At 33.2% G+C, this 72,089-nt stretch overlaps 2 protein-coding genes across 3 annotated transcripts; both read right to left on the minus strand.

Moving 5' to 3' along the window:
* Window positions 1–18,878: 18,878 nt before the first annotated feature.
* On the minus strand, window positions 18,879–20,156 carry LOC114174359 (allene oxide cyclase, chloroplastic-like). The gene is made up of 2 exons (XM_028059197.1): window positions 19,851–20,156; window positions 18,879–19,756 (listed from the first exon to the last, which is right to left on the minus strand). Exons 1-2 carry the CDS (start codon window positions 20,089–20,091, stop codon window positions 19,233–19,235), a joined length of 765 nt encoding a protein of 254 aa, XP_027914998.1. The 5' UTR covers window positions 20,092–20,156; the 3' UTR covers window positions 18,879–19,232.
* Window positions 20,157–29,932: 9,776 nt separating this feature from the next.
* Window positions 29,933–59,590, minus strand: LOC114174266 (methionine aminopeptidase 1B, chloroplastic). Of its 2 annotated transcripts, XM_028059078.1 has the most exons (11): window positions 59,378–59,590; window positions 59,186–59,267; window positions 56,880–57,117; window positions 55,197–55,358; window positions 55,061–55,102; window positions 49,639–49,710; window positions 49,371–49,450; window positions 42,984–43,081; window positions 35,242–35,289; window positions 30,257–30,406; window positions 29,933–30,154 (listed from the first exon to the last, which is right to left on the minus strand). In XM_028059078.1, exons 1-10 carry the CDS (start codon window positions 59,511–59,513, stop codon window positions 30,261–30,263), a joined length of 1,104 nt encoding a protein of 367 aa, XP_027914879.1. In that variant the 5' UTR covers window positions 59,514–59,590; the 3' UTR covers window positions 29,933–30,154; window positions 30,257–30,260. The 2 variants fall into 2 exon arrangements, with proteins under 2 accessions (XP_027914879.1, XP_027914878.1); XM_028059077.1 differs by having other exon boundaries at window positions 29,965–30,406.
* Between the last annotated feature and the right edge of the window lie 12,499 nt (window positions 59,591–72,089).

Consider the following 72,089-nt stretch of genomic DNA (forward strand, 5'->3'; position numbering starts at 1 on the left):
AATTGAGAGACATAATAACTAAAAAAATTATGAAAATCAAATCATAATTAAAAACTGGCTATGAAAAATCACATAGTACATTACTTTTTCTTCTAAATTCATAAAAAATAAATATACAAAAGGGTCATGAGATAAAAAAAATAATACTAAATATGAATCAAATATTTCACTATCAAGTGAGACAAGAGAGAGTTACAATTTTTTCTTTAAGAATGGAAGAGAAGATATGAAAAATAAGGAGAAAAATAATGAGTTTTTGTCTAACTTTTTTTTTCAATAACAAAAGAAAATAGGTAAATGTGATAAATTAGTACAATATATGAGAAACTTATAAGACAATGAGAGAGAAAATAAAAAATATCTTAATGATTTTTTTCTTTATTATATTTGATTTTATGTTTTTATTATTTATTAACATTAAATATTATACTTTATAAAAGAAATAAAAGGAATACCTAATTAAATTTTCATTAATTTTCAATATACTACTACCTCTAATTTAAAAAGATGCATATAATTTAAAGAATTTAAAAAAATATATATAATTTAAAAAAATTAAAAATATATGTAGTCTAAGAAAAATCAAAAATTTAGGGGGTCGTGACCCTAACCTACTCCTTCTAAGTTTCGCCTCTATTTCGAAAGTTTATTGCATAACTTTCCAAAGTTAAACACATACGTAAATATGTGAAGCAACATTTTATGTAAGACCCGTAAAATTAATTAATTAAATAATTAATTAATTAATAAATGCGAGTAGAAGGAGCCTTTATGGCATTAATTATTGCTTGGTGTAATGTGGAAAAGTGCTAGCTCAAATGGTTAAGAGTACTTTCTTTGTGTGAGAGGACTTGGGTTTGCGTCCTATGTATGTCAATTATGTGTTGTATGGTTTATTATTATTTTGTTTTGGTAATGTAATTGTGAATGGTGAGTGATAGTATAATCATAAGATTATAATGATTCTTACCAAATGTGATTTGGCATAGTGGTTATGCTTTGTTCTTATGAGTGGAAGGTCACGGGTTTAAACCTTGATGGGCATAGAGTAAGCTTTATTTTTGCTAACTATTAATTGTGGTATGAATGTGGAAAGGTAGGGACAACCTAGCAGAATAGGACAAGCCAAGAGGGTTGGGAAAACCACAATAAAGCCCAATTTCGTTTTATTTTTAAAATCCATTTTTAAGACAACTATAAAAGGCAAATTTTAGGTAAAAAGAAGGGTTTTCTGCAATTGTTCTGGGGCAGCTTGAGAGGAGAGCGAAATTGGAGAGTGAGAGGTTGAGTTAGGTGTGCAAGGGTTGAAGCAAGCAGGAAATTTCGAATCAAGGGTCCTATCTTTCTCAATTCGTAATCACAAATTCCAAGTTAGGGGAGTTGAACTGTAATTGTATACTTTTGGTCATATTGCATGCTTGTGATGTTGTTTTGCCATGAAATTTCGAGTTCCTTATGAGAGGAATTAGGGGATTGGTATTTGGTACTGTTGTATTGGAAATTTCATGTGAATTGGTGCTCATGATGGACATTCTGTGTTGTGTATATTCTTATGGTATGAAAAGTGAGAATGGGAGTCTATATGGCATTTGTGTCTTGCTATTCTGTGAGTGTTTTTGGGTCTCTGATGCAGTGCTTGTGTGCGTAAAACAGTATAGAACCTGCAATTCTCGCTCAAGCGAGCGGGACTCGCCTAGGCGAGACATGCAGGGACTCATAATCTTACCTTTCTCGCGGTTCTCGCTCAGGCGAGGAGTCTTGAGTTTCGGCGACACAGACACTCGCTCAGGCGAGTGGGACTCGCCTAAGCGAGATAGTGATGAAGTTGCGCGTGTTGAGCGCAACTTCTCATCCAGGCGAGGGCTTTGTGGGTTTTAAGCGAACCAAGGTCTTGCTCAAGTGATAAGCGAGATGTCGTGGTCATGTGTGATGCCTTGTTTGCATTTTTAGCCCAGGCGAGTTTGAATTGGGTGTTTGGGCGAGAGATGATCTCGCCTAGGCGAGAGGATCTCGCCTAAGCGAGATAAAATGATATGGTCACTGTTTGTAGCTCGCTCAAGTGAGGTGGATTAGCCTAAGCGAGGCTGAGGGCTTAGCTTGGGCGAGAAGTCCCTAGCTTAAGCGAGTTTATGCGAATTACTATGTTTCTATGTACTTGTGAGTATGTTTTGACTATTTTTATTAAGGTCAAGTTATATATGCATGTGGTGGGTTGTTTGGGCTTGAAGGACTAAGTCCCACAGGGGTCTGGGATGTGCTTGGTGGTTGGACACATGATGGGCAAGGAACTGGTTGAGTTCCCGTCGGCTACTAATGGGCGAGGAGTCCTTAGTATGGTAATTGCATGTGTCGGGCGCACGATGGGCAAGGAACTGTTATGTTCCCATCGGCTACTATTGGGCGAGGAGTCCATAGTATGGTGATTGCATGCGTGCCAGGGTCTAAGTGTGAGACTTGGATGATTTACTACAGACGAGGAGTCTGTAGGGCAGGACTATGAGCGGGATAGGCTCATAGGATTGGACCACGAATGAGTTAGTTTCGTGGGAGCACAATGAAGTCCCAAGACCTAGTTTATGCATATGACTCATAAAGGACTATGAGGTCATGGTTGGGTGATTTGAAAAATATAAGAATTGTAGTTATGTTATTTGGGTTAGGAAACATGTTTGTTCTTATATTTGTTTATATTCATTGTGCATAGCTCACCCTATCTGTGTGTGTGTGGTGATGATCGGGTATCTTGTTATCTGGGAGAAAATGATGTGACAGGTGGGCCAGGAGATGCATAGACTCGGAGCGAGGGCTAGTAGGGGATATTTTGTATATACACATAGTATATGTTTATGATTTTGTTTTGAGAATATTATGTAAACTTGGCGGGAGCCATTGATTTCAGTTTTATGAATTATGGACTCTTGGTTTTATGGCTTTATATATTAAAGTTTTAAATTTTCCATGTTTTGGGAAATAGTTTATAATAAATGCGACAATTATTGTATTTTGTATTTTATTTATTTAATATCAGTAATATTCCTTAGGGATGTTACATTTTACATAGAAATAGAAAGATTTAAGACAAGTGAAAAATAGGCTCAATCCCGTTCTAGGTCCACACAGACTACGGGTTATGCAGGTTGGGTTTCAACGAGTCAATAGACTCAAATGTTAGCCCGCATCGTATTTTTACTTGGAGTCAACATACATCGTATTTTTACTTGGAGTCAAAACACATCACATTCACTAGTTTGAGATTGAGTGAGAACTGCTTCCAAGTTGTGGTCCAATTGATTCTCCTCACATACACAAATACAACACATACACATCGTATTTCATTGGCTTGAGATTGAGTGGGAACTGGTTCCATTATGTGGTTCAACTGATTCTCCTCATGCTTTTAGATGCTAGTTAGGAATGAATCTAAGGCTCTAGCTGGTTAAGTGATTGATTCATACTGAAGTTTGACAATCTGAGGTTCTAGATGTTAGAAATGATCCTAAAGTTACACTGAAGAGTACTCCCAAACATACTCAATTACATCTTTGTGAATAATAATTGACTTAGTACAAAAGAGGGACAAAGTGGTAAATTTGACCTCAACACATCTTTATCCTATTGAAACCAATATTTTTACTTAACATTGTTTTAACACGTCTTTGCTATACGAAAGAAGTATTGTTATATATTAATTTTGTTTTCCATACTTCTTGCATAATCAAAACACTATTTTATCAAACCAGTTTAAAAATTGTGTATTCTACCAAATCCCTATGAATACGACAACACTTGTTGTACTACAAACTACCTATTATACTTGTTGGAAAATTGATTGCATTGGAGCATCAAACTTCCCTTACCTTGACTTGAACTTTAAACTCACCAAGTTTCAACAACTTTAACTCTTAAGATGCTTTATTTGTACATAGAAAACTCATATCAACAATCTGAACATACTATAACAATCCTAGACAAACAAAATTTCATTTTGAGTCCCCTTGAGCCACATGCAAAACCATCTAGAGCACACATGCCAACATACTAAAATTTGACTCGTGAGAAGGAGTAGAAATCAACTTACTCAAAAATAAATTTTGATCGGCTAAGGTTTTATTACTCTATGTCAAGACTCATATGGTGCACTCTAATATTCAAACAATATTTCTGTCAAGAGGAGTAAAAAGGAGGAGAAAGAGATGATAGCTTGATTAACTTATTTTTCTATTTATAGTTCAAAATTGTAATAATAAAATAATCGAGTTCCATTTAAAAAGTTTACTTCTAGTATTAGGTATTTTCTAGGTCTTTATATTCCGCCAAATAAGAAAAAAAAATATCCTATAAAATTCACTTACAAGGAAAGAGATAAAGACAAACTTTTCTCATATCCTTTTCTAACTCTCATGTTGAGTGCGCCTTGCTATAGGAATGGGAAATAGGATTTATACAAATCAGTTTGTGTACTTTACTTAACAACAACTTTGTTATTACACATTGAACTCCATTCCATAGGATCGCCATTCATGTGAATATGTGTGTCCAATGTTACAACTAATTTATGGTCTTTATTCTCATTTCCCTTGACGAATTAAATCACTGCCACAAAGAAGGCTTTTTATGTCTGTTAGTCTTTTACATCTAGTATATGTTTGACAGAATTGTGAGAGACATAAAATGTATTTTAATATAACAAATGTAAATTTATGTCTGTTGGTTGATGTTATATCAAACATAAATTTACGTCTGTTGGTGGGATAACATATGTAAATGTTTTATAGTTCTTATGAATGGTACTCATTTGTAGCATCAAATGAATTTGAAAAATTGAACTTACTCCACTAGTTTTGCATTGAAAGCTTATAAATTTCAAGCAGTTGATGGCCCCTATAATTGATGCATCCCCTACAAAAATCTTTATTTTCATGGTTTGCGATGTCCTATATTTTCCTTGAATTTCATGTAGAAGATTATGATTGTTGGCACAAATAGTCTGGATGATTTGGTGCTTGAAGATTTGATGAAGGTACATGAAGCCATTGGCTTGAAACATGTTGGAACCATGCTTACATTGATGAAGATGTGGAGATTTGATGTTTCACGTGTCGATCAAGCCTTGTATGCGTGCTCTCTATCTGGATTAATCATGGGGAAAACAAGCTTGAAGATTGTAATTCATGTTGTAGACCATTTTGCATTAATTAGATGTATAGGGTCTTAGGTGTGTCTTTTAATTTGTTGAAATGTTTTTCAATAGGTTAAATGGTGTCTTTTAATATATTGAATGGACTTTTAACAAATTAAAAGGTTTGTTGCATTAGTCTTAACTAGTACATTTTCAATCAGTTGATTTATTTTGTAATCGACTGATTTCACTTAAGTTAAGTGAAATTAACCAAATGATATGAAAATCAACCTATTGAATTTCGTAACAATTTGACTATAAAAGTTGTATTTTTCAAAAGAGAGGTGTGGAGGCCACTTTTGTGCACAAAAACTTTCTAGAATTTGTGGAACTCTCTCTCTTTCGTGATCATATAGTGTGCAGTTGTTGAAGATTGATCTTGGAGCATTTTTCTTGGTGTTTGAAGCTTGGAGAAGGTAGTTTTGGTAGGCAAGGTTGTGCTACCATTGATGTGTGGTCTTTCTCAAGCTTTTAGGTTGTGCTTGGTCATTTTCCAGGTCTGTAAAAGGTGTCTTGTTGTGCTGGTGTGATTCTTGTGTGATTCAAGAGTCATTGTATGGTGTTTTTGCATATTTTGATAATGTAATGTTGTAAACTTTGTAAATCTTGTGAAATAGTGCAAAGTCAGGTTCGGGTTGGCTTGACTAACTGAATGTAGCTCAGGTTTGAACGAACTAGTATAAAAATCTTGTGCATTGCTCTTTTCAGCTTTACCACTGGATGACTTATATACTTTGCTACCTATTTTAATCTTCTCTTATTCATAGTGCCACAAAGATTAACAAAGTCTAAACTGAAAATCATAAAAATCACATTGAATACAAACAAGAGGGACATTCAAGCGTAGTTATATCTAAGTTCCCCAAAAATAGTCATGTGTGTAAAGACTAACGAGAAGTGTAGGAAACTACCTCAATGTAGAAAAATAATGGGAAGAAAAGATGTTTCTCAATGAATGCACACAAGAAATGCAAAAAATGTAACTTTTGGTCACCAATGGAAGCTCTAATGTGCAAAAAATCAATGTCAGAGTTGAGAGAATGATAAAGGGTTATCCATGGATCCAACATAAGAAGAAATTGAGAGGAAAACTTTGCATTTCAAAGGACCTATGACAAGATCAAGGGTCAAAGAATTATTAGACCATATATCTGTAAAGCTTATGATGCTCCATAAATTCGTTCACACTCCTGGGATGAGTTCCAAGCCATTTGAACCATCACACACCCATTTCCATCACCATTTCATCAATTCGCATTTTTCTGCATAGTTTCATATTGTTAAAGGCCTATGTTATTGTTCCATTCGAATTTAGCATCGTTTTCGTATTTTGATTCAACCCGTGATTTTGTTTAGCTCCTTTTTATGTTCCACAAACTATTAGCATCAAATTTTATGATTCCATCCATAAATCATCAAGTTCGACTCGCACTTCACTTCCCGTTTTCGTTTTAGCATAATTTTGTGGTTATGTGATTTTGGTGATTATTGGTGTAAATAGATTTGGGGGTTTCATTCCCTTCATCATTACGAAGCTATTTGCACATTTAATTGCATTTTCATTGCACGAATTAGTCGAATTGATCGAAATCACGTTTCTGTTCTAATTCGGGAATTAGGGTTCATGAAATTGGTAACTTTGTGTGTGGTGCACCAAATCGAGTAATTCCAGTTTCTAGATTCAATTGAGATAATTTATAATCATTATGCATCTATTACATTTTCAATTATATCATAAAAGAGCCTAATCCGAGGATACCTTGCACTTTGTTCATGAACATATTCTTGATTTTGGGACTATTTTGCGTTTGATGAATTTGGACCAATTTAACCATTGTATTAGCCTAGTTTTGATCATTAAACATGTTTTGAGCACTTAGGATTAGTTAATTCATCATTCCCTACCATTTTATGCATTATATATTTATAATTTTATTGCAAAAATAATAGCATTAAAGTTGTTGCAACGTTAGCAAGCCTCCCACCTTTTTAGGATGGTGCATGCCATTGCAGCGAGATCTCCTCCACAAGTTGATCACACATCCACATTTTATGGGATATTATTTTCCACACCAGGCTTCAGTTACAAAGCATGGATTTTTTAAATCCATTCATCACCTATAAATAGGTGCTTAAGTCATCTTCCAAAATACAAAATTTTCTCATCTTCTTTCTTTTCTATATTCTCTTATATCATGGTTATACTTACTCTATCCTTGCTAGTTTCTGAGATCCTCAAAAATTCCAAGAAATTTTTGTTGTATCCTGGAGGATTTGCACATACATTACGAATAAATCCTTAAGGGCAGTGTTTTCAACACGTCTTAGGAATTTATCAATTTATGTTCTCATCATTTTTTTACTATTTTTACTACAATCTTAAGGATTTAACCTTCCTCTATGTCATGTTCTAACTTTCAAATTTTCAAAATTAATTGTCTTCCTAAGCAACCATAAACACCAAACTTAGGCTCCTTAGATACAAAACCCAAAATGGAAAAACATAAATCATTTTAAATTGCTCGAAATGCCACCAAAGATATACGCGATAACCTTTGCCTGATATAGCAGCGGCAACCCATGGCAATGGCGAAGGGCGAACAATCAAGTGACTGCGATGAAATCCACTCCGATGAGGGTTGGCGGCAAAGAGGAAAACGAGATAAATCCACCTTACGAGTGCTTCGGCAAAGTAGGTGGTAGTGATCAGGGGGATATGTTCTGCAATGGCTGGCGCGTCAATGATGAGTGACACTGCAACGACAACGTGTCTGACGGCCTCGTCAACGAATGCTCTAATGGTTGTTGGTGTTAACAACAAATGGTGGATGACGAAGATGGTTGGTTGCACGTCCTGGAGGAACTCATGATCTATTGCAACTAGGGTCGTCATTGGTTCGTCGTCGAGGTGTTGTTTGTATGTTATATGATGGTGGTGGTTTGATGCAGCCACATGGCTAATGTCGTGGTGGTTGTGGCGTTGTTTTGCTATGCGCGAGAGGAAGAACATAGGGTGTGGATAAAAGCGGAGATTGGCGGCGCCTCTGATGTTGGCGTCATCGGCGGCACACCTGGCCAAATGTGAGAGGCACGGTGGTTGGACATGCGGAGGCAAGGAGAAGTTGCGAAAGTGAAACCCTATAAGGGTTTGGTTGAATGTTAAAGTAGATATTTATTCGTATACACCGACAAATGAGAGATGCACAACCAGGTACTTACTCATTTACCAATCTTAAATATTGCCGAAGGAATTTTTTTCAAAGGAAAATGAAATAATTATTTGGAAAATAAAATAATTATTTGGTATGGCTTTTCACCTAATGATATTTAATAGTATCATAAATATGAAAAATTGAAAATATGTCATTATATATGTGGATGACATGTTATGCAATGAGATACCTTCTAGAATTAAGTTATTTCTAGAATCTAACTTTCAAATATAAGTTGGTTATAGGTGGAGCCAATGTGAATTTAAAAGTTAGAATCATAAGGAAGAGTGATAGTATTACTATCCCAAAATTTTCTTGAGAAACCTTTTAAGAAGTTTAGAAATTATAAATGAGTGAGTACCCTTTATGATCCTACTTCTATAAACTAAAGAAAATAGAGGAGAATTATTTTCTCAATCTTAGTATGTTCAGATAATTGGGAGCTTACTACATTTGATGACTCTTTCGAGTCTTTTTAGACCATATATTCATTATGCAGTAGGTAGACTGAGAATATACACTTAATATTTCAAGTAGGAATATTGAGATGCACTTATGAGATACTTAAGAGATTCAATGAATTAGGTCACTGAATATAGTGGATTTTCCATTGTATTAGGAAAGTATAGTGATGTTAATGATGTTAACTACTGGATCTCTGATTTAGATGAGACAAATCCATTAGTGGTAATAGATTCACACTTGGAGGTAGTGTGATTTCATAGAGATCAGCCAGGCAAACAATTTGTTAGATCAAAAATGAAATATGAGTATGTTCTTCTTGAAATGGCTGATAGTGAAGTTGAGTATTGATGAACTTCTTAGCTAACATTCCACTAGGAATGAAAATATTTTATGATTGTCAATCGACAGTAGCTACTAAAGAGTGGAACAATTTCCATTGATTGGGTGAAGTCATAACGAAATTTTGTGAATCCTCTAACAAAACCACTGAGAAGAAATATAGAAACATCGAGGGGAATGAGACTTAAGCCACTTGAAACAAACAAGTGATGGTAACCCAACCTTTGTGATTGGAGATCCCATGAATAAGGTTCATATGGGTAAAAACAAGTCACTTGTTAGTTCTGATAGCACTAAATTGATTTTAAATTAATCAATTATGTTCATTTCTATGGTGCGTGTGAAAGTGCTAAAATTGCATCATTAAGAGGTTAAACTTTGTAATTAAAATTCTATAAGGTGTAAGAATTTTAGCTTAAACAAAGTTTTAATGATTTTCATATCCCTTACGGGTGGTGTATGATTTGTAGCATACACTTGATGAAATCACCTATATGAGTGTCAATTGGGTCCGCTTGTATGAGGTCTTGGCATAATCTCTAGAGCACTCATGAATACCGGGCACGCACATGGCCTAGTAAGCACAACACAGCGATAACAACAAGAATTGTGGGGGTGTATTGTGATTGATAAACCGCTAACACACACCAAGTGTCTTTGGTTCATATTGCTTATTATACCAACTACACTGTGTGTTAAGTTTCCCAATCTAAGACTGGTTCATATAGCTTGCTATACCAGCTCTGATGCATTACATCCTATGTGAAACCCAGAATTTTCTCTTTTCTTCTTTATATATCTTTGGAAATTCTGAGAAGTTCCTGTTGTATGCTGAAAGATTTGCGCATACACTGCGGATAAATCTTGAAGGGAAATGTTTTCAACACGCCTCAGGAATTTACCAATTATGTTCTCATCATTTTTTTACTACTTTTACTACAAATTCATCATTCCCTACCCTTTTGTGCATTACATGCCATGCATTCATGCATAGTTCATAGCATTTTATGCATTTGGTGATTTTGAGTTTTCTATTTTTAAGTGTTGGTTTTGAATAAATTTCCCCATCGCAATTCAAGTACAAACATTGCATTTGACTTTAGCGATGTCCACGGATTGATTCCTAGGGTTCTCCCTATATTGCATTTTTAAGTGGAAATTGGATTTGACTAAGTCTTTTAGGTGACAAAAAGGCTTTATCACGAGTTCAATTTGTTTTCTATTTTTACTTTGTTTTTGAATTTCAATTAGTTTTTGAGTCAATGTATTTGAGCTTTCTTTTAGGGTTTCTAGGTTCTTTAAACTTATATATTTATATATAGGGTACCAAAAGCTGATGTAAACACTTTTATTGTCATATATTGAATTTTATTTCATTAAAGAGAGGATTCTCTTTGTTCTTGGCTTAGGCCTTAGGTTCTTATCAAAGATTGTCATCTTTATGACGAATCTTCCTTAACTTACTAATCTTATTGATTATGGCGTCTCTATTATCGTTTTTTATCAAAGAATTATCTCTTTGTAACGAATATTCTTTTTCTTATCAATTTGCTAGATTGTGGCGTACACCATTCTTGTTTATTTTCGTGTTCTTTATCTGTATTTCTTATTTATATTGCAGAAGAAATTCAAAGTCAGAAATGATTGTAGTCTTTTCTAGATAGCATCGTATCAGGGAAAACTTCGCGCAAGGAGAAAAGTGAGGGAGAAATAGGCGTTGTATATTTTCTTAAAGAAATTTAAATCTAAGCAGTAAGGGGCAAATGTTAAAGAGAGTTTTTACATGTGCCCTTTATAGGTTATATGTAAATTTACATTTGATGTGTAGGCAAAATACGTAATTTACATATGACCTATAAGGGTCAAACGTAAAAATCCTATTTTATATCTATTATTTATAGGTCAAACATAAATATTGTTCATTTATTAACAAAAATGTCACTACACATTTTCTTTATATCTGTTGCTTACATTTCATACGTAAATTTTTTTATGTGGATCAATATTTTTATGTTAGTGATTACTTGATGACGCATCAACCCTTTGGAAAAAGGATCCACAATATTTTTTGTTTTATTTGACAAGGTCAAGAGAAATAATACCATGAGTATTTAAGTTTATAATAGATTTGGGTCTCATTATCATATGCCTTCCTTTTTCATTAAAATATTTGCTAGAAACTTTAGGTATATCAATTTCACTATTACAACACATTGAAATAAGAGGTATAGCCTTATTTAATCATGGTATATCATATATAAATTTTGACTCCACGGTACCAATATTTAAAGAAATAATATTTGCTTCCATGGTAGATTGTGAAATAATAGCTTGTTTAGTATATTTTGTGATAATGTACCTCCACCCAAAGTAAAAACATAACCAATAGTAGATTGAGTTACCAGAATCATAAATCCAATTTGCATCACTATATCCTTCAATAATACCCAAAAAGCTTGTATAATGAATTGTGTAATTGATGATTCCTTTCAAACATTTAAACACCTCTTCTAATGCATCCAATGAGAATTATGTGCATACTTTTCCAATCTACCAACTTCATATGCAATACCAAGTTTAGAAAAATTTGTCAATTGTAATAAGGAACTATTAATTTGAGAATATTTATGAGAAGAAATTACTTCACCTGAAATTTTCTTTAATTTAATAGATGAGTCACAAAGTATTAAATCTGGTTTCACATAAAAAATAATTGAATTCTTTCAAATGTTTCTCTACATAATGAGATTGAGATAAAATAATGTCATTATCTTTATTTATAAGTTTAATACCCAAAATAATATCTAATGGATTAAGTCTTTCTTATCAAAGTTACAAGACAACAAATATTGATATGTTGCTACCAAATATTAATATTTCATATACATATAAGCATAAAATGGCATTGATATGTTGCATTGATGCTTGTTTTATACTATAGAAAGACTTAACAAGTTTACAAAATTTATTTTCTTTTCCTATCTCTATAAAGCCCTCAAGTTGATTAATATATATTTTCTCCCCTAAATCATCATTTCTAAAATAAAAATACATGCAAGAGCAATTAAACCTCTAATACCAATAACTTTTTAAATATGTGAATATGTATTAAGGAAATCTACGTTTTCTACTTCTTGGTAGCAAATAACAAAAGGTCTAGCGTTAAATTTTTCTATAGACCCATTGGTCCTTAATTTCTTTCCTAAAAATTCATTTTCATCCAACAATACTTTTACAACCAAGATGAAGATTAGTTAAAAACCAAGTTTTATTTTTTTAAAAGAGAAATCATTTTACTCCTTCTAAGTTTACAAAAACAAACATCAATTGACCCATTTCTTCACCATAAGGTTTAGGATCATCCTCAAGCAAAAAAGAATAAAAGTCGGGACCAAAATCATTAGCCTTTACCTTTCCTTCTATTCCTCCTAAGTTCATTTTGAACATTTTTATTAGCACTATCACTAAAAGCAAAAACATAATTAGAATAGTAGAAATAACAATATATCACTTGAAGGCAAATCAATATTAGAGATACACTAGTTCATTTTTGGCTTTCTAAATCGACCATTATGCCTTAGTTTTAGTGGAAATGAAGCATATCAAAACACAGTAGCAATTTTGATATTTAAGCAAACTTTTATGCTTCAGTTGTCATAATACTCGAGGCATAAAAGGTTTTATGCCTAGGTTCCAAAGCACCCGATGCTTAATGCTTGTCAAAATTTTTGAAATTCTCACTACTTTGAATTTTTTAATTTGAACGAAGAAGATTTTGCTTCATTTCTCACAGAACCGAAGCATAAAAGGCTTTCTACTTTAGTTTTGTATGTATCCGAGGCAGATAAGTTGGTTCAATTTAGAAAATTAAAATTTTTTAATTATTTTTTTGCACATTATGGCCTCAGTTGTTGTTGAACCTAGACAGAATGAGGGTTTATGCTTCGGTTTTTTCATTGAATTGAGGCATAATAGGGGTTTATGCTTCAGTTTTACATTGAATCAAGGGATAATGGTCTTCTAGGTTAAAAATCCTCAAATCAAAGATAGATTGCCATTGTTCTTTGTCGTTGCACCATTGACCGTTGTTGCACCATTGACCGTTGTTGCACCACCCTCTTTGATGTCCGTCCACGCATTGTGTGGTATTTTTTTTTGCGTTTTTATTTTGGGATTGAATTAGAGAATTATTTACTGTCTCCAAGTTTCTTTTTTATTTTGAAAGAATATGTATTTCCTAAAATATAATTTAAAATGAGACAATACTAATAATTTAAATGTATTCAATCTTGAATATTTAAAAAAGGCTTGGTATAGTTGGCCTTCCAGGTTTGGTATATTGGTCTATATTATAATTGTTCAATTTATATTCTTCTTCAATTATTTATAAATGTTTCATTGTGGTGTAATAAACAAACTAGATAAGTGCAATTATTATGTAATGCAATGGATGTCAACCATTGTTTATGCTCGTAAAACAAGTAGTTAGGAAACGGTAATAATTTTACTATATCAAATGCTTATCAGTAATTTTTTCCTGGTTTATATACTAATTGAAATTATTGTCTTGTGTGCAGAAATTTGACACTACTACACCAATCCCTGCCAAGTCCATTAAATATTTAAGAATAGCTTATGCAAAGTACATTATACAAATTTACAAATAGTATTTAGTATCTTTTGTTGTAAGGATAAGATCTTGTATTTAATAGTACATTAAATATTTTATCTCATTTTGTTTTGAAGACTATATTCTGTTTTTGGTTGGCTTTCTCAATTATTAGTAATCTATTTACATATTTAATTATAGGAAGTAACATAATTAGAAATTGTATTTTAAAAAAGAAATGTCCACTTTATGCCTCAGTTGTGACCAAAATCGAAACATAAAGTGGGTATTCTGCCTTAGTTATGGCCATAACCAAGAGCTAATAGCCTTTCAAATTTAATACTTTTTATTACTATTTTGGCTTGGTTGTTCTTATAACCGAGGCGGTAGATCCTTTACTATTTTAGTTCTCGCTATGACTGAGGTAATAGGTCCTTTAATTTTTTTTTTTAATTTTAAAGGATATTATGCATCAACTTTACAAAACTGAAGCATAATTTGGACATTTTTGCCTTGGTTTTCAATCGAGGCAAAAAGACTACGTTTTTTACCTCGTCCTGATATGTCTCAAGTGCAGAACTAAAGCCACATGGCCAAAATAACCGTGACCAAAATCCTTTACTGCACTGGTGGTATAAGATATAGTTTTAGTCAATTTATCCTTCAAAGAAAATATGTTTTTAAAGAAAATGGCAATGATAGATTCCATAATAGAATTGTTGGAAATTTCACTTATTTTATAATCTTCTGTTTTAGTTCTTATTTTTCTTTTCTCATTAAGAGGTATATTAACATTTGCAAGATACTCCCACACTTTAAAATATTTTAAATATGGTGTTTTTCTTCCTTAATTCATTAACAATTTTATCATAGTCTTTATAAAAAGTTCTATTGAGAATATGGCAATATATATATATATATATATATATATATATATATATATATATATATTTATATATATATAAAGCATCACCCCATATATTTTTAGGCAAAGTAGTAATTTTAAGCATGACATTCACCATATCAATCAAAGTTATACTTTTTCTTTCTACTACACTTTAGATTGGGGACTATATGGAGACGTTACTTCATGAATAATACCATCATAGTTTCACAAAAATAACTCATTTCTAAAGACATATATTAACCACCTTTATGAAAATGAAGAATCTTAAATTTCTTTACCTTTCTAATTGATTTTCAACCTCAGATTTACATATATTTTGAATTTGTCAAAAAATTCATTTTTGTTATTTATTAAATACACATAACAATATTTATTGAACCCATCAATGAAAGTAATAAAATAATTTTTATCACCATGTGTTTAAACATGACTATTATCACATTACTATGAACCAATTCAAGTGAATTAGTTTCGTTTTTCATGCATGTATAAAAAGGCTTTAATAACTTCTTTGATTGAGCACATATTTCACATTTTTTCTTCAAATCAATAGAAATATTTGTCAGTAATAAAATTTTTAAATTACTCATCAATTTTACCAATAGATTATTTTGTTAGTAATTAAAATTCTAAAATTCTTCGGTAAAATCCGTCGATAATTCTGTTGACCAATAAATTTTTTTGTCAATAATTTAATTATTAGTGAAAAGTAGAAAACAAATATTGGAAGGTATGTAATTACTCACAAACTTGCTTTGTACATTACCTATGCAATTTTCTTCTGACATAATTATCTATAAAATGTTTTGTACATCATTACCTATAATTTTTTTTGTACGTTATTGATGCAAAACCAATAACCTATAGGGTATTGTTTCCTGCACTCATCATAGATGTGAAGTTTCAATAGTAATCATATGGGTTATTTACTTTAACCTTAAATTTTCACCGACCTTTTTCTTCACTATTTCGTTGTGGAGGTTCTTCCTTATATGCATTCTACTTTTGGCTTCAGTGGTGGTGCGTGTTGTTGTTTTGCATTCAACACATGGCATTGTACCTCTCTCATATTTGTGAACACATTTGAAGTATTGTAGGGGAAGCTTGGGACTGCATTGTAGGTAAGCCTGTATTGTGTCATTGAGAAAGCCACTGGAATGTAAAATCCGAAATAGGGAGATGCCTTAAATCATATACCGAAATTAAAAATTCAAATTACATCACTAGAAACAACTTTCCAAAAGGTACCAGGATCATCTTTCTGGTACACCCAAGACCTATTCTGAAATTTTCTTTTTTTGAAGTATAATCAACTCAACTATTATGGAATCAATTTTTAGGAACAATATACAATAACTTCAGAAACAGTAACCCATAAACCAATTTAACCATCTTACTCTTATTTTGGATCATGTTTTTCAAAAGCTTGTTCTTGTTTCCGGCAACCAAGATTGCACCACAAAAATGACAACCGTATTATTTTTCAATATCTCACAACATGCCTTATTTGTGCAAATCGTCATCACCTCCTCAAGACCTCACCAACTACTCAATAAACATTCACCGAAATTTCTGGAGACATACACAGCAAAACATGTAAGTTGCACATGGGAAAGTTTTTGCCCAAATGACATAAACACTCAAAGTTTTTTTATAATGTCCAAAGTAAATTGGTACAAGTATGTGATAGTTAGTGTAAGGTCATGTATTTATATTAGTTGTAATTGAGTCTAGATATGTTGTAAGCCAAGCTAAAATGTCCTTAAAATCAATTTAATTACAAGATAATCGATTAAGGGAAGTTGTGACATGTAATATTTCATTTTTCAAGTGTATAACTCTAAAAATTGTCATAATAATTTATTACATAATCAATTAGGTCAAATATGGGAAAGAAACATTATTTTCATAATCATTAATCGATTAAGAACGTAATATAATCGATTAAACTAGTGACTTTTGAAAAAATTGATTTCATTTGTGTTAATCGATTAAATCGCTAACATAATCAATTAATTGATTTCCTTAGCTATTGGGTTTGAGATGAATGCTATTAATCGATTAGATCACTAATATAATCTATTAAAGCAACAAGCTCTTGTTTTCAAAAATTCACATATGAAAAATTTTAATCGATTAAAGAACTTATGTAGTCGATTAAAATACTCAGAAAAAAACATTTCTCTTTAAAACTTATTCTTTTTTCACATTGCAAAAGCAAGTTTTTCAAATTAAAATCATAAGAGAGAGAGAGAGAGAGAGAGAGAGAGAGAGAGATTAAAGACTTCTTCAAAGAAAAATCAACTGAAATTCACGTGTTCATTTAGACTTAATCAAGATTGACTTGTTTCAATGGCTTTTGGCTTGGTGTAGGTCTGATTTGTAAAATTTACACCTCAGGTAATATCTTTTTCATCTTTTGTTTGTGTTATAAATCACCCACTAAGATGTAGTCTGTGGTGACTGTGTGCCACATCACCTAGACTTGTGGTTCTTAAAGTGTTTCTTTAAGAATTTGTCTAAATCTTGGTTTTAGGATCGCTTAGGTGCACTTGTAATTTTGAAACTATAGATCTTTGTGAAACTTGTAGATAAGTTGTTAGAAAGAAACTGGATGTTGATTCTTCTCAATTGAACTAGCATAAAATTTGTGTTTTGTTCTTTTTCTTGCTTTAAATTTCTTTCTTTATCTTCTTTGTAACTGGTTGGATCTTGTTAAGACATCTCATACAATTTTTGTTAATTGATTAGAAGAATATATTTGTAAACAACTTTAAAAATTAAAAGGAGTCAAATTTAGATATAACCAATTCAACCTCTCTTGGTTGAAAGGTAATAGCCATAACAATTTTAACAAAAGTCTTCACGAAGCAGATAACTTCAAATAAAGCTCAAAAGGGTAGGAATGAAATTAAAAAAATATGTAATGCAGGAAGAAATTGATGGGGGTGCAGGAAGCAATGCCCTTAGGTGGCAACTGTTCAAATTGCAGGTGTAGTTAGAAATGACTCGACACGAAATTTGTAGCAGTGTGCTTTGAAAATTGGTACTGAGAGAAGGAAGCAATACCCTTAGGTGGCATACTTTTTTTTTTCTTTGTTTATTTAACTATAAGGAATGAGAAAACATGAATTAACCTTTGAAGAATGAGAAATCATGAATTATAAATGAATACTTTAAAAGGTGTTTTTAGGATTTGCCGCATTTTATAATTAATTGTTCATATAATAGGAATTGAGGTCAATAAAAATAAAACAAAGGCAATAATCAAGACTTCAACGTCTCGTCTCGAAATAGAAAGTAAATGCAATCTTTATTAGGAAGGGCAAATTGCTTGAGAAAATTGATTTCAAACTTATATGTCTTTTTAAGTTAAAAAAGGAAAACGACTTCAAACGGAAGAAGTTCACGAAGAAGCTTTCGAAAAAAACAAAACAATAAGAATAACTCAAACTTACACGAAAAGCTTATAGTTTTCTTTAGTCGAAAACAAACAGAAAATAAAACAAGAGAATAATAGAAACAAATAGGAAAAATGGATGTAAAATAGAATAAAAAAATTATCAATAAGATTAACTCGATCTTTTTTATCCCTATTTTACAAAAATAAACCTATTTGTTATTATCATTTCAATATTTACTCTCACTATTCTACCAAACACACGACAAAGGACAAAGGAGATTCCAATTAATATAGATGATAATATGAACCACTTGTCCAGTCTTAAATATAATTAAAGATTTGTAGACCACCTACATTGGATCCCATTTAAATAAAATTAATAGTATGATTAAATTCTCCACATAAAATAGTCAACTATGCACGATGTGTAAATCTAGCAGCCATTATGCAACTCAGTTATTATTATCTGTCGTCATCTTCAATGTCATTTTCCTTTCTCCTTTCATCGAAGTTGTTCTTCACAGCCACAACCCACATGTCACTGCACATCTAAAAGTGTGGCCTACCACGTTTCTTCACTTCATTAGCATTTTTCTAGCTTTTGCTGTAATTACTTTCAATCAAAGAGTGCAGATATTTTAAGTCCGAATAATTTCATCCCACAAGGGCCACATCGAGATCGATCAAACCTTTCATTAATTTAATGACAAACAGGCTTCAAATACCGATTAATGTTCTGTTCAAATAGTATTGCCATAAAAATCGACATAAAAAGTGATTTTTTTACTGATGAGTATTTCCTATAGTATATAGTATGCTTCTTTGTAGTCTTGCCAAGTTCAGATAAATAAAACTAAACATAATAGCTGTCAAAACATAATATCCTTACATATGCAGAAAGAGAAAGGTTTCAAATTTAAACTCATGATCGAACTTTGTTTCAAGAATAGCCTCCCCCAGTTAAGAGCACCAACGAAACTCCAACGATGTTTAACCTAGTACATCTGCTAAATCTAGTCCAACATAAGCAAAAGAGGATTCAATGATGTTGTAAATATTGAAGAGCAAGACTTTATTCTGGGACCAAATCAAAATGAAAACTTTGTGAAAGAACATCATCAATTGGTGAAGTTTGTTATGCAGGCGTGAGGCTGAGCAGCCTTAGCAGCTGGAGATGGTTCAACGGTTGGTGAAGGTTGAACAGGGTTCCCAAGGAGTTCATCAGGCAAATCAGGAATACCCTTCAAGTAGAAAGTGTAGAACAACTTGAAAGGGAACACAAGTTGTTGAAGTTTGACTTGTCCAGAAACACCTTCAAAGATTCCAGAGCCTCCTGTGACAGCAAGGTATGTGTCTTGGTATGTGAGATAAGCTCCTTGAACTGATATATGGCCATAGTCTCCGAAGTAGAAGCTGTAAATGGCTTCATATCTGTCACCCTTTTTCTCAGGAACATGCTGTATCAGCACACATAACCCTGCGGTTATCCCTAATCTCTTTTCCAAGTTTCCAGAGTATAATTTGTTGCTGAAAGGCACTAAATCTCCTAGAGAGTTCACTTCCTTCTGGCTTAGCTTCAGAAATGCAGGGCTTCCTCTGTCCCTTTCATTGATCTCATACACAAACAGTTCTTGAACTTTCTCTACATAAACCAACAAATTTCTTTAATGCTACTCAAAGAGGTTGTTGCTAAGAGGAAACTAGTGCTTTTTGGAAGGGATTGGAAAAGCACTTACCTGGCTTTTGAGAATCTTGATGCTGCTTTTGGTTATTGAAGAAGAATGCAGTGGTTGATGTGTGGTTGGTACTTCTTCTAGAGGTGGAGACAAGAGTAGGTGAGAATTTTAAGGTTTTGGTTGGGAAGGAGTGAAAGAGACTAGTGGAATCTAGTTTGTTTTGGGTTTGAAGAGGAGAGAGAGAAGTTGAATGGGGGAGTTTGAGGGAAGAAATCATTTTCAGAGAGCTCATGGAAGCCATTGATGATGGTGATGAATGCCTCGTCAAAGGTGCTTTATAAATGGAAAACTCATAGAATATTATTGCTTTAGCTTTTGAAACGTGGATGTATTTTGGGATGTGTGAAAGGAAAATGGACGGTAAGGTTAGAAAAAGAGACCCACTGCTGCTTTTTTTTTTCCCAAAATTAGGAATTTTTCCTTTTTACAATCTTCGTGAATTTTCTTTCCTGCTCCTTTTTCTCAAGTATAGAATAAAAAAACTTGGCATTTTCTTCGTTATTTGTTCCTAACTAACTGGTAAACGGACGTTTGAGTCAAGTCTCTGGTAAAGTATTTAGTAGTCAATATAAAATAAAATTTTAGGACATTTCACACGTTTGGCTGCTATTTTATATTTTAATATATATGTAATTCCATACGCATAAACATCTCAATAAACTAGGTTTCATGGGAAGTTGGTTCTCCATGGTTACTGTTAATTTAATGTGAAAAATAATGTAAGCTTGGATTCAATAACAATATAATGGCTTTTACTTCCTGCACCCCACAACTTTTTCGCCCAACTCTCAGATTTCAAAAATGACCAATTTAACTTCGAAAAAATACTTTTAAATTAGATATTCCAAAAACCTTCCGAAACAAGTTTTCTGAAATTTTTGGAAAAGTATTTTAAAATCAATTTTTGGATCAAAATTTCCAAAACATGATTTCCAAAATGTAAAAAATTTGCAACGCAATTTAAAATTTAAATTTTATAAATTTTTGGACTATCCATAAGCTCACACAAGATTTCGATCAATAGTTGTTTGAAGTATCTCATATAACCAAATGGGTTGGGTCAGATCCAACTTAGCATAAACATAATCATGGCAGTGACCTAACTAAGCCTTCCTAAAGTTAGCTTGGCTCACAACGTAAGTCGGATACGATTCGATTAGTGACCAAATTAAATCCTTGCTAAAAGGATGAGCACATTTAGAAAACCTAGCAGGCAGGTAGGGTTTTTTTTTAGAATACTACGCCAACTTCGTAGAGAAATAGGCCAGTCATCCTTGTTCTGATCTAGGTGGAACAAAAGCTAGGACTTTGCCCGAGATAAATGGATAAAGGGAGATAATTGGCACTTTATAATCAACAGGGAATTCCCAAAGAAGGGGTCTTTTTCGGGGAGAAAAAGAAAGAGAGGATTGACAACTCGTGATTAAGAAAGGAAGTAGACTTGTTCTGCTTTTAAGTTGAAACCCTAATCTTGAGACCGGAACATTGGCATCCATTGTAGGTTCCAGTCAAATGTGAAGTTGGCACCACTAACGAGTTATTGATAGGATGACACGATAAAGACCACAGGGAGTAGCGACGACAACACACCCACATTGTAATGTCCTAGCTAAAAATTACGTATTTAAAATAATTAAGAAATAAAATATATAAAACACTACGTTTATTATCGCAATTTCCCAAGACGCGGGAAAATTCAAACTTCACAAAACGCATAAGTAACGATTAAAATCCGAAATATTCAGTCATTACAACACCAATTTCTCTAGAATAAAAATTACAAAAGAAATTCCATAATGAAGTCTAATAAAACTGTCCCGTAGTGATCCCCACTCCGTCTCTATGTCTCGGCATGCCCACCTGCATCAACATTTGCTCCCATGTAACAAGTTACATGATCATCGCCACACACACACAGATAGGGTGAGCTCATTTAATAAATCAAATACATATCATAAAATAAATTACAACATTTCCACATCATATCCCAGGTTAGTAAAATCCTTTCCTTTTTCCTTAGATTCACATTTTCAAAGCCTGCATTAGACATCTATCATTCCTATACCCTTTAGGTGAGATCAATGATCGATCTTTGCTGCACGAGTGTCTACTCGCCCCTCCGACTACAGGCCACCACCTGATAGTCCACACGTGGGAATAACTTTGCCACAACATCTCACCGTGACACCAAGTGGTGCTCCCCGAAACAAACATGATGTCTGTAGCTGTTCTAGACTACCAAAAACTCTATTAGAATGCTCTGAAGAGGGCAATCACTCGAACATCGCCGTACGAGCCACAACTCGCACACTCCACTGGACTTCCTAAACCACTAGGCTACAACCTAGAGTAGTCACGTGTTACTCCAATACGAGTTACACTCGTAATTGGACCCCCAGCCAAAGCCTCGCATCATGAACATCACCTAAAGCTGTGTAGAAATCTTTCCTCGCGCACCATCACTGAACCAAATCCGCTTGATGCGCATCACACGCTGCTAGGCGGAAACTGGGCCCAGACCGTGCTACTACACCGTCACCGCCTAGCGAGTCCAAGCCTACCGCCAGGCCCCACGCTTCTTCCAGAGCCTCTACAGCACGTCTTCCGCCTGGCGAAACCAACACCACCGCCAGGCGCCTCGTAGATCCCAGTACTGTTGCTGCTCCAATTTTTGCCTGGCGGAATCCCCCATTGCCGCCAGGCGCCATCTCATCCAGTGCCCACTGCCATTGAGTTAATTGTCTACCGCCTGGCGGCTTGCCTCATGCCGCCAGGCGCCATACCAGTAGCGTAATGCTACTGGTCTTTTGGCACATTAACGAGTCCTGATGGACCCCAAACAAGTCCAAGCACAAATTATAATACCAATATAGTAATCTAGTCAAAATCTATAATTAGATTACATCACACCCAATTATGCATACCATCAAATCATTTATCAATATACACACATCTTTGTCAAGTCACCAAAACTACCAACATAGCATACACTGTTTGAAACTACGCAACATGGATGTATATGAAATCAGCCACTTTATAGCATTACTCAAAATCATACACTCACAATTATACTTTTGATATGCACCTGTACAACTGCACCTATCATCATTCTCAATTACGAACATACAATCCAATCAATAATAATGCACATTCAACTTCACACTTCACATCACTAACTAACCCACACAAACTATTTAATCAAGAATACCCCATGTCTTAGGATCTACAGACACATATTCATATAACTACTGCTACCATGATTTGAACTGAATTGCAGATATATTGGAATAACCAAAAATATTGTTGCCCAATCAATATATATATGAAAATATTCAATTCATCCAGCTCACCCATATTCATCTCATAATTACTACCAAATAATATACTTTCTAAATCACATAAATCAATTATCCCAATATAGCCAATAACTCATATCATCCTTCACGACTTTCACTCATTTAAACCTCTTTTAGTACCCAATTATACCACGTTCATTGATCCACTAAATATTTAATCACATATGTACCAATTTATCAATTCAACACCCAATAATACACATCATACAGTTCATGCTTTATTCATACAATCATCTTTCCTACAAAATCAGTGCATCCAACATTGACAATGCTTATGCTTATTTATCCCAGCCCCAACAGGAATCCTTACCCCCAAATCCATTCAAGAATTCATGCATTTTGCAGAACCATAACATACAAAAACAACTATACTCTTCAAATTCTCATTTAAGCATATGAACATCACGATGATATCACAGGTACCCCCAAACAGATTCAAAATAGCCAAAAACAGCGTCACAGTGTTCATGTCGCTTGGTGGTTCATCCTCTGCCACCAAGCGGTTCATAGATGATACCCAGAAACTGGGTCACGCACGACTCGCCAGGCGGTTTCTGGAAAAATTCCAGAAACCCGATTTTAGCTCTGATATTTACATAAAATGCAATCCCAACCCCTCATACATCACGATTCATTCAATAAAAAAAAATCAAGCAATCAATAGGAACTCCCCTAACCTGGTTTCCTCGCTTAGACTTGAAAATTGAGACTTTTTCCTAGGATCACCAATGGACTCCCCTTGACTCTCCTCCAAACCAGTATCCTTTTCCGCTTCAAAACTCACGTTTCTCCTCTATAAAAACCCTCCTCACTATCCTCAAACTGTTAGACTTAAGGATCCTCTCTTTCTCCCTCAATTCTTCCCTTTAATGATACTTTAATGGTGATTAATAAAAAAAAACGAAAATGACCTTAAGCTTAGTTTTAATTGTCATTCAATTTGTTATTCTATTTGATTTTCCAGCACCCTTGGCTGCTCCTCTAGCTAGGGTTTCTCTTGCCCCTTCACATTCTTACCAAAACTAGAATTGATAAAAAGAAAACTGTTAGACTCAAGGATCCTCTCTTTCTCCCTCAATTCTTCCCTTTAATGATACTTTAATGATGATTAATAAAAAAACGAAAATGACCTTAAGCTTAGTTTTAATTGTCATTCAATTTGTATTCTATTTGATTTTCCAGCACCCTTGGCTGCTCCTCTAGCTAGGGTTTCTCTTGCCCCTTCACATTCTTACCAAAACTAGAATTGATAAAAAGAAAGTTTATTACCTTGTCCAAGCCAAGGTTTGAACCCATCTCCACACAATTTCAATTCAAGTGCACAACCAATTCAACCAAGTCGTCTTTCATGATAAAATTCATACTTCAAAGATTATATCCTTACTTATCATGCTCCAATCACATCATCAGAAAAATAATAAAATTAAATAACACAAATGGCATACACAGGACTTGAACCCAAGTCCTCTTACACAACCAAAGTAATCTAAACTACTTGAGCTAGTACTTTTCCACATCATGAAGGTTAACATTTAATGCCATAAAGGCTTCTCCTACCCGCATTTATTAAATAATTATTTATTTAATTATTTAAATTTAGTGGGTCTTACACACATTGATCAAGTAATGCAACAGATCAAACATCTAAGACTAGAGAACGAGGCAATACGTAGGTAAACTGAAGTGGAGAGAAACTAGGTAGAGGTCGATGCTGAGCGTCGCAAAATTGTGACTGAGGTCGAGCAAAAGCGGTTGTGGTAGGAATCCATTGAGGCACATCGACGCCTAGATGAGTCTCTTCATCAACAAGAGTAGTTATAAAGGTATAACGAGGAGTTGCAGCTATAGATGCAGGAGAATGGTACCCATAAAGGTCATGATCCTCGGCGGGGGAACCCCGAGCCAGATGAAGGACACTCGTCCGAGAGGGAGATCATGGAAGAGGAGATACCACCTCACTTCATGGTCCTAAAGGTGGCTCCCTATTTTCTAGGAAAGCGACTCGAAAGGCCACTTGAAATCTTTCTGAGCACAAATGTTGATCTAAGGCGGAAGCGACGCCATTCGTCGTAAGATGTTTGTTAGGACCCTGTGATAATGTCCATTTTTATCTCTTTTTGTGTGTTTATTGTCATGAATAAATCAACTTTGTCCTAACTTTTATCTTGTTATATCCTTAAGTTTAGTGTGTTTTGTATTATTTTGTGTTTTAGTTGTTTTATGTTTGTTTTACCTCTAATCTCTCTTTTAATTGTGTTAAATAAGTTAATAGGAAACATTTGTAATGGAAGAAAACAAGCAAGAACTCAAGGGAGCATGATTGGACAAGAAAAGATTGATTTTGAAGCAAATACCCACGTCGAGTGCCACTGGAATCATGCCTAGTACTTCAAATACATAATGTTGTCAAATTGCCCAAGGTTGAGCGGTGGTGAACTGGGGCTGAGCACCATTCAGTTTGCAAAAATCTGGCGTCGAGCGCTGCTGAGACAAGGCTGAGCGGTGGCATCGCTGCATGTCAAAAATGGGTTTTTAATATTGTTTCCCACAAGGGTTTGGACCATTCCTCATTTTGCACGATAGAGAAACACTTTTAGGTGCTTCGAAAGCCTCTTGGAGGTTGCTAAGGGTGTTAGGAAGCTCTTCCACCCCTCCTTAGGTCTTCTCCTCCATTCATGGTGGTTTTTCTCCTTTTTGGGGTTGGATAGGAAGATGGGTTACGAATTGGAGGTGTTGATGCGAAGGGGAGGTACAATTGGAGCATGGAGCAGCTGCTAAGAACCTTGGGAGAGGGTTTGCATCTTCTCTTTCGTTTACATCTCTTCCCTATCTCTCTAATTTGTAAAACATAGGTTCTCCACCATGGAGAGCTAAACCTATTTGTTGAGATTAGATATAATGAACTGAATTCTTGTGTATTTTTTGATGCTAATCCATATGATTTTCCATTTCTATGTTGGCATTTGATTTCCATGTTTAATGCTTGTTTTGGTTTGGCCACTCATGCATGATTTGTGGTTCTTGAGGTCATTGGCAGACCTTCTTTGGGACTAAGGGGAGCCATGGCTCCCCCAAATTTTTAATTTTATTATTATATATATATATATATATATATATATATATATTATTTTGGTGTTTAAAAAGTAAAATAAAAATTAATTTGATGGATTACTAACTGGATTAAAGAGATTAAGGTTCTATATTTGGTTATAAGGTTTTTCCACAACAAGTCATAAAAAAAGTGTGAAATAAAAAATAAAAGAAAGACAGATTAGGAAAAAGAAATCAGAGAACATAGAGAACAAATAATGCATACTCACATGTAGGAATGGCAACGGGGCGGGACAGGGATGGGTTTCGCTATCCCATACACATCCCCGTACAAAAAATTCATCAACATTCCCATACCCAAATCCAACGGGTATCAAACTTTGGTCTCATCCTCATCCCCACCGGGTAACGGGTATAATCTCGTACCCATACTACCCATTTTCTAACTACTTCAATATTATTTTTATAAAAGAAAATAAAAATTACGGTAAAGGAAACATAATATTATCAAATATTCAATATTAGGAAGATGATTGTTTCTTCCATATCAAATACTTTGAAATAAATTATAATTGTTTACATTTTAGATTAGAATACCAAATAAAATTTCATCAGAACAAAAACATTTATTAAATTTGCAAACTACAAACATTAATGAAACTTAGTTGATAAAACTTAAAAATATTTTAAAAAAATATAAAAGGAAAACAAATATTCAAATTAAAATATATTTTAAATGTTTGTTTACTTCAATTTTTTAAATTCTAATGAATCTCTTTTTTATACACTAATAAAAGTTATAATACATCACTTGATCAAAATGACACAAAGAAAAAAAATAATAAACATAATAATAACATTTTGACATAGATTTTGTATTTTTTGAACTCCAATATATGTTGGATAGTGACAAAAAAATATTCATGGCAATTACATTAAATTTTTATATTGTTGTAAATAAAAGTTATTTATACAATTAAAGTGAAAAAAATGGCAGTATGATTGATAATGAGTTAGAAAATAAAAAATAATTAGATAGAATATATTGAAATATTATTCTACATGATGAAAATAAACAGTAAATAAAAATATTAAAAATTTAACAAATGTGTGTCTTAGAAATAATTTGAGAGACTATTGAAAGATATCATACAAAAGAAATCAAATGTATTATTAAGGGTATAATAAGATGAAAAATATCTTAGAGATCTAAGAAAACTTTTCAAAATATCACATACATACCCATGGTTGAAAAAAAACGAAAATTCTTTATATATATATGATTACGTAATTACTTGTGAATATTTTAAAAATTTAAACAGGGACGGAGATATGGCGGGGACGAGTATTATGGCGGGATATGCACATCCTCATACCCAATTGAAAAAGTCGGGGATTCTCCATACCCATACCCATACCTAGTCAATGCAGGGATTTTCCGTCAAAATGGGGACGGGTTCGGACAATACCCACGGGGACGGGTTTATTTGCCATCTCTAATCACACGATCTTATGAATAAGTATCCTAGTATGATTTATATATGTTAGATTTATGATTCTTCCATTACGATATTTCTCCCAAATTAAGTTTCCCCAAATTAGTATGAACCCTAACTATGATTTTAGGAATTTTTTGTATGAAATTGGCATGAACCCTAATTATATTTTCTCAAATTATTATAACCCAACATTATAAAATATTGATATTTTGTATTTTCAACTGCATATAATGAATTAGTTGAATAGTCTTCAATTGAAATAAAAATTAGAATACTCATTTATGTGAATTCAATAAATTAGGAAGATTAAAAATTGAAAAATTTGAATTGCATGGTTTAAGTAAAGAAAATAAATTTTTTAATTAAGAAAATTATATATAAAAAATCTAATTTGGCACCCCTAGATATTTTTTCCAAGTTCCGCCACTACTTGAGGTGTTGGAAAATGTCTTTTGAACCAAGAACTGAAATTGAATACTTAATGGAGCTTGTATATAGGGATAGAACATGATTCATTAGTAATCTTAAGACTTTTAAACTTAATGCATGATTTCAATTGTTGAGGATTCAAAGAATTGGAACTTGATGAGTTATCATAGACTCAGAGTCGCTAGAAATAGGATTTGAGTATTCTTGTGAGTTGATTTTGACATGAAATTGGAATTGAGATGTTTGTGAATGCATGGGAATAAAGTGAATGAAATCTAGTCTTAACAATTGTATATAATCTATGTTAAATTTCTGTTGCACACTAATTGTTTGATAAAATACCAAAAAGAGTTTCTTTGTGTTTTTGTGTGAGTTTTGTTGTCTATTTGAGTTATGAATTATGAGATTTGTCATCTGTTATACAAGTCCTTGTAGAGAGAACAATATATTTATTACTTGTTACGTATGACCAGTGCATTTGTCGTTTTTTACCTAACACCCTGATCAACACAACTTTAAAATGGTTTAGCAAGATACCCAACGCAGTTATCACATCATTTGCCATGTTCTCCCCTATGTTCTTAGAAAGGTTCGCGATAAACTATATGAAACAGTCACAAATTGCATATATGTTTGATGTAAAGCAAAGGTCAAAGAAATCTCTAAAACAATTCCTTATCAACCCCAACAAGAAATGTTGGTTGGGGCTTTCGTAAAGGGACTGTGAGGAAACTTTTCGGTGAGTCGCTCATAAGGTTGCCCGCTACTACGATTGCAGAAGTTCGAAATCGAGCCGCTGTTCACAAAGAAACCAAGGAGGCAATGCAATGGAAAAGGGAAGAAGAGATACAGCCTCAACCGAAGCCTAGAAGTAGGGAGTCGAGGCGTCAAAGAGCAGAAGTATCCCCTCCTCGAGTCCCCAGCATAAGTATGCACCTCATGTCACTCAAAGAAAGCACGAAGGAAGAGTCTCGAGAACAATTTTATATTCCAAATTATACATTCAAGGTGATTTTTTTATTTTGTATTTCAAAATACAAAATTTAACATTCAAGTTGTGTATAACTTTGTATTCTATATTAGATTAGGAATGCTGCATTTTGAAAATAAAAAAAAGAAAGGACAAAATTGAAAATTTTTAAATGTGTAGAGATGCAAGAAGTAATTATGGAAAAAAAAAATAATAATATTTGATCTACTTTTTTTATTCACTTTTTTTGACTCACTTTAATCCATTACTCCAATCACCCAATAATTATTTATTTAATTTTTTTTAATAATATGATATGATAATCTAAAATGATTGAAATAATAGGTTAAAAATGGATAAAAATAAATAAATCAAAATATTATTATCCTAAAAGAAAGTGCGGGAAGAAGCCACTTAAGATTGAACCTGTATCTTTCTTAAGATTGAGACTCGGTATTATTACTGAATGGCAAGCCACACCGATTTATTATTAAATCGATTAAGCTTTTGCCAATTCTAAGTTCCTCTATATCAATATGAATTTTAATTCAAGATTCTTCACTTTTTTTTTTTTTTTTTATAAAACTCATAGTAGATATTACTATGTTCTTTGCATCTTAGTTTTGCTGACATTTTAAAAAATATTTATAATTTGGAAACCCATGAAAATTTATTTAAAAAAAAGAAATAGAGAAAAGAAAATTCTATACAAATCTGAACGGGAAGAAGAATCCTGTTGTGAAGAAAATTAAGCTTTCAACTCGTTCACCACTTTACATGAAAACTCAGTTTAAATATTTTCCATTAACTTCCAAACATAAAATTAAACAGTTGGAAGCGAATAGTTATCTGAATGCACTGTCATAACTTCGTACTTTCTGATAGAAATATGTCCTTAGTGTATGTCTCTAAATTGGTGCCATCATATATGAAAATTTATGCACTAGAGAATTCGGTATTGTAGCTCCGGAAGACAATCTTTAGTTGCCTGAGCATAGTCTTCCAGAAACAAATTCATTTTAAGGCACATATTTACAATTTAGACATAAACTCTACTCTGATTTCATAAACATGGTGAATGAAAATTAAAAGAAGAATTACCACATCAACATGTAGTCAAAATTTCGGCTCCAGTCTTGGTTATCAAAATCGTATGCTCAAACTGTGCAGCGGGACTACCATCAGCCGTTAACGTTGTCCAGTTGTCTGGCCATGTAATAGACTTAATGCTTCCCATTGAAAGAATCGGCTCTGAAATTTAAGTAGAGTTCGTAAGGGATTAAAAACTTACATGACTAAACATCCAGCTTGGTAAGCAAAGGGGAGATATCAGGTTAGTTTAGTGATAAAGGTCAATGAAGAGAAGGTCATTTTCATTTCAACACAAGATGTAAGGATGAGAAGGTCACGCTAATGAGGAAGCGTAAAACAAACACAATTGTCATCGCATCTGCATTGGCTTAGTTTCATAACAGAATTTCACAATCTGATACATTCTGAAAAGGAAATAGGTGGATATGAACTATGAAGGCATCACAAAATTTTGCAACAAGGACAATTTTAATTCTAAACTGATGTAGCAATTTTTATTTCATGTAGAAATAGATGATGAATCTCGACAAAATGCTATACCACCCACATGTTGACAGAAAAAAGGAATGAGTGAGTCGAAAATTTTCACGTTTTTGTTGTTCCCAGTGATAACAGAAAATGGAAAGAAAAGCATTTCTTAAAACCCAACATATCCCAACCCCTTCTTTTTACCGAGGGAAATTGTCCTCATGAATTCCAAAACAATGAACGAATTCAAATTATTACATAGATTACCAGAGGACAACCACCTACCAATAACTACAAATATTCCATAAATGCCACAAAATAATATGTGAAACAAGCTAGAAGCTGGATATAGAGCTTTCGTATTTCTTTGGTTAGAGCACCCATTTCAATTCGAAACGAAAACAATCTTCTTTATCAAAAAACAAACATGAAACTGAATACTTAAAAAAGGAAAATGCAACGGTGTCATACTGTTATGTGCCTTCTAAAGAATTGACATACAAGATAAAGAAAAGAAAACGCAGAAAAAGACCATTTTTTTTATTGTTCCCTGCCTGTCACAATAACTAATATCCTTCTTATCTCATCTCCTACAAGAGAATATATAGACTAGTTAACTAATTCTATTTTTAAGTTTCTTTCAATAATACACTTTCCAACCCCTTTCATTTCTTCCTTGCCTAACATGACCGGCCGCTGCTGGAACAACTTTATCCTCACAGTTGAATTCTGGGAATTAGTCTTGTATGGTGGAAATATCATTTGGACCTCCCTCCAACCATTGCACCTACACTTCAGTTATTGGCTCACCCTGGTGTTGTATAGTCCTTCTATCCAAAATCTAACTTGGAAAACAAACCAAAATTTGTCCTTGTAGTTTATTTGGCAGTTCTTTCTTGACTGGAAAAGTTCAACTAAGATGCATGGAAAATTGGATGTATGCAAGAAGCCTTGGGAAGTTGCCGATAAGGTACCGACCCCACTTATTTGAGGACAACATATGGACCATAATAACATGCTGACAGTTTGGGTATAGAATTCTCTCTATGAATGTGAATTTTTAGATGCACTGAATCACCTTTTATATGTGATGGTTTCCTAAGGTGGTTAGCAAATTTAACCATTTGTCGATGAACTCTGCCCAAATGAAATTTAAGCTTGTTTAGGTTTCTACTAAGAAAGGCCAAAAGCGTGGTGGTCTTGCATCAACACAGCACCAATCTCATAACCAGACGCATTCACTTCAATTATAAATGTCATCTTGAAGTCTGGTAAAGCTAGTACAGATGCTCCTAACAGTTCTTTCAATTGATTGAATGCAACTTTAGCCTTGTCACTCCATCTTTTTATGCATGTTAGTTAATAGTCTTGTTATAGTTCCACAATCCTTGACAAACTTTCTACAATAACCAATGACACATAAGAAGCCTTTCATTAGTTTGGCAATTTGAGGTAAAGGCCAATCTTCGACATCTTGATTTTTTACAAGATTAGGAGAAACTCCACCTTTAGACATGAAATGGCCTAGGTACCCTACCCTCATCACACCAAAATAATAACATTTGGATTTCTTAGCAAACAAATATGTTTGGTCTCATGATTGATAGAACCATTCTCTAATGTTGTAAATGGTCAGCTTTAGTTGTACTATATACAGCTTATCTTCAAAGAAAATTAGCAAGAAATTTGTAAGAATTTTACTAAATAACGGTTAAGAAGTAGACTTTAATCCTAACTCAACCTTACAAAACAGACTTGCAAAGTGAAGTTTGCATTCACGTATATACCGTAAATTGGACTTATCTCTAGTCGATGTGGAACTTCCAAGACGCCCCTCATACCGAGGCATATACATCTCGAGCATGGAACTATACATTAATGGGTTGTTTGATAGCGCCCGATAGCAGCCTAATAGCTGGTGGAACAATGAACCAAACACAACAAATTTCGCTAGGATAAACTTTAACTCATGACTCTGATACCATGTTAAGAAATGAACTTTAAGTCTAACTAAATCTTACAAAACCAGTTTATAAAGTGAGGTTTGCACCCACATACATATTGTAAATTAGCCTTATCTCTAGTTGATGTGGGACTTCCAACAATAACATTCATCAATCCTTAGAAAGTTGTAAGGGCATTGTTAAGCCCAAATGGCAGAACCAAATACTCATAATGATCACTGAGTTTTAAAAGCAGTATTGTGTTTGTCAAGGTCCATTCTGATGTGGTGATAAAATGCTCTATCGTCAGTTTTTTTACAAAATGCCATTCAATTCGTCATTCATGTCTTCCAAAAGTGGGATTGGAAACTTATTTTTAATTGTCCCTTTGTTAAGCTCTTTGTAGTCAACAAAAATCTTCAAGAACCATCCTTTTTACCAAGACTACTAGACTAGCATACGAACTACAATTGTTCAATAAGCCAACATATCCTGAACAAGGTTATCAATAGTGTCTTTTCGATTGCCTACATACCTATACAGTCTTTTGTTTACAGGATTTGTCTCTTGCAACAAGGGAATTTTGTGATTAAACCCCTCTCTCATAGGAGGTAATTGAGTAGGCTCCTTAAATATATAATTAAACAAACCCAATAATTATGAAATCAGTGCAGGAGTAGATATTTGGCTAACATGTGTTGTCAGAATTTGCAACAATATTCCCTTGTCTTGACAAACTTGAATCATTTGACTAATGTACTCCATTTAGGATTGTTGTCTCAATCAGTTGATTCTTGATTAGTTCCACATCGTTATTTTGTAAAAGTTCCTAAAGATGTCTCCCAATGTCACTATCCATTCAATCCCTAAAACATGTCAGAGCAACAGAAAGGAACCAACATCATATTTGCTTGAATATTGTTGAGCTGCAGAATCCAATTAAAGTTTTTTACAATGGCTTCAATCTTCAGCTTATTGGCATCAACCACAGAACGTGTAATTTAATGCTTTCATTTTACAACCTAATTTCTTAGCTATTTGAACATCTAAGAAATTATGTGTACAACCATTTCCAATGAGTATATGAAAAGGTTTTTTTCCTGTAGCTAACAATGACTCTCATGGCTATAAAGCTTAACATTAGAAAGTGGTAACTCAACTTTATAAAACCATCTTGTAATGTGAGGTTTACACTATCTTATATACTATAATTTGGCCTTATCTCTAGTAAATGTGAAATTTCCAACACACCTCCTAACACCGAGAACCATCTTAGGCAAGGGACTAGACATTTATGGGTGGTTCGATAACGAGTGGCATAATAAACCCAAGAGACCTTGTTAGGATAAACTCTTATACCATATTAAAAAGTAAACTTTGATCCTACCTCAATCCTACAAAACTAACCTATACCGTAAAGTTTGCATCCATTTATTTAGTATAAGTTGGCCTTATCTACAATTGATACGAGACCTCCAACACCTATTATCCTAGTGAGTGGTGCAATAACAAAAATGTGTGCTTCTTCAAAGTCACTTGTTGTCAATGTCTGTCTTACAAGTGTATTTGATTGTAATAATGTCTCTTCATCCTCATCATCTTCCACTTCCACCATGTGTAACTGAATTTTCTTGCGAGTTAAGGTATGCACATATGTGAAGGGTTCATCACAAAAATAGCATAAGCCTTTGACCCTTCTTTTATTCATATAAGTAGGTGTTAAATTTATCCTCACTTCCCCTTTGTGGAATCCACCTGCGATTCCAGAGTAGAAACAAGTTTGTTGGATAGTAAGGATTTAGAATTACCCTTAAGATGATTAGGCTTAGCTGGAGCACCACTTTGATTTGCTGATTCATAAAGTGTGGCAAGTGAAAATGCCTTCACTATAGTAGTAGGCCGGAACATTATCCCTAACATTTGGATAATGGCCCAAAAAAAACAGCTAAGAACATCATCTTTTGGTAGATCCAATTAATTGATTGTGGCATCAAATTCTTCCTGATATGTGTGGTAAGAGTAGAATGTTGCTTCAAATTCATCAATTCAACCGATCTTCATAAATTTTCCCAAATTCATCTTTTAACAATTTAAAATATATGCAGTTTAAGTTGGCCAATAATTGTTTATTATGGATTTTGCAAAGGCATGATGCAATTGCATTGGCTTGCCTTCAAAATGCCCGTTTGCTAACTGCACTTTGAATTCCTCCGTAGTTAGGTCAACTGTGAAATACATTTTGCATTGATAAATCCATTGATTTACATTTTCAGCATTGAATTCAGGGAAATCAATTCTAGCCAACCTAGTGCCACAAGCTTGAGGAGCACAAGAGTGATAACAATGCGTACTAGAACTAGAACCTTGAGACTTTTTTCGGATTTAAAAAATACAGAGAAAGAGAATCACAATTGTCTATCAAAAGTGAGAAGTGCATCACATCATTTCCATGCTAACTATTTAGAGTTAGGTAACAAGTAGTTAGTTGTTATCAACTAACTAAATTGGTTATAATTACTTGACAAACTACTAAAATAGTTACTCTAACTAATTATCACCTTATACAATTAACAATTCACTTACCAATAGTAAATGTTTGACCTTCAACCATGCGGCCTGGCTTTTCATTTCCTGTAAACAAAGGGTACAAAATTAAAAATTGGTTAGAAAAATAGTAACAAGGAAACAAGAGGGAACAGAGGAGGGCAGTCTATGTTGTGTGAAGTTGCATAAATGGTTTTTATATTAAACCCGCATTCACTTTGTAGGCTTGAAATGTGGACAATTGTCTGGCCTACGGTGTGTTAAAACTAATTTTCTGAGGGTAGCATTGTAGTAGTAAGAACCAAATGCACAAGGAAAGTTTTAATATGTAACATATTGCACGAACATTTGCTCACATAATTCTTCTTACTAAGGAAGATGGGTGACTTCGAACACCTATACCAAGTATGTTTGTCTGATATTACAACCTACTTCTACTGTGATTAATCACAAATGGGTGAAAAATGAACGTAATATAACATTTCACCTCTTTCAAAGAACGTAAAAGCTAATTAGTACTTTTCGAATGAATACTATGGTATTGTCAAGATAAAAGCACGAAAAGCATTTCCAATTTCAACATTAAAATTTTGAACTACCAAGCAACTGAGATACCACCAAAAACTACTTAAAGTATCTTCTTTGATTTAGGCTACAGATAATATTTCCTTGTATAGTTTTAATTATATAAATAGGAGATTTCATTACATTCTATCAAAGCCATGTTGCTCATCAATAACGGATATTGACTAAAAACTTTATGGTTACCAAAATAATATACTCAAAATTTATATATTTAATTAATGTCACAAACATAATAAAAATGAATATATAATTTAGTATAATTGTAGTTACAAAAGAAATCACATATATATTGTTTTTCATTCCTTCTGATTTTTTAACTCATCAATAATTGAATCAAAACTAAAATTTTCAACTATTTCCTTTTTAATGTAAACATGAACACGTTCTAAAAAATTAATATGAAAATCCTCACATGTAATTCATTGAACCTTTCTTAATAAAGGATTCCTCTAATTGAATAATATGATCATCTGTATCATGATTCAGGATACGTAAAGATATTGAATTTGTCTTGTTTTCATTGTCAACAGAGCTTTCTTTTCATCACTTTTAAAAAATAAATATATTCTTTTATCCTTCATACCTATTTCTTTGTAAAGTTTAAGATTAAAAAATAATTTATTGTTGAGAATAAAGAAAATAAGGATTGAGATTAATCTTCCTTGTGTATAAACCACACATAGGGTAATCTATTTATAATAGAGAGAGGTACAAGTAAAAAGAGTAACTAAAAATAAAAAGATTAAATAAAAGATATTGTTTGATATTGTGCTTATCAATATCTAACAATATCTTAATAATATCAAACAATATCTAACACTCTCCCTCAAGCTGGAGCATACAAATTGTATGTGTCAAGCTTGTTACAAATATAATCAATTCTAGGCCCCCGTAAAGACTTAGTAAAAATATCGACTAACTATCACTTGAGTTAACAAATTCAGTCTTGATGTCTCCAGACATAACCTTTTCTCGAATAAAATGACAATTAATCTCAATGTGTTTGGTCCTCTCATGAAAGACAGGATTAGAGCTAATATGAAGAGCAGCCTGATTGCCACACACAAGTGTCATTTGAGTAACATCTCCAAATTATAACTCTTGAAGCAATTGCTTGAGTCAAACAAGTTCACAGGCAGCTGAGGCCATAGCTCTATATTCTGCTTCTGCACTAGATCTTGCTACAACACTCTGTTTCTTACTTTTCCACGAGATCAAGTTACCATCAATGGAGACACAATACCCAGATGTAGATCTTCTATTAGAAGGAGATCCTGTCCAATCAGCATCTGAATAGCAAAACAACTCTTGTATGGTTATTAGAACCATATAACAATCCTTTTCCAGGGGATCTTTTAATATACTTCAAGATATGAATGACTGCATTCCAATGATCTTCACGTGGGGAATTAAGAAATTGGCTTACCACACTGACTGTAAAGGAAATGTCAGGACGAGTAACGGTAAGATAATTTAATTTTCCAACTAATCTTCTATACTGCTCAGGATCAGATATAGGCTCCCCCTGATTTGGTAGAAGTTTTATATTGGAATCCATGGGTGTATCAACAGACTTTGAACTCACCAACCCAGTTTCCTCCAGAATATCCATGGCATACTTTCTTTGAGATATAACAATACCATCATTGGACTGTGCCACCTCAATACCCAAGAAATATCTGAGTTTGCCAAGATCTTTTGTCTGAAAATGGTGACAAATATGTTGTTTCAATTGAAAGATGCCATGGTTGTTACTCCCTGTAAGAACGATGTCATTAACATATACTATCAAGTAAACACATCCAACACTCGAGTGTTGATAAAAGACAAAATGATCTGCTTCACACCGAGTCATACCAAATTGTTGAACAACATTGCTAAACTTTCCAAACCAGGCCCTAGGAGATTGTTTTAGGCCATATAGTGATTTGCGAAGACGACATACCATCCCAGAAGACTCCCCCTGAGCAACAAACTCAGAAGGTTGCTCCATATAGATTTCTTCTTGCAAATCACCATTGAGGAAAGCATTTTTAACAACCAGTTGATAAAGAGGCCATTGTTGAAGAGCAGCCATGGCGATAAATAAACAAACAGAAGCCATCTTTGCCATGGGGGAAAAAGTATCGCTATAATCCAACCCAAAAATTTGAGTATAACCTTTGGCCACAAGACGAGCTTTGAGGCGATCAATAGTACCATTAGGTCCAACTTTGATAGCAAACAACCACCTGCAACCAACAACAGATTTCCCAGACGGTAACAGGACCAGATCCCAAGTTCCACTGTTATGAAGAGCACTTAGTTCATCTGTCATGGCCTGACTCCAACCAGGATGGGCTAAAGCTTCACGAACAGTTTTTGGAATGGTCACAGAAGAAAGAGAGGAAAGACATGTATAAAAAGGTAATGACAAGCGATGATAACTCAAAGCAATGTAATGAGGAGAGGGATTACGGGTAGAACGCATACCTTTCCGGAGGGCAATGGGAAGGTCAGACTCAGGTGTCAGAGCCGGAGGAGACAGAGCAGTTGGCACTTGAGTGGAGTCACATGGTGGTAGTTGTGATCGGTTTCGGTGACTATAAACCTGAAGAGGTGGTGGAGAAGCCTACTGTGGAGCAGGAACTGATGGTGAAGAAGACACAGTAAGAGGGTCACAAAGAAGAGGAACATTAAAGGTATTAGAAGAGTTGCCAGGACTAGATGGAGTTAGAGGTGAAGTTTGACTCTTAAAATAAAGGGAGAACTCATCAAAGGTGACATTTGCAGACACAAAATAACGGTTAAGAAAAGGAGAAAAACATTTGTATCCTTTTTGTGATCTTGTAAACCCTAAGAAAACACACTTATGTGATTTAGGAGAAAGCTTGTCAAGACCAGGACTGAAATTATGAACAAAACATGTAGACTCGAAAACTCTTAAAGGTAAGAGATGAAGAGGGTCATGAGGAAATAAAATGGAATGAGGTATGTTATTCTTTAAAACCGAAGAAGACATGCGATTAATGAGATAACAGGTAGTAAGAATAGCATCACCCCAAAAATGTTCAGGAACCTCTCCATGAATTAAAAGAGTGCGAGTGGTTTCAATAAGATGTCTATTTTTACGTTCAGCTACACCATTTTGTTGAGGGGTATAAGCACAAGAAGTTTGATGCAGAATACCGTGAGAAGCCATAAATTGTTTAAAAGAATGAGAAAGATATTCACGACCATTATCATTGCACAAAACTCTAATAGAAACACCGAACTGAGTTTTAATTTCATTAAAAAAAGATTGAAAGATTTGAAATAATTTCGAACGATGTTTCATTAAAAATAACCAAGTACATTTAGAATAATCATCAATGAAAGTAACAAAATATTGAAAACCTAAAGTAGACTTAACGCGGCTAGGACCCCAAATGTCAGAGTGAACCAAGGCAAAAGGGGATGAAGCATCACGTGTGACACTACGAGAAAAGGAAGTACGACTATGCTTGCCTAATTGGCATGACTCACACCAAATGAGATAACTTGGACAAGGCAGGGACAAGCTGCTGTAACTTGGCAAGGCTTGGATGACGTAATTGAGCATGAAGAAGAGAGGGAGACTCCATAACTGCACAACCTTGTGTAGAGGGACGGAGATGATAAAGACCATGAAACTCAGCCCATCACCTGTTTCGAACTCCGATCCTGTAAACACACAGAATTGTGGGTAAAAGAAACAATACAATCAAGAGAACGAGTTAGACGACTGATGGACAACAGGTTAAAAGGAGACCCAAGAACATAAAGAACATTATCAATAGTTAAAGAAGAGAAAAGTTTAACAGTGTCAACACCATGAGATAAGACTCTAGAACCATCAGCCAGTGTAACATAAGGTAAATGATTAGGAGAGGATAAAGAAGAGAACAAAGATTTGTTACCAGTAATATGATCAGTGGCTCCTGAATCAAACATTCAAGGACCAAGAGAAGAAGATTGAATAAGACCAACAAAAGATGTACCTGTGTGAGCGATAGATGCAATGGAACTAGAAGACTCATGATCTTTATACCATTTGAGAAATTTGTTGAACATAGCAGGTGTATCAGGTGAAACAGAAGGAGGATCCCCAGTAGAGGAAGGTGGGGAAAGCTTGGTCTGAACAGCTACAGCAGAGTGAGGAGGACGTCCATGCAATGCATAACACCTGTCAATCTTGTGAGATGGCTTGCCACAATGTTCACACTCATGTAATGCATAACACTTGTCAATCTTGTGACCGAGCTTGCCACAATGTTCACACTTAGGACGCCCTTTTCCCTGTTTGCGAGGACGAGTCCAGTCATCGCGGTGAGATACCAATGCAGAAGAATCATCAACAGAAGCAGGTGTATCAGTGTTAGGTTGTTCTAGTACACGCAAAAGAGTATAGCAGGTTGAAGTTAAGGTGGGGACAACCGGGGAACCCAAAATTTGATCACGAATATGTGAATTTTTATCAGCAAGCCCGTGTAATGCTCCGAGAATGAAGAATTTGAGCGTTGTTCGATCTCCGTGGCAGGGTCAGGGGAAGGAGACAATAATTCATTGAATTCATGAAATAGAGCATGACTTTTGCCCATATAATCAGTCATAGAGTCTTGATGTTTAGAGGAAATAAGCGTTGCAAATTTAGAACAGACACCATAGAGATGTTGAGTATCATTGGTGTATAATAACTTGGCATGCTCCCAGATTTGAGCACATGTTTCGTAGGAACGAAAAAGTTGCTTTAACGAAGGATCAAAAGTACCCTTGAGAACCACACATAATTGAACATCAATGGTTTCCCAACGGTCGTTCTCAGTAGGAGTGAGAGTAGGTGCTTTCGGGACAAGATGATCAAGATACCTCTGACTCTTAAGCCATAATCGGACGTCTGATGACCATGTGGCATAATTATGGCCAGTTAACTTGTCAATGGATAAGTGTACATTAACATAGTTAGTGTAGATGGACGGGTCAGACACACCAGAAGAGTTTTCAGAATGGGAAGAGGCAGCGGAGTACGCCATGGAGGAGGCACGGCTTCAAGGTTGCCGGTCAGAATTGGCACTCCGACAACGGAGGTCCGGCGGTGGTCCGGTGGGGTCCAACAAAGGTCCGGCGGTGGCGGCGGCGGCGGTCTGGCGGAGGTCTGGCAGAGGTGGCAGCTCCAGTGGCGACGGTAGAGGCCGAGGCAACAACGACGAAAAGAAAAGATACCCATTAAGCTCTAGATACCATGTTGAGAATAAAGAAAATAGGGATTGAGATTAATCTTCCTTGTGTATAAACCATACATAGAGTAATCTATTTATAATAGAGAGAGGTACAAGTAAAAAGAGTAACTGAAAATAAAAAGATTAAATAGAAGATATTGTTTGATATTGTTGTTATCAATATCTAACAATATCTTAATAATATCAAACAATATCTAACATTTATCATAATTTAATAAAAAAATAAAAAATTAAGAGTTACTAAAATAAAAATCAATGAGAATCAAATCTTAATTAAAAGACAGTAATGAAAAAACATGTGTACAATCATTTTTCTTCCATATTCATAAAAAATGAATATAAGGAACATGTGATAAAAAATAATGTTAACTATTAAACAAATATTTCAGTGTAAAGTAATATAAAAGAATTAAAAATTGTGGGGTGGGAGGTGCCGCCCCCTGCCCTATTGAAGCTCTGTCGATGTTACTCATTATGTATTTCTAGGATTATATATTCAAAATTAGGGTTAAATATGTTTTTTGTTCCTAAACTAACGTAAAATTGGAATTCATTCATCCGAAACTTTGATACATTTTGGTCTCTATAAACTAATTAAAGCATCTTCTTTGATTTATGCTATAGATAATATTTCCTTGTATATTTTTAATTACATATATAGGAGATTTCATTATATTCTATCAAAGCCATGTTGCTCATTATGTATTTTAGTAAGTTTTTTATTTTATCCTTGCTATAATTTTATTCTTTATTATAAGTGTATATTAGCATTAATTCTAGGATTATGTATTTAAAATTAAGGTTAAATATGTTTCTTGTCCCAATTAGAATTCGTTCATCCGAAACTTTGATATATTTTGTTTCCTAAACTTTAAAGAACTATATCCATTCATTTTTAAAATTTGGAGACCAAAATATATCAAAATTTCAAACAAAGACAAATTCCAATTTTGCGTCAAAGTTCAGGGACTAAAGACATATTTAACTCTTAAAACTATCCCATAATACATAGATTTGTTTCCTTAGTGTTAAAATAAAAGGGAAAGCGACATAGGATGAATCTATAATGTATATTGAGCACATAAGGTTATACATTTATAAATAGGAAAAATACAAAGAGACGAGCCTAAGCCTTTTTCATGTAAAACTGAAATAAAATCTTATAACTAATAATATCTAATAATATTTTAACCATATTAAACGCTCCCCTTTAAGCTGGTGTATATAAATCATATACCTTCTATTTACTTTTTATTATGTGCATCCATCTTACATGAGTACAATCGTTAATAAAACTAATAAGCAATCAATAATAAAACTAATAAACAATCACCTTACAAGCCAATTTTGTAAAGTTGAGTTAGGCTTAAAATCCACTTGCTAACACTTTTAAATAAAGAAATAAAAATACGTTAAAATGAATATTTCCTAATTACTACGGAGATATTGAGAATATTTTTATTCAAATAATATGCTATTTAGAACAACAATTTATCCAAAAAATTGGTTAGAAAACATATTGTTAGTCGGTTAAACATATTCATATAACATTAAAAGTTTGACATAATGTAATGGATTGATTCCTTTTTCTAATTTTCTGTCCGTTAATGTTTTGCCTAATGGAGTTGAATGAAACAAAGTTTCAAATTCAATATAGAATTAGAACTGTTAATTCATTTTAATTTTCAATCTTGGGGACTAAAAAAAACTTTTACATTTGGGGGACTAAAATAAAATGACCTAGAAAAAGCATTTTTATAAATTTAAGGAATATGAAAAGGAATTTTTTATTTGGAATATTAAAAGAAAAAGTGACCTAAATATTTTAGGACCTAAAAACATATTTTAACCAACCAAGAAATAAATATTGCAGTTTAATGTAGAACTATTTTTAGACAGTAATGTTATGTTTGAAAATCAAAACGATGAAGAAATTATGCAAGTTAACTGGTCACTTACGATTGTGTAAAATAATTGGTTCTGAATGGAACACTCTTCCCACACCATGTCCAACAAAACGCTCCACTACACCATAGCCATATTTTTCAGCATGCTCACTGAGATCATTTTTCAAAAGAAAAGAAAATGCTTCAAAATATATATAAGCCATCAATTACAGATTGTATCATCAATTAACATACACAATTATTATATTAAGAAACTACAAAATAAGAAAAATGCATAAATAACAACTTTAACTTCAAATGAAAGTAGAAAATTCAAAGGCATATGTGGCATATGTACGTGTGTCTTTGAACTAGAATGGTTATCCTAAATGCAAGAACTTTTACCAGTTATTATTATGCAATAACACTGGTCAAATATTTAAATATAGTCTCTATTTAAACAACACTATAAATTATTTATTCTTTCTCGTAAATCTAAATCATAATTTATACATTTCGAAATACTCAATTATTACGGACTTCCATGTGTTTGATTTCTATTAGAATTGTATTTAAGTTGTTCAAAATAGGATACAACCAATATACAAAACTAAAATCAATAGGAATAAAATCTTAAGCTTCCTAAAATATATTGACAGAATAAAATCTAAAACTTCCAAAAATATCTGAACACAATTCTATGATATTTTTACTGGAGGTTTTACATTCCCGCTTTCATATTTCTTTGAGAAGTTCGAGTAAGTATTGGCTTATGAAGATTAAAATCCCCTTCTCTAGATAAGCGACCTTTATTCCAAGGAAATAATTATTTTCCTTAGTCTTTCATTTCAAAACAGTACGCCAAGTTTTTCTTTAAAGTCAATTTATTTGTTTTACAATCTTCTGTAATAATCATGTCATCCACATAGATCAATAGTAGTGTAAGTTTATCTCTAACAGAGTGTTTAATAAATAAAGTATATTCTTTTTAGCTTTGTTTATATTCTAAGTGATGACATAAGAGTGAAGTATCCACCCTCCTAGATATTGTTTGAGACAAAACCAAATGAAGAATGGAAGATGAAGTGTTGGAGATCTTGAACCAATAATGTGTTCATGTTGTTTGTCAAAATTGTGGTGCTCATTATGTATTTTAGGAAGTTTTTATTTTATCCTTGCTATAACTTTATTCTTTATTACATATGTATCGTGATATTAATACTAGCATTACATATTTAAAAACAATCCCATCATTACATGCCTTTGTTTCCTTAGAATTAGTTATTTCCTAAACTAACTAGCAAACACATGTATTTGTAGGTCCAATAGCCTCATTATTGAAATATCGAAGAAATATATTATTCTTTCTGAATTTGAGATACTATCAGAGTTCCATATCTTTCGGAGTCTTTGACCGTGTTTATCAATCCAAAAAGCTGCCTTCATTGTTGCACATCTTATCCTGATTACCACTTTTAGTGCTACATAATCCTATTGTATGGCTGAGTTTGTGAATTTTGGAATGGAAATTAGGGACAGATTCCGGACTACTGAAAAATTGCAAAAATGTTTATTTTGCTTACCGATGAAACGGAAAAAATTATCTCAAATGGTTTGAACTTATTGCATCCTAACACGAAAAGGCAAGGTCAGACACCTAAATAATAAAGCACCTGATGAAAATGATGTCAATGGTTACATAAATTAGTGATACATGCATGTTCTTTGGATCGACAAAGGAAATTTTGGAGGAAGTAGAACAAAGCTATTCTAAGGCCAAGGATGCTGCCCAAATTTATGATACAAGGGTAAAAACTATGGCTCCTGAAAAGGGAAGCAAATCAAATTACAAAGTAAGACAATCAATTTAAGTCTCTACGGATAGAATTGGATCACTATAGAGTTATAAAAGCATAGTGTTCAGAAGACTTAGCAATCCTAAAAGAGTATGTTGGACAAGATAGAGTCTATGAGTTTTTCAGAAGCTTGAATCCTGAATATGATCATGTTCGAGTCCAAACATTAGGAAAAGAGAAGGCTATAGGGATTATTAAAGTGGTAACCATTATCCAGAGTGAAGAAAGCAGGAGAGGATTGATGTTAGTTACTCCAACTACTGAAAACTCAACAATGATAGTTGAAAGAAGAACACCAATTACTTCTCATTACAGAAAAAGTTGGGTTCCAAATTTGGAGAAAGAGCATGAGAAGGTTTGTTGCACATATTGCAACAAGCCATGTCACACAAGGAAGACGCAATGAGAATTACATGGAAGACCCCAAGCAAAGAATGGGGACAAAAAGGAAGCCAAAGTAGAGAATGGGAGCATAAAAGAGACCCCAAAAGATGGGTAAGGCAAGGCAAAGCACTCATTGATAATAAACAAGGTGATAAAACTGCCTCTGTCCAACAAAAACATGAAGACATAGAAAGGGTAAAATCATTCCCTAGTAAATTGGAGAAGCTCACAAGTACTAGCTTTTCAAATATTCTGGTAAGTTTCTATTTTCTTTTGGTTTTAATGCTTTAATTCAACTTTTTACTCACTATTGGATACTAGATTGTGGAGCCATTACCCTAAATAATAAGAAATTTTCCATAGGAGCCGGGAATCTTACAATAGTAGCAGGACAATGAAAGCTCCAAATAAGCCTATCATAACCCCAAGAAGTGTCTCGCATGTCCCTAAATTGCCCACTAATTTGATTTGTTAAGAAGTGAACTTCAAGCCTAACTCAAGCCCACAAAATCGGTTTGTAAGGTAAGGTTTACTCCCATATATACTCTAAATTGGCCTTATCTCTAGTCAATGTGAGACTTTAAACACGTCCTTCTTACACCAAGGTATATACATCTCGTGCATGGCACTAGACATTAATCAGTGGTCTGATAATGATCTAATAACGGGTGGAACGATATGTCCAACAAACACAAATTTCGCTAGGATAGGCTTTAACTCATGCCTCTGATACCATGTTAAATATAATGAAAATAGGTTTGGGGTTGATTTCCCTTGTGTAGAGAATACACATAGAGTATTGTATTTATAATAAAGGAAATATGGGCTAAGCCCAAAATACAAATAAAGAATAAAAACAAAGTGGTGAAAAATAAAAGATAAAGATAAGATATCTATCTAGGATATCTAATAATCTAATTTATCTAACACTCCCCCTCAAATTGGTGCATACAAATCGTATGTACCAAGCATGTTACAAATATAATCATCGGTCCCCGTAAAGACTTAGTGAAAATATTTGCTAATTGATTACTTGAGTTAACAAATTCAGTCTTGATCTTGATGTCTCTAGATACAATCTTCTCTCGAATGAAATGATAGTCAATCTTAATGTGTTTAGTCCTCTCATGAATGACAACATTAGAACTAATATGAAAAACAACTTGATTGTCACATATAAGTGTCATTTGAGTGACGTCTCCAAATTGTAATTCTCTAAGAATTTGCTTAAGTCAAACAAACTCAGGTGGATGAGGCCATAGCTCTATATTCTGTTTATGCACTAGATCTTGCCACAACACTTTGCTTCTTGCTTTTCCAAGAAATCAAGTTACCACCAATGGAGACACAATATCCAAATGTACATCTTCTATCAAAAAGAAATTCAACGTAATTAGCATCTGAAAAACAAACAACTCTTATGGTTAACGAAACCATATAACAACCCTTTCTAGGAAATCCTTTAATGTACTTTAATATATGAATGAATGCATTCCAATGATCTTCACATGGGGAATTAAGAAATTGGCTTATCATACTGGCTAAAAAGGAAATGTCAGGACGAGTAAGTCAAAGATAATTCAATTGCTCAACTAATCTTCTATACTACTCTGGATCTAACATAGGCTCCCCCTGAATTCATCAATCCAGTTTCCTCCAAAAAATCCAATGCTTTCTTCCTTTGAGATATAACAACACCATCGTTAGATTGTGCCACTTCAATACCCAAGAAATATCTGAGTTTGCCAAGATCTTTGGTTTGAAAAGGGTGACAAAACCCACAAGTTTCAGGATTGGAACCGAACTCTGATACCATGTTAAGAAGTAGTTTTAAGTCTAACTTAACCCCACAAAATCGGCTTATAAAGAGAGGTTTGCACCTACATATATACTCTAAATTGGTTTTATCTTTAGTTGAAGTGGAACTTACAACATGAATTCTATACAAAAACCTACAAAAGATCTTGAGTGGACACACGAGATACTAATCAAGTCATTATCTAATTTTTCCTTAATAAAATGTTTGTCCACCTCAATGTTCGTCCCAATTTATTTTCAAGTCTTTTAATACAATCTTCAGCCATAGAAATTCACGTATTCCTTGGGATATTACTCGAAATTTTGCTTCAACACTTGATCTAGCTACTACATTTTGTTTTTCAGTTTTCTAAGTCACTAGGTTTCCACCAAGGAAGGTTTAGTATCAAATAATTGATCTCCTATCCACAATTGGCCCACATAATATGCATTCGTATATGCTTCAAAACATACACGCTTGTTTCGCTTAGGGCCAAGGGTTGCACATATGAATGCAGACTGTGTAAGGTCAGTTGTGGAACTTAGGGGACCAAAAAACATAATGCAGTAGTCAGATCAAGCACTGAAGTATAATTTGACTAGTGGCCTAAGGAATATGTGAACTTCTATGGTTGAAGACTATATTGGAAGACCTAAAGATAAAGTAGAATGAACAAATGAGATTATATTGTGATACTAAATCTACAAGTAGTATAATCGACAACCTAGTGCAACATGATAGAACTAAACATATTATGTCGGACAAACATTTTATCAAGGAACAGCAAAATAGTGGCTTGATTTTCATGCCATGTGTCTACTCAAAATCAACTTGCAAACATACTCCCAAAAAGGTTGTAATGCATTAACTTTGAAAGAATTATATTCAAGAGGGAAATGAAGAACACTAACCAGCTTGAGAGATAGTGTTGCTTAGGAAGTTTTTTATTTTATTCGTGTTATGATTTCATTATTTATAAGTGTATCTTGCTATTAATAACATGATTATGTACTTAAAAACGATCCCATATGGGGATTTGTTTCCTTAGAATTAGCTCTCTAATTGCTAAAATAACAAGTAGACACATGTTTTTATCGTTATAATGGCCTCGTTGTTGAAATATAGAAGAAATATATTACTCTTTCTAAATTTGAGATGGTTTGTTTAGTGTTTTTTAAGATTTTAATTTGTTCCAAGTCCTTCTATCTTGATCCAATCGTTATATAAGTTAGAAAGCCATTGGTTATGTTCTGATCAGTGTGGTTTAGTTACATTTTAATAGATTAAAATGTGTTTTAATCTATTGAAATGTTCTTAGATTTTCTAGAAAAAATAAAGAACATTTGAATCGTTAAATCACTTAAAAAGAAAAATGTTGTTTACTTGGCTCTATTGTAATCGATTAAAATGAGTTTAATGCAATAAAATCATTTAAAACTAATACTTCAGTGATTTTAACATATTAAAATATTATTTTAACATATTAAAACCCATACATCTTGAATCTAAGTTCAATTTTAATCTATTAAAACCATCAAGTTTTCCTATATATCTCCTTTCTTAACAAAATTACACCAAACCAATTTCATTCACTTAGAAAAAACTTTATATTCGATAAAGACCTTGACTTGAGATTAGCAACACTTCTTGGAGTTGTCTTGCTTTCTTCTTGTGATTAAAGTCTATGATTCAAGAAGGACACTTTGTGCGATCACCTTAATCTTTCTTGTACATTGTGCTCAATCTTTTTACAGGTGATCTTGTTCTTGTATTGCTTAGTTTTCATCTCTGGTTGTCTGCTTGGATAGGGCTTCCAAGCTGATCTTGTGATAGGGTTTCACAACCAGGTCGACCTAAAGTCTTGTAGGGTTTAAGATCTAAGTCCTTAGGTGTTTTTCTTGTTTTTTAGAGACAGTAACATCTTGAAAGATTAGTGGATTGGCTTAGTTTGGATATAATATAACTCTCTTTAAGAGTGAACCAATATAAATCTTGGTGTATCTCTCTCTCCATACACTTGTCATATCGCCTATCACTCGACATATATGTTGCATCTTAAGAAATATTCAAATTACTCTCTAACTTTTGCCAAAAGCTTATCCACATTATGTGAAATCAATCAATTAATTAAAAATGGGACATACTATTTCAAAAGTTAGTGATAGTTCAATTGAATCCCCCTCTTGAATTCAGTCTTCGGTTTTAAGGAAACCATTGCTTTTGTACATCTCCCAAACCATATTCTTCAAGGTCAAAGTTATGTAGTAGACTCATGATTTTAGACGAGTTTGCCCGAGCTTACTGAAAAATGAGTTAACCATTTCAATGGTGAAGAATGGAAACTCATTTGAGTTTGCAGGTTGACTCATGATTTTGGTTATCATGCTTGTAGGTGTTTTTTCCAATATGATGAATAATTTACCTGATTTTCTTTCCAATTTTCCTAAAAAGAGCACCATCCCTGCACGCAGCTATTCCCTTCTCCAAACACTCTTCAGTTACCTTCCAACACATAAATCATCTACTCAACGAAAGATTTAAATAAATGAAGTATAATTCTATTGATGAAAAAAAACAAACAGATAAAGAAAGTGATATATGGTGAATAATAGTGTTGCCCATACTATCACAGTAAAATTAGTAATACAACAAACTTTATTTTCTCCCATAATCAACGGATAATTAGTTACCTTGACAAAAGTTTTCAGTTCATCGCTGACTTCCCCACAAAAAAATGTTTTTGATGTGTCTCCATGATATCCCTATTGCATATAGAAGGGTATTAATTTCATATAACCATAGAAGGGCTTTCATTACATTAATCATTAACACTAAAAGCAGTAAACATCATAGAAAGAATATAGGTAACCAACATCCAAATTCCAATAAACTAAACCACACAGATAATCTGTTTGACAAAACAACGTAAACTACCATACTGAACATAAAATAAATTCAAAAAATAAAATTTAATGAGCCTAAATTATCATGCGAAATTACAACCACGAATAACATGAATACCTTTTTACAGGAACATGGTAATAAATTCCTACTCCCTCAGTGTCTACCTAGCTTTTTAACCACGTTATAAACAAAAGTGTAAATTACACTAACAATGATACAATATATATTAGAGGTACCTGCAATCACAGAATGAAAATAAAAGAATTAAGAGAAAGGAAGCCAAGTTTCCAGATAGCAGAGCTCTCCCTGGCGATAGAGGAATCACTTTGCTCCAAATATCCACACTTGAAAAGGAGTTAGCTATCAGAGGAAAAAGATCTTTATTGAACTAATTCAACGTAAATCAATTCAAGAAGATATATACAGAGAACTCTACCCCTAGAGTAAAGATTACAATGATTTATAGTATCTTAGAGTACCACACCTGTAATAACTACAATATCTACTGGCAACTCAACAAAAACATTTCTCCTCACTCAACATCCAGCAACAGATCCCAAGAATGATGTCAACATTCCCCCAAAGGGAAAAGACCAACCCCACTCCCCTTAATCTACCATTCTTAAAATACTGCTCTACTAATTGTTTTTAGGCTTACAACTATAGACCTGTCCAACAGAATTAGCGTTGTCCTCAAAGCTGAAACCCAGAAACATAGCATGAATGGTTGTTGCAGACCCCTAAGTGGCTTCCTTGAAAAGTGAGATTCAACAATGTTGAGCTATTGAGGTGTCATTCTCGTACTCATACCCCAAATGGGCAAGCTCTCTCAAGAAAAGACTTCAGAAATATAAGAGTAGATAATGAATTTGAGAATGTAAATTTCCCTCTCTTAGAATCTCATATTTATATAACTTTGGATATATCAGATACAATGTATGAGAGGAAAGATAAGAGAATTTGAAAAGATATAGTTGGAACTAGGTCTAGCACGAAGCACACAGCACCTTTACAATAAATTTTACTTAAGACTATTTATTCTAATACTATTCAATCTGGAGCATATAACTTGTATGTGCCACTGCCATTCTTCTGCTGCCATTCTTCACCATTCTTCCCTTCTCTTCCCGATCATGGTTTTTGCTTTTGGGTCCGAATTTTTCGCCACAACCGCTACACCACCGCCACCCGCCATGCAAAAAGTGGCCGCCATGGGCCGCCATGAAAAAACCGATTCGCCTCCGCCTTGTTGTGGCGGAAGGCTGGGAAACCGTTACCGGTTTCCGCCATAGCACCGCCATGGCCGAAATTTAATAACACTGTACAAAAATATTAGAAAGTGAGTTTAAGCATAATTGATACGTAGAAAACCAGCTTGTAAGGTGAGAAATATCATCATTTATATATTGTAATTTGGCCTTATTTATAATTCATGTGGAATCTCTAACACACCCTCTCACTCTGAAGCAAATACATCTAACAGCCCTATAGTGGGTAGCACAATAGGCTCAACAAACCTTGCTAGAATAGGATTTGATTTGATACCAACGTGAGATATATAAAAGAATAGATAATGAATTTGAGTGTGAATTCCCTCTCTAAGTATCACATACTTACAATAATTTTGCATACATCAAATACAATTTATGAAAGAGATGAGAAGAGAATCTGAAAAGATATATCTAGAAACTTGGTATAGCACAAAGCACTCAACACCTTTACAATAAATTCTATATAAGACTTTATTCTAACAAAAATTACTAATGTCTAACACCCCTCATGCCAAGCCATGAACATCTCGTGGGTCGGACTAGAAATTTGTGGGTACTCTGATAGCGAACCGATACCCCAATAAATATCGCTAGGATAAGCTCTAATACCATATTAACAAGTGGACTTTAAGCTTAACTCACCTCTACAAAACCCGCTAGATAAGGGAAGGTTCAGGTGCAAGTTCAAATGTCACATTTGGAAGCTTAAGAGGCTCATCTTCCTCTCTTAAATTCTCTCCTGAAGATGAAGTTGCTTGAAGTAGTTCTCTTCTTCAATGAAGGTGACATCTCATGACACAATTTTTTGGTGGTGGGTGATAACTTCTATATCCCTTTTGTGTGGTTGAGTATCGAAGAAAAAACAAATTTGATAGCCCTAGTATCCAAAGTTCCCCTTCCATTACTATGAACATGCACAAAGGATATACACCCACATAATCTAGGTTGGGGTTTATTGGAGGGTCCATGTATGGGTACAACGAGGATTGGACTTCCATGGGACTCTTAAGTCTTAAGATTTTAGAGGGCAATCCATTGATGGGATAACTGGCAGTAAGAAGAGCTTGCCCCCGAAATTTCTTAGAAACATGATATTGAAAAAGTAGAGCTCCAGTTAGTTCTAGTAAGTGACCTTTTTTCTTTTAGCAATCCCATTTTGTTGAAGTGTGTTGACGCATGATGACTCATGGATTATTGTTAACCCAACTTTCATGCTCTCATTTTGTGGATTATTGCATTTCCTTAGGATATTTATTTCATTATTCTTTCATGTTTAGCTTGGTTTTGCAATTTCTAGGAAATTTAAGAGTTGTAGTAAATATAGTTTAAGATACATGTCTTTCAGCTAAAACTCAAATTATTCATGCTTTGACCTTCACTGATTGTTTGGCTCATAACTTCTTCCATAGATATTCAATTGAGCTGAAACTTGATGCGTTGGATTCTTCCATAGATGTTTAACAGCTTTAATAGCTTTAATAATGGGTTGAAATTCTCAGTTTATAGCTTTCCAAGTTCACATTTCACGTACTTCAATGCATTACAATTGCTTTAATCTTTAGTCTTAAAGTCCACTTGTTAAATTCTTAAATAGTGAAGGGAAAATAGATTTTACAACTTGAAATAAAGGATGTATCAATCAACAATGGTATAGTTGAGCTTTCTCCTCATTGGTCATGATGGAGTCAGATATGAGGGAGTGGCCATTGATAGGCTGATTAGGATCCTCCATGTAGTAAAGGTCTATTCATTCTCTAACATGTCCAATTATTGTCCCCAAGTTCTTGTCCGATCAAATACAAGAGTTGTTATGGAAAACAACTTATTACATAAAAGATCTTCTGTGAGTTTTCATACAAAAATAAGATTAGTGGACAATTTAGGGACATGAAGGACACTTCTTAAGGTTATGAATGGGCTTATTTAGACCTCTCCAGTCCTACTCCCATTATAAGACTTCCATATGGTGTAGAAAATTTCTTACTTCTAGGACAGACTATATATGGAGAAGTACTTGGTTTTTATTAGAAAGTGACTTTAAGCCTAACATCCTCACAAAATCGGCTTGTAAGGTGAGGATTTTCCCTACTTATATATTTTAGTTAGCCTTATATGTATCAATGTGAGATCTCCAACATACTCCCCTGATGCCGAAGCATCAACTTCTCGTGCGTAGATATTTATGAGTGATTCAATAGTGACCCAATAGTAGGTGACATGATAGACCCAACAAATATCGCTATGATAGGTTATAGTACTATTAGGAAATTAAATGTTTATGTAAGGAAAAGGAAAACAAATAGTTAGTTGGTTGGTTAGGAGGTTTGGATGTTATAGTCTTCTTAATGGGAAGACTATATATAGGTATGGTTGGGCTTTATAGAGTGTTCATGCTTTTGCATGTTTGACAAGGTGGACAGGATTAGTAGTATCCTATGTGAAGAGAAACAGTTTCCTTTGATTGTTTTCTTGTCTTTTGGTAGTGATGAGATAAAGGAAGCATATTCAGTGTTGTGTGTGTGTGTGTCACTTGTGTTTTTGGGTTTGTAAACCACAAGTATTAGGTTCTTTCAATCAAGAAACCTAACACATACAATATTAGAAAAAGAGTTCAAACCTAACTCATCTTCACAAAGCAGCTTGTAAGGTGAGGATTGTCTATACTTATATATTTAAATTGGCTTTATTCTAGCCGATGTGAGATCTCCAACAATAGATAATGTATGACAGACATTTGCACTTAGAAAAACAAAATAACAAATTTGAGAGAATGGAAGGCAAGTTTTCAGTGAGCAAAGCTTTCCCAAGCAAGAGAGGAATCTATTTGAACCAAATATCCACTAATAGATTCCTCAGGATGATCTTAACATTTTCACAAAGGGAAAGTATACCCAACCCCACTCGTCTCTTACAAAATGAAACATTCCCCTAATATCCCTCCTCTACTAACTAAACTCTAACAACTATACCTCTAAACAATGAATCCTGCTTTTTATTCTTGGGCCTAAGACTATAGACCTGAATGGGCTTACTCTACTTAGAAGAATGAATTTTATCAAACACAATGAAGGTTTTAGATTGGATACAATACTCTTCTTTCTTCTATGCCTACACTAATCCCCTTAACTTTTATTAAAAACTTTACACCAAGTACTCCAATAAGGGAGGTTGTTTTTAGCCTATAAAAACCATGAACTCCTATTATTCATGTAAGAAAACTAACCATGCTTCCTTGTTGATAATTCTTTGAAAGTAGACTTTATGTCTAACTCAACCTCACAAGAAAACACCTTCTAAGGTGAAATTTTCACTCACCTATATATTATAATTTGGTCATGTCTCTAGTTGGTGTGCAATCTCCAACACCCATCTCTCACACTACGGATTAGACATCTCAAACATGGAAATAGAGGATCTAATAGTGGGTGGCATGATAGGCCTAATAAATCTTGCCAGAACAGGATCTAATTAAATTTAGAAAGTGAACATTAAATATGACTCAACCTTACAAAACTAGCTTGTAAGTTGACGTTTGCACTCATCTATAAATTACAATTTGGTTGTACTATAGTCAGTGTGAGATCTCCAACAATAATCATTATCAACAAGATGCTTATTTTAGCTTTAGTCAACACTTCCGATGCATGTTTATCCATAATCAAGGAATATTTTCCTTCCTATCAAAGGGTGTTTGCATGGGAAGAAATTAATATAAATAAGCTAAAACCAACTTCATGTACAAGAGCAACCCTAATAACTAAACATTCTAGCTGCATGCACCAATAATAATACAAAAGACGGGAAAAGGATGAAAGAGAATTCTAGGAGGATGAAAATGTAATTTATAATAAAACTCCAAATAGTTGTGTAAATAACAAACATCATCATAACACCTATACTTACAACTAAATAAAATTTTAGAAAGAAAGAAGCATACATCCAGGTAGACTGTCACATCAATGTTAATAATATCACCATTCTGCAAAAAGTGACGAATATCAGTAGTTATGAAAAGAATGGATGCAAAAGGGAAAGTTAGAAATAATAATAATAATAATATAGGTTTGACAAACCTGTAACTGTCGAGAATCAGGTATTCCATGGCACATGCACTCATTAACTGATGTGCACACACTTTTCGGAAATCCACCATAGCCAAGGGGAGAGGGATAAGCACCAGCATCAATTATCATCTGGTGTACTTCTTTATCAATCTCATTAGTTGTTATAGAAGGCTGACAGTTTAAACTAAGATTAAGTTAGATTAAAATAGCAGGTCAAAGTAGATTATCATACCAATTACCAAACCCAAAATATAAAACATTGGGTAATAAATAAAATTTAATGAATGTTGTGGACAAAAAGCCCATTACAGTTTTAAATAAGCTATAAACATTCACTGCCAAAAAGTGTCCTTTAATTGACCAAACTTTTAACATTGCTTATGGTTGGTGCATCTTACAGATAAGTGAGTCCTATGTGTTACAAAACAAAGTAGGCAGAGAACAATAATTGGGAAATAATTTTCTTGATTATTTGAAGAATAATACATAGGTATTTAAGAAGGAAAAAATATCCTAATTAGGGAAATAAATCTCCTGAAATAAAAATCCTAAATCACGAGCAAATCTACCAAATAACTCCTTTATCCCAATCCCTTAATTTTATGGATTTCAAATAATCTTATATTTATTGTACAATAAATATATACATATATTCTAACACATCCCCTTAAATTGAGGGATAGATATTTGTCATTCCCACCTTGCTTATGAGATTGTGGAAGATTGAGCTATCAACGCTTTCCTTGTCTTGAACTTGATAGTTGGTATTTGATAATTTTTTTTGTTTAGGATACTTAGATGTAAATAGGTATTTAAGTTTTGTTTATCACTCATGCGTTATGACTAGGTTGACAAGCTTTCTTTCCGATGGTTTATGTTGCACCTAAGTTTGACCAAGTCTTTTAAAGTGTGACCTGTCCCTTAATCTTTTCAATTATTTATATTATTCATACGGGTACATATGTAATATTTATGTAGGAGTTGGGTGTATCATCTGTATTACAATCCCACAATTTATGATTTTGTAAGCCCTCATAATCCCAACCAAAAACTCAATTTTGACTACCTCAATGAAATTTCAAAACTTCTTCATTCCACTGTCAATAGAAAAATAAACAAAATGTGGATTAAAACTTATCAGTTTGCAAGAAGCAACTGGTTTACAAAATAACCCTTAAAGAGATCCCTGAAAACTAATTTTCATTGTGAATGATTGATTCACTTGCCAAAAGCAGGTTAAATTTGAAAAAATAGCAGTCATTTTGCAGCGACCACCATTGAAACTTCCATCATCTCCAAATTGCTAGTTACCATTTTCACCCATGACCTACCATCAAGATAAACAAAAACATATGCCACCAAATTCACCCACTGGTCTTTCACACTAACTAGACAACTATCTCTATTAACCAAAAGTCATTAATAATTGGTCACTAATTCCGACATAGGGAGAAAAAGTACTTTTGATGATCACCACCAGTGTCTAAGTGTAAGAAGAAAACACAGCCAATGCCCCTCATATCAAATCTAATAAAACAAATCCCAACACATGGTAAAGGTACTATACTAAGAAATTTGTCTAGAAAAGCAGAAATGAAAGAGAATAATTAAAAAATTATCAATGACCACTGAGAAAGCATCCAACAGGTAAATAAATGACTTAGGAAGTATGCTTGAAGCAGGAAACTTTACCCTAACCAAAGTTCCTGCATGGTTTAACACACGTGCTGCAAGCTCACATGCAGCCCTCATTTTAGCTATGCCTTCAGAATCATGAATTTGATGCTCACTTGCAATTTCTGGAAGTATATTTGTACCAACATAAGGAGGACTTAGTATGTGATCAGGGACAGGGAGACCTGGAGACACTCGCCCGCGCTTTAATGGAGGCCTTTTCTTGAACTTTGTCACAACTCGAAGTTCACGCTCTCTTCATACGACCAAACAACAAGTAAGAATCTTTAATAAAGTTGCATCAACTTTTTCTACTTCTAAATAGAAATAAACCCTTTTTTTGGAAATCAAAATGCAAATGCAAGAGTAAAGAAGTTCAAAAACCTTTTTTCAGAACAAAACACTTTTATATTGCTTATCAAAGAAGAAAGGGAGGAAAGAATAAATAGATGATTTGATATCTATTCCTTAGATTCTAAGACCTAAATGAGAGAACACTTACTAGACATGAAGCACTTATGAGAAAGACCAAAGGAAAAAAATGTACAACATTGATATCTCTAAATTTTTTTCATAAAAGGAAGATATCTAAACAATTGTATTTCTCATTTACAGCATACCATGCAATTACAATTCAACCTACAATAAATAAAATACAAATTCGGACTATCAAATGTTGGTCCTGCTGAGCAAGATTTGATGAATCCAACTTTCCTTGAAGATTGAAGACTTAGATGTGTTTAGGGAGCGTGTTGTGTTGATTAGGACTGTATTTAAGTTTCTCTTTTTGAGTAGTTTGATCTTACAATTATTATTAGAAAGCTATTTTAACTCATTTTAGAACTTATCTTGGAGATAGGAAGCTTTTGATTTATTAAAATATATTTGTAATCTATTAAAATGGTCTTATATGAGTCTGAATTGATTTCAGAGAGCATTTTAATCGATTAGATATTTGTTTTAATCGATTAAGATTACTCCATAAGTAATTGTGGGTGACTTTTTTAATCTATTAAAACAAGTTTTTAATAAATTAATCTTGTTTGTGCTTTCAAATGAATTTGAGCTACTCTATTCCAATATATTAAAACCCGCTCAGTTTAATCCATTAACTTCACTAGTAAGTGAAATTAACGTATTAAAATGCAATTTTAATATATTAAAATTGCCAGTTTAAAATCTATGTAGCTCTCTTATTCTAAAACCTTTTAACATGACTTTTGAACTTACATTTCTACTATTGAGAGAGTTATTATTGGGCTAATACACGTTTCTTGGAGCTTTCTTAGTGTGATTTTCAAGATCATTCTCTCATTGTAAGAGAGAAACATAGCATTTCACCTCGATTTCCTTCTACTACTATGCTTGTTGTGTTTCAAGTGAATTTTTTTCATTGTATATTTTGGTTTTTGTCTTGTGTTGTTGTTTCTAGATAGGGATTCCAAGTCACAATCCAGGAATAGGGGGTCTGTTACTAGGTTAGAAATTAAATCTTGTGGGGTTCAAGAGTTTATTTCTTGTACTGTTTGTATTGGTAGTGTGTTTGCAATACATTGTCATGGTGTGAGCTTGGCTGGTGTGGCTGGACAACTAGATGTAGCTCATGCATAAAGTGAACTAGTACAAAAACCAGTGCATTTGTTTTTCCCTCTCTCTTTATTGTTGTTTTTGCGAATTATACTTGTTATTGAGTGTTCTTGGTTCTGAAAAAGTTTAGTAAAAGCAACTAAATCTTAAAATTAATTGGACTAATAAAGTTTTATTCTAAAGCTTTTGAAAAGTCTATGATAGTTCAATTCACCCCCTCTTGAACTCAACCCTTTATTCTAACAACAAATACCTCCATAGAGGAGAAGTTCTATTTCAAGAATTTAACTACCCAAATATTGTATACTCCACATAATAACAACTAAACATCCAGTACATCCAATAACTTGTTATTCTATTTTAGCTCTCCAGCTTTCAAAAGGGTTTTCAGTTTCATTTGTAATAAATAGAATATAATTAATCAGTTTGCTGACCCCTATAAAGCCAAAATCTCAAATATGCACATAGCCAATCAAATTTTAAATATACATTTTGGAATTTTCATTCGTGGTGACCAGCGCCACCACGTCAGGCTGCGAGTGGGGACTCTGTCAGCCACACTCGCAACAACAATTTAAAACCTAAAACACCAAACAAAAATTAAAAACTCTGAACCCTCTCATGCTCTCCAAATCCAGATCATTACCTTACCTTTTGAACTGAAACGTCCAAATTCAATCCGCTAAAATACTATAAAAACAATAGCATCATTCCACCACGGTATAGAATATTGTTACCTTCTGATATTCATTGCCTCCTCCAGCCCCGAAACCTTCTTCGCGAAAACCACGAACTGTTTTCTCGAGAGTGAATGGTTTCCTGCAACACACCGCAAAAGCATTCGAATAAGGATGAATATTTTTCATTTAATAGTTTATATATTTGTGGTTCTGAAGAAATAAGGATGAATAGAGTTGCAATTGACGAACCACAAAGGGAAAAAGAACGCGAGAGTGTAAGCGGAGAGCCAATAAAGGATGACGAAGACGGTAAAGCTTCGCCATGAAAGGGTGTTATTGGGATTTTTGGAAATGGGTTGTGAGCAAGAGGAGCAGTGAGCGCCATATTCGAAGCAGAGGAGTATGTGTGAGGCTTGGTTAGAGGATAACGGAATTCGAATCTTCGGGGGATTTTGAGGTTTAAGAATGTTTTTGTCCCGTCTAAATAATATTTTATTTTTGGTAAATTTGTAAATTTTGTATATCTTAATTTTGTTCTTTGTAGTTTGTTTTTAAGTATTAAATAAGTGAAAAAATGTTCCACTAACATGTATGGATCTATAAAAAGAAAAGTATAGGTTTTTAATAACTATTTATATTTTTCTTTTAGTTTTCAATAAAGTTTTTTTTATTTTGATTTTTATAAAATTTTTAGAGTAGACAGCTAACTTTAATAATAAGTATTAATTTATTTTTGTTTTCAATATAATAAAAAATAATAGTCTTAATTTACAAACATTAATTTTATTAATTTTATTTGAATTTCACTATTAGTTGAGGCATTTAAGTTTTCTGTCTTTATTAATTGTAATTAATGTTAATTTGAAAAAAAATTAAGATTTAATTATGTCCTTAATTCCCATTTTAAAATAAACCTCTAAAGAATATATTTATCTTTTATTTTCTAGTATGTAAATTTAAAGTATATACTAAGTCACTTTTGAAATAAAAATACTAAGTCAATTTTGAAATAAAAACGCTTGTTTAGTTACTTTCATTTTTTTTTATTATCGTATTTATATGTATTCGATCCAACAAATATGCTAAGTAATATCCAATTAGGAGTGACAAAGTTAATATTTCATCATTTTAGATTTGACTGAGGGCTTTTTTTTCCATTTTTTTTGGTAGCTAGAATTCATACCGGTGCTTTTTCTTTTTAGCAAATGACATTACTTGCTTACAATTAACATAATTGTTTGATATACAGAAACAATATTTCAAACCAGAAAAGAAAAGGTGAGGACAACATATGCTTGGTTTTTCAATCAAATCTTAAAGACACAAATAAGAAAGTTGTGGAGAACATATACATGATTACATAGTTATATTTGTCTGCAGAGTTGAACGTGAAATTTAAAATCCACCAAAACATTGCAACTTTCATGAATAGGGCCAAGGTTAAATTCCCATATGTTTATCAAATGGTGAAACAAAGGAATTTGTGACATGGTCGTCTAAAGACAATATATATATATATATATATATATATATATATATATATATATATATATATATATCATCTCCTATAAAAATTTAAAAAGGGTTGAAATTTGTTACAAAAATTTATATATAGTATAAATACCACAAAGGATCAATGAGTAGGTTTTGATGATAACAAAATCTATAATGAAACAAGAAAGATAAGTCAACATAACAATTTTATAGGGTAGCTAAACATGATTAAGATTGATTATCCCAATAATTAATGGACATAGAAAAGGATAGCTAGGTCAAAGACCTTATTAGATGCTCATAAATAATCGTCAGGCAACCATGTTCTTTATTATGAATATATATTTTTGTTGGACTAATATTTTTTCAATGAATGAAAGTAAAAGCTGAAGTAGCATAAGAAAAATAAAGCTTGAAGTCTGAAGCAAATAAGAGAAAGTGAAGCTTAGACAAGCTCAAGACAAAAGTGTTAAGTGAGAAGAGTTATAAGTGATTAAACGTAGCCTCAGGTGGAGATAAACCAATATAAATTCTTGTGCACATTCTTCTCTGCCATTACTTTTAAATTATTTTCATTTACAATAGTATATCTGCACAAAACAATTTTAAAATGTTTACAAATTCTATTCATCCCCTTCTAGAGTCACATTGCACCAACATTCATGAGCATAACATATTTAACTAATCTAATTGGTTTGTGTGTAAAGAACCTAAAACCCAATCATACATTTTCTACTAAAAATTATCAAAACCAATCGGGAATCAAGTAATTATAAAGATTTGTTATGAGAACAATCAAAGTATTTAGCAATAGCAACATTTACTCAAGGGTTCAAAATTTGCCAATGCTCATTTCATCACATACATCATGGTTGCTAGGTTATAGAAGTTCTCTCTGAAGGATTTAATACTCCAACAACATTATACCACAAATGGAATGGTCATATCATGCTCAAGCATCACAATTGCATAGAAAATATATTATTAGAAACTACCAAGGAAAAGATGTTCAGGTTTGTTCTTAATGACAAAAATTTCTCATGCTTTCTACAAATGCCACCAACCCGACCTTTGAAGATAAACTCCAATGGAACTCACTAAATTCCATAAGATTAAGATCTAAAACCTAGTAGTCGAACTTACACTAAAAACGAAATAAACCAATTCACCTCAACAAAAACAACTAGCAAAACATAAAACACGCACCACCAGAAACTCACCAATCCACCTCAACAAAAACAACTAGCAAAACATAAAATACATACCACCAAAAACTCACCACTGAACTTGCTTTCATCATTTCCCCAACCTTCAACCTCACTATTGAAACATGCAACAAGAAAAATCCATTTGATTTAAAAAAAAAATTCAAAAACACAAAAATACATTTTACATACCATCTTCAATTACATTATAACTCATCTTAAATCACACGCTAACTTAGAGATTACCATCGAGATAGAGATGAAGAAAATGCAAAAACAAGGTAAGTTGATGGCGAACACAATGACCTTTGAGACTCAAAGTGCAACACCGATAAAAACTTGTCTTTTCTTGTTGTGAAGAACGTGTTGTCGATAGAGCTATGTTGTCTTATTGTCAAGATCGTGAGTTTCAAAGATTTTGTTTCTTAGGATAATGGACAATAAGTTTTACCTTTTTTCATTATATTATTAATTGTTTTTATCAAATTTTACAAGTAGTATGAAAAACAAATAATTTAATAATTATATAAAATAAATACTAATACCTTTTTTAAGAATAGGAATGTTTAATGTTTAGTAACATTTTATTCAAATCAGTGGCGGAGGATCATTGGGGCAGGGGTGGTCGTGCCCCCCCTAATTTTTAATTTTTTCATCTTATAATATATATATATATAATTTTTTTTAATTTTTTTTAATTTTTTTAATTTTTTTATTATATGTAATATATATTAGAAATTGATAGAAGTTAAATTAGATATCTTTATATTTATTTTATAAGACATAACATTTAATATTAAGAAATAATATGTAATGAAGAATAAAAATATTTATTAAGATATTTTTTATATTCTTTCTCATTGTATTTTTAAGTTTTTCACAAATTATACTGATCTCACAATCTCACATTTTTTTTTGTTTTGAAAAAAAAAACGTTAAATACAAACTTATTCTTTTTACTTTCATTTCTCATTTGTTCTTTTTTATTTGTGAAGTAAAAAAGGTAAGTATCTCGTATTACTTGATACTGAAATATTTGTTCAATAATTAACATTATTTTTTATCACATGAGCCTTATATATATATTTTTTTATGATTATAGGAGAAAATGACTGCACTATGTGTTTTTTCATAACCATCTTTTAATTGGGACCTGATTGTCATTGATTTTTTTCTTTTAGTAACTCTTAATTTTTATTTTTTAATTAAATTATGATAAATTATTTTTTAATCTTAAACTTAAACAAGAAATAAGTATATTGATGAAGAATAAAAGAATAGAGTTATTTCTTAAAAGTAATAAAAGAAGCTATTGGTAAAGATGAAAACAATACAAATTCAATATCTTAACTTTATGTATCCTGAATCATGATACAAATGATCATATTGTTCGATTAGAGGAACGTGTTTTATATTAATTATTTGGAGCGTATTTATATTTACATTGAAAAAGAAATAATTGAAAATTTTAATTTTGACTCAATTATTAATGAGTTCAAAGATATGAAAGAACGAAGGACAATTCTTTGTATATGTGTAATTTCTTTTGTAGATTATATTTAATTATTGATGAGCTCAAAGATCTGAAAGAACGAAGGATGTATTTATATTAAATTATTTATTCATTTTTATTGTGTTAGTGATAATAATTAAATATATAAATTTTGAATTTTGAGTATATTATTTTGGCTTCCCCAATATTACTTGTCAAGATCCGCCACTGATTCAAATAATAATATAATAAATAATATTTGAAAAATGTTACGATATAATTAATAATATGATTTAGTAATTTATGGTAACATTTATTTAAATTGTAACTATTAATATAATTTATAGTAACATTTATTTGAAAAAGCTTACTATAATTTATAAAATTGATCTATGTTAACATTTTTAATAATTGTAACTAATAAAATGTTACTAAAACTGGAAAATGTTGTAGTGGTAATGGATAGTTGTTCTATGTTTAGACACTTCAATTGTTGTCCACTAAAGATTTTGTCATTTCACTATAAATACCCTTTAATGCATACCATATTTGATAATGATTACTTATTAAGAAGTTGTCATTGTGTATAGACTTACTAAACACATTAGTACCATAGCGACAATTTCAAAGTTTGGTCAAAATCATTCAAATACATTTTTTCTCTTAATAATAAGACAATGACTCTTATAGTTCAAATAATTTTCATTTCATTTGAGTACATTTTGTAAGCGATATGTATGAATTTGATTGATTATAGGGATATAGCCTTTTGTATACTTTGTGAGCATTAGAGTCATTCACTTTTGTATAGAGTGAAATTGGACTGAGTGACACCATTGTAACTTGCATAATTAATTATATGTTTTGAATACTTAGATCAATATCTTATCTCATATAATCAATTAGAGAGTAAAATATTTAGCAAAACGTTAAAGTGCGTTATGATTCATTATTTAGGTCGTCTAACACCTTATATTACCCAAAGAATAAGGGGTCATCTAATGAATTAGGTCGTCTAGTGCTTCAAAGTTGTTGATTATAATTTGTGTACTCCTTTAAGACCTTAACTTGCTTATTGCTTAGATTAACATAATACTAAGACTTGACCTTTGCATTTTCCAAACTTCTTACTTTCGCTAACATATATGATATATGATATATGAATATTTACCATTAAGCATATGCAAGTACATATCATATATTTTGATCTTAAAACCATATTAATCAATTACTCAACCTCATTAATTTGCTAGACATTCCTTCTTAGTCATCTAACGTTGCTTCACTTCTAACCATAAACTTACCGTCCGCAAGAGTGATTGTTGTGTTATTACCAAAACCTTATTGGTTAGTGGGGCTCATCAATCTCCCATTTTTTGATGATAACAAAACCATAAAAGAGTAATTCAAAACATTAAATATCAAACCATATGTTTGATCAATCATATTATGGTATCAAAGTAGAATAAATCAAAATATGGCAAATTATCAATGACTTGCATTCCATACGCATGATATCAAAATTTTAGATTCGCAATCAGAAATTCAATTATCAGAGTATAAAATGACCATGATATCAAAGCGAATAATCATAGGATCGTTACACAACAAAATATTGATCAAAACTAATCAAATCAACCATTATTCAAAGCAAATATAAATGTTCCAAATCAAATAAAATTGAGGGCTATGAATTTTGAAGAGCAACATATGTAAACCAAATAAAGGAAAAACTTGAAAAACTTCTCCATAAAACCAAAAACTTCAGAAAACAAAAAATTTTTGTTTCCTCACATTTATTCCTTCTCTTCATCTCTTTTTCTTTACTTCTCGCCCTTTTTGTCAGCATAAAAAGAGTTTGAAGTTGAAAGACTTTATCATAGTTATAACTGTGAGATCCAGGAAATTCATAAGAAATTAATAATTTATAGAATATAAGAGATGAAGGGTTGAGACCACCTTAGGAGAGTTCTTTGATAAATCCTAGACAAGAAACAATGTGAACCTAAGTGGTTTAGAGCACTTAGTTATGTTGAAGGGACTTGGGTTCAAGTCTTGAGCATGTCATTAGCAGATTTATTTAATTTTTATTTTACTACTATATTGTGAATGTGAAAGCATGATTTAAGTTCATACGAATGGGTAAATTAACATAAAACATGTGATAGCTTGTTGGTGTGCATGTGTTTGATGGGTAGAAAAGATGTGGGTTCGAACCTTGGGTTGAAGGAAATGGACCCTTTATATTTTTATGTTTTGTTAAGTGATGAAAAAAACTGTTATTGTTTGTTATTTATATTTTTACTGTTCTGGAACGATTCTGCGGCTTGACCATAGCATGTCTATCATTTTCGCGTTATATTTTTATGTTTTGTTAAGTGATGAAAAAACCTGGAAACTATAGAAATTTCCTGGGAAATCAGAGAGGCGTCAGTTAGGTGCAGTAACAAAGAGTAATGGACATTAAACTTAAAATATAAATTTAATTTCGTTTTTTTATTTATTTTATTAATTTGGGCTGAATTGGGGAGAGGGAAAGGAGTGTGTGAGAAAGTAAAGAGTTAGAGTGAGTGATAGCAAAGGAAAACAGAGAGGAGGCTGGGAATTTTCGTGGTCTAGAGGGAGAGAGTGAGGGTTGAAGGGAATTGAAGAAGATACCTTTAGAGGGGGCCTTGGACAACAAGCATCAAGCGTTAAATTGCTATAGGAGCAAGGAAAAATCAGGTAAGGGGAGCTGTTATTGTTTGTTATTTATATTTTTACTGTTCTGGAACGATTCTGCGGCTTGACCATAGCATGTCTATCATTTTCGCGTGAATTCTGTAAAGTTCTGGACGTTGCCCAGAAACCGCCTGGCGGCTAAGAATGCTCCGCCAAGCGACACATCCATCTCTGATCCATTTTCTGGGCTCTGTGATGAACCGTCTGGCGGCAATAGTGAACCGCCAGACGACGTGCACTGGAGTTGTCTGATTTTGTTGTGTTTTGATGTTTTTGGAATGTGGTTGGACTGCTATGTTTAAAATACAGATGATATGTTCATTAACGTGTTTGGGTGATGATGAACTGGTGTGGGGGAATCTGATAGATATGGGATTGGGTACAAACGCATGATCTTTAGGAGTTATGTGCGATTGTCAATTGTGATGTATGAGAATCGGCAATATGTTAATAAGAAGTCTCAATCAGTTTGTATAAAAATCGAACCGTGTGCGTTAATGTATGAATACATGTGGTTGAATTGGGATGAGAAATTGAATGGGGAAAAATTTAGGGATAATAGATTTCTGCAGAGGCGAGGGAACCTGAATGGTTCTGGAGTCACTGATATGCCGCCCGGCGGTGTCTGATATACCGCTAGGCAATTCCGAGGTGCCAGTGGCGGTTTGACCGTTCAGCTGGTTGGGGTGCACAGTGGGGAACCAAAGATTTAAGTATGGGTGTTGGGGAATGATTGTGAGTATAAAATGTGGGTACTTGTGCGAGGTAAGAGTTATCTAGTGGGTTGGGTTGATGCATGAACTATATTATGTGGACTTGAGATACTTGAATGAGTATTCTAGCAGGACAGTTTTGGTACCATTGTATGCGTGTTCAGATTGCCAGTATGAAATTGTGCGTATATGAAATGTATGATATATAGATAATGGTTAAAGTGTCATATTAAGTTTGAGATAGAGCATATGAAGGATTTGGTGGTGAGTATCGTTATAAACTATCTATTGGGAGTTATGATATGAAAATAGTGTCCTTGTAAAGAAATGATGTAATGCTGATAATGCTATTCGGGTCATAGTATTGCATGTGCAAGTTGGGGACTGATCTGTGTATGTTTCACTTCCAATGTTCATGAATGAGTGCTTAACTTGGTTGAATGCTTGTGAATTGGATGTGTTTATGATTGTAGTATTGTAAATGTTTGTAACTAGTGATCTGGATGTGAGATTTAATGGTTGAATGTGCATAAAAATATTTGCAAGTGTATAAACCAGTAGGGGAGTGTCTTTACTGGTGTGGCGCCTGGCGGTGGGAGAAGCTCCGCCAGGCAGTGAGCCACGCAGCAGAGAGGATTGTGAGGACCGATGCCTGGCGGTCTGGAGCTTGTTCGCCTAGCGGTTCTTAGAGAGGCGCCAGGCGGGAGTGCAGTGACATGGGTCCTTTACATATGGATTTACATGGACGTTTTCTTTCCTTTTCTTGATAGCTTGGTCAGGGATATGCTGGATTGGTTACAAACGGGGAGGTTCGTAACGGAGTTGTGAGATGCGTGATTGATGCGGGCGGGGAGGTCCGTATCGGTTGTACTCTTGTGTGGGGATACGAGCGGGTAGGTTCGTATGTTCCGAGCTCACACCTGAGGCTACTATGAGCGGGGAGGTTCATAGTAGGTGTTCACGCATGTTGAACTATGAGCGGGCAAGTTCGTAGAGTTGGACTACGGGCGGGGAGGTCCGTAGAGTTGGACCACGAGCGGGTAGATTCGTGGGAGCATGATAATCCCTAAGTACCAAGGTTGTAGTTGAATCTTTCTCATATAGGTTATGAGATTGGAAGTATATTGTGATAACGAGATTACCAAAATAAAATTAACTAAGTTAGATTGGGTGAGGGACAGTTATTATTATCATATGATTATATTGTTTTCTTTATCAGCTCACCCTTTCTTGTTTGTGTGTTTGTGTTTGGCGATGATCACGTGACTTGTTACGTGGGAGCAGATGTGAATTCAGGTGAGAATGCCGAAGCATAGAGATGGAGCAGGGGGCTTATGATGGGAGATTTTTCCATATTTTTATTTCATGAATTTCTGTAATAGACTTTATGATGTCATCTTTATTATGAACTTGTAATGAGGATGAAGTACTATGAATGAGTTAACGCGTTAAAAGTTTTTAAATTTCCCACGTTTGGGAACTTATTATAATGTTTGAATTTCTTAAGGTATATTTTGTGAAAAATGAGTTTTATCTAGTAATATCCACCTGGGGTGTTACAATAACGAAGGCTTGGGTGTGGGAGGGTTGGGAATGATGTCTCAAGTGTAAAATATGTCAACAAACATATCATTCATTTTGTTTGACATGAGATAGGCAACATGTTAAACATGTTCTTTCTGTCTGGTTTCATACAAATTGACAAGTTTAAAGATGTATTTTCTATCCCTTACTATAGCCATCTCAAGAGTCCTCTTTAGGATATCTACCATTTTGGTGGTTCTAAGAGTTTCTATCCAAGGTACATTTGGTATATTTGGTGGATTGAGAAACTTATATGGAAACTGGACAAACATTTGAGGTGACTCTATTTCTTTAGTTGGTGACATAAAGGTTTAAAGATATCCTCACTTGAAGATGGTGTAGGTAATGGCTTTTTGCGGGTAGATAATTTGATAGATTTTATCTATGGACAAGTTTAAGGAGATTTCCTCTTTTGGGGGAATAACCTTTTTATTAGAACTCATGATTTCAACAAAACTCTTAGGTCAAGAAGTAGAGGAGGGGTGTGATTGTAGGTTAACCAATGATTTGTATGCATAAGTATTGGCTATATTTGGAAAAGAACTCAGCTTAAACATTTTAAGAAAAAAAATTATAATTTGTCACACTCAATTTTCAAAATTTAGTGAAAAACTTGGAAATAATTGAAATTATTTGGACAATGAAATAAGAGATTTTCCAAAATAAAATATTTTTGTAGTTGTTTAAAAATTAGGAAATATTTTGACACATGATTTCTAAAATAAGGAAACATGGTATAAGAATGTTTACAAAATGAAATGGTAGTAATCAATCACACAAATATACAGTATCAATCATAATCACATATGTATATGTCTAAATGTAATATGAAGTTACCAAAATGCCATTAAGATGCACGTGATAGTTATGTGCATGTGAGCGTCTAATGCATTTTATATTCGTTTTATACTTGAATGTGTTTAATGGATCAATATGTGTTTGATGCATCTATAAGGGTTTGGTGGACCATATGCATCTAATAAGCTAAATGTGTCTAATAGATCACTACATTGTATTAATCATTCATTTACCAAAGTCATGCCAAGTAGGGTTCTCAAATGATTAAATCACTATTTAATGAGATATTTTGTAAATATATTTGTTAATATTGATCATCTGTTGAGACAAACTTTAAGCCAATAATACCCTTCTAGACATAATCCTTAATGAAATTATGTTTAATTTCAACGTGTTTCACACTAGGATGCAAGAAATTATTTTTAGTTAAATTTATAGCAACAATATTGTCACGGAGTATGGGGATGCTACTACTCCTTAATACTTGCAGTCCTCCAGTTTATTTTTAATTCAAAGTATTTGAGATCAACAATTGGTAGTAGATATGTATTATGCTTCAAAAATTGATAATGCAATTGTTCCTTGCTTTTTGTTGCACCACGAGACTAAATTCCCACCAATGAACTTACATCCTTCCTCAGTGTTTTTTCATTCTATCTTGTCTTCTGCATAGGCATCATCATAGTATCCCTACAATGTATAACTTTCATGTTTTTTGTAGCAGAGACCATGATTAACAATACCTTTAAGATATATAAATATTCTTTTGACAACACTTAAACTTACTTCTCTTCGGTCTGACTAAAAATAAACACATATACATACACTAACCATGATATCAAGCCTAGATGTAGTAAGATATAAAAATGAGTCAATCATCTGCCTATATTTAGTGTGATTTACTAATTTAGACTACTTTTCTAGGTCCTAAGGATGTATTAGGATGCATTGGAGTCTTCATCTCCTTTGCATCTTCTATGTTAAACTTCTTAAAGAGTTCTCTAGCATATTTGGTTTGATGGATGTAAATATGGTCCTTAGCTTGTTTTATTTGCAAACAAAGGAAAAACTTAAACTTTCCCATCATGCTCATTTCAAACTCATTTTTCATTAAACTTGAGAATTCCTTACATAATGATTCGTTGGTAGCACAAAAAATGATGTCGTCTATGTATATTTGCACCAGTATGAAATCATCTGAATAATTTGTCCTAAATAGAGTGGTGTCTACATGTCCTCTAGTAAATTCATTCTCGATTAGGAAAATACTTAATATTTTATACCAAACTCTAGGAGCTTGCTTTAGACCATATAAAGCCATAGTAAGTTTATAACATGGTTTGGATGTGTTGAATTCTCAAAACCGGGGGTTTGTTCTACATATACCTCTTCCTTAATGAATCCATTTAAGAATACATTATTTACGTCCATTTGATATAGTTTTATATTGGTATATTTAGCAAATGGTAGTGATATGTGAACAACTTCTAGTCTAGCTACAAGAGTGGAAGTTTCGATATAGTCAATTTCTTCCTGTTGAGTGCAGAATATATGCATTTATTTTAACATACATTTCATACAATTGAACAATAGGAATTAAAAAGGACGGTTCCAACTGCCCTAATCTGGTTTCCTTGTTAAAACTTGAATATTATTGGCTCCTTCCTAGCTCCCAATGGTTGGCTTTAGCTCTCTATCCAATTCAACCTCTATGCTTCAATCAACCACACAATTTCACTCTGATTTTCACTCTAAATTCTCTTTTTCCCCTTAATTGGCCAATTAAACAAGCCTTAATTTTGCTTAATGACCTAAAAATGAAAATGGTCAATAATAAGGCTTAATTGCTATTCTTTATTTGTGGCTTTCCAGTCCTCTTGGCTACTACTAAGTCAGCTAGGGTTCCTCTACCCTTTCACATTCATGCCAAAGAAAATTTTGGCCAAAAGAAAGTTTAATTTGGTTCTACCAAGGTTCAAACCCATAATCATGCCAATGTCAAATCAATGCACAACCATTCAACCAATTCATGTTTGATGATAATTCTTATAATTCTAAGATTATATTATCACTCAACATGATCAAACATATTATTAAAATAATAATCAATTAAATAACACATAAATGGCATACATAGGACTTAAACCCAAGTCCTCTCACACAATCAAGTACTCTCAACCATTTGAGCTAGTACTTTTCCACATCACATCAATTAATATTTAATGCCATAAAGGCTCCACTTCCCGCATTTATTAATTAATTAATTATTTAATTAATTAAATTTCACGGGTCTTACAACATACATATTTCAGATAAGCTTAGACTAATTAGAATTATATTTTAGATAAAACTTTGGGCATGGAAAGGGTGAGTCAAGTAGTATACTTTATCATATGTCTGCAGATAAGTGCCTAATATGAGATATTTTTGAGATGAATTTGGGACTTATCTTGTTTTGATTTTTATGAATTTCTGTATAAATCACCCCAATTTAGCTTGTTTTGTAGTTTCCAATATCAATAAAGAGTCAAAGTGGAAAAATAAAGAAGGGTTAAATGTAAGACCCGGGAAAAATAATTATTTATTCAAAGGTGGTTTTGGGGCGTAAGGTCTCATTTAAAAGAATAAATAAATATTTTTCAGAAGTGAAGAGTGCCACAATTGGTTAGAGCCTTGTCATGGTTGGTGGTCAAGGGTTTGATTCCTGATGTGTTCATTTGGAGTGTTTATATTTTAAATATTGTATAGTTGTATTAGAAGTGTTTATGTATGCATTTGGCGTGACTTATATTTTGTAATTATTTATAATTTATTTGGCGTGTTTTATTGTGTGAATATTATTATGATGTTGTTATGCGTATTGAAGGACAAGAAAAATGTGATATTTGTTATGGTTTGGAGTGTTGTTTAAGCCTTGGAGGTGGTGTGTTCGAACCTTGGCTATTGGAGGTGGT

This window comes from Vigna unguiculata, chromosome 2 (assembly GCF_004118075.2).
Source record: "Vigna unguiculata cultivar IT97K-499-35 chromosome 2, ASM411807v1, whole genome shotgun sequence".
NCBI lineage: Eukaryota > Viridiplantae > Streptophyta > Magnoliopsida > Fabales > Fabaceae > Vigna > Vigna unguiculata.

Coding starts and splice junctions, on each gene's coding strand:
- LOC114174266 (XM_028059078.1), bottom strand. CDS start 59,513: ATGGCGCTCACTGCTCCTCTTGCTCACAACCCATTTCCAAAAATCCCA. Junction 57,118..59,185: donor GAGGCAATGAATATCAGAAG/GTAACAATATTC, acceptor GGTCGTATGAAG/AGAGCGTGAACTTCGAGTTG. Junction 55,103..55,196: donor CTGATTCTCGACAGTTACAG/GTTTGTCAAACC, acceptor CACTTTTTGCAG/AATGGTGATATTATTAACAT.
- LOC114174359 (XM_028059197.1), bottom strand. CDS start 20,091: ATGGCTTCCATGAGCTCTCTGAAAATGATTTCTTCCCTCAAACTCCCC. Junction 19,757..19,850: donor TCAAGATTCTCAAAAGCCAG/GTAAGTGCTTTT, acceptor TGGTTTATGTAG/AGAAAGTTCAAGAACTGTTT.